At 36.5% G+C, this 72,089-nt stretch overlaps 6 protein-coding genes and 1 pseudogene across 7 annotated transcripts in view; 3 read left to right on the forward strand and 4 right to left on the reverse strand.

The window, feature by feature from the left end:
* Positions 1-1,858: 1,858 nt before the first annotated feature.
* LOC121246492 (uncharacterized acetyltransferase At3g50280-like) lies at positions 1,859-3,303 on the reverse strand. Its single transcript, XM_041144668.1, has one exon. The coding sequence runs from the start codon at positions 3,203-3,205 to the stop codon at positions 1,859-1,861; it is 1,347 nt and encodes a 448-aa protein (XP_041000602.1). The 5' UTR covers positions 3,206-3,303.
* Positions 3,304-9,316: 6,013 nt separating this feature from the next.
* Positions 9,317-11,127, reverse strand: LOC121245782 (F-box protein At5g67140-like). 2 transcript variants are annotated; one of them, XM_041143646.1, is made up of 6 exons: positions 10,937-11,127; positions 10,694-10,840; positions 10,368-10,503; positions 9,942-10,040; positions 9,551-9,723; positions 9,317-9,516 (listed from the first exon to the last, which is right to left on the reverse strand). In XM_041143646.1, exons 1-5 carry the CDS (start codon positions 11,026-11,028, stop codon positions 9,559-9,561), a joined length of 639 nt encoding a protein of 212 aa, XP_040999580.1. In that variant the 5' UTR covers positions 11,029-11,127; the 3' UTR covers positions 9,317-9,516; positions 9,551-9,558. The 2 variants fall into 2 exon arrangements, with proteins under 2 accessions (XP_040999580.1, XP_040999581.1); XM_041143647.1 differs by lacking the exon at positions 9,317-9,516 and having other exon boundaries at positions 9,614-9,751; positions 10,937-11,087.
* A 6,745-nt stretch (positions 11,128-17,872) lies between these two features.
* Positions 17,873-23,063, forward strand: LOC121246498 (E3 ubiquitin-protein ligase MBR2-like). The gene is made up of 8 exons (XM_041144673.1): positions 17,873-18,213; positions 18,288-19,042; positions 19,100-19,587; positions 21,570-21,620; positions 21,899-22,000; positions 22,194-22,337; positions 22,607-22,745; positions 22,871-23,063. Exons 1-8 carry the CDS (start codon positions 17,873-17,875, stop codon positions 22,936-22,938), a joined length of 2,088 nt encoding a protein of 695 aa, XP_041000607.1. The 3' UTR covers positions 22,939-23,063.
* Positions 23,064-25,186: 2,123 nt separating this feature from the next.
* LOC121246499 lies at positions 25,187-44,285 on the forward strand (annotated as a pseudogene).
* A 2,053-nt stretch (positions 44,286-46,338) lies between these two features.
* On the reverse strand, positions 46,339-47,694 carry LOC121247690 (mitogen-activated protein kinase kinase kinase 20-like). Its single transcript, XM_041146098.1, is given in 2 exon segments — positions 46,339-47,014; positions 47,017-47,694. Coding segments are annotated over 2 exon segments (1,167 nt in total). The 5' UTR covers positions 47,657-47,694; the 3' UTR covers positions 46,339-46,487.
* An 18,911-nt stretch (positions 47,695-66,605) lies between these two features.
* LOC121247514 (protein RALF-like 34) lies at positions 66,606-67,471 on the reverse strand. The gene is given in 2 exon segments (XM_041145854.1): positions 66,606-67,093; positions 67,096-67,471. Coding segments are annotated over 2 exon segments (405 nt in total). The 5' UTR covers positions 67,280-67,471; the 3' UTR covers positions 66,606-66,872.
* A 4,494-nt stretch (positions 67,472-71,965) lies between these two features.
* Positions 71,966-72,089, forward strand: part of LOC121247038 (transcription factor HEC2-like) — a 1,171-nt gene continuing 1,047 nt past the window's right edge. The window contains exon 1 of the mRNA XM_041145371.1: positions 71,966-72,089. This exon is cut by the window's right edge and continues 1,047 nt beyond it. The gene's annotated coding sequence lies outside the window, so the exon portion shown is untranslated.

Consider the following 72,089-nt stretch of genomic DNA (forward strand, 5'->3'; position numbering starts at 1 on the left):
AAGAGGGTCTTGGTATACGTGATTTGGGAGAATGAACAAAGCTCTTCTCATGAAATTTGCTTGGAAACTCTTATATGAGGATTCTCTATGGTCATAGTTCTTCAGAGGCAAATACCTTACACAGACTCACCGTTTTCTACTTTCATCTACTCGGCTAGCTTATGGTTTATGGAAAGGAATTCATCCATTAATATTGGAGGAGATCCGAGGCACAAGATGGTTGGTAAAGGAGGGTAAAGTCTCTTTTTGGTTTGAGAAATGGTCCCACATTGGTTCGATAGTAAATAAAGTTGACCATGTGATTCAACCAAATCTCCATCTAAATGAGGTGTGCTCAGCTGCTGGGTGGGATGTACAGAAACTTAGGAACTTGGTTGGAGAGAATTTATGTAATGAGATTCTGTCCACTCACTGCTGGCTAAGGGAAGGGAAAGATCAACCTATTTAGAATGCCTCTTAAGTCAGGAAAATTCACTACCAAAGCTGCCTGGTCTGTGATCTGAAAGCATCATGTCAAAGTGGACTGGGCTAAATGGATTTGGCACAAAGCCATCCCCATGAAAATTACTGAGGTCCCCGACATAAAAAGGAAAAAAAAAAAAAGGATCCAACTGCAATTGTTACTTCAGCCCTGTTATAGAAACAATGGATCATATTTTGTGCTACAGTGGATTTTCCTCTGTTGTGTGGCAGAAATTTGCTTCTTTGCTGGGATTCAAATTTGATAATATTCATGGTTGGAAATCAATGGTGGAGACTGGAGAAATGGTTTAATAAAGCCCATGATGTGTCTCAGTTAGGAGTTGTAGTGGGTATGCTACCATCTATCATAAGCTGGTGCCTATGGCTTATATATATATATATATATATATATATATATATATATATATATATTATGTATGTATATTATATTTCAAGATTATCTTTACAATGATTGGTAGGAGATGTTAAGTTCGAATGGGAGATAGGCTGGAGACTGTGGAGAGTGTGTGCTTCCGAATTGAAAGCTTACTTGTGGATCAAATGCTGAAGTTGTCCTCCTTCAAGAGAATAAGCAGTGCGGGATGCATACAATTTACAACAGTTAGGTATGAATCCTATTCCCATTAAACCACCTGTTGTTATGGTTTTACACTGGCTAAGGGGCTGTGTCAAATTAAATATCGATGGATCTAGCTTGGGCAATCCAGGTGCCTTGGTGGCTGGCTTTGCTAATTATCATGGTTTCGGTAGGAACATGATGGCTGAGGTAAGACTTATTGGATGGCAGTGTCTGGGATAAGTTGGAACTCAAAAATGGGGAAGTCGAAAATGAATCCAAAATAATGGCAGACTGGTGAAATGGATTTGGAGAAGTTCACTGGGAAGCGAGGGACGATTGAGAAAGGATTCTGCTACTACCAAGATACCTGGTCTCCTCTTTGCGTCATGTTTATAGAGAGGTTAACCAAGTGGCTGATTTGCTTGCAAAAAGGGGTGCCAAAGGTCCAATACTTTTGAGTTGTTACATTACCAAATCCAGGGAGTACAAAAAACCATACGGAAACCAAATCATTTACAACGTAACACTGGGAGTCCTATATAGTTTATCAGTACGTACACTGCCCCTTATTTCTTTTTCAAGCACATCAGCCACTCGGTTAACCTCTCTATAATTTATCAGTACGTACACTGCCCCTTATCAATTGAAGCTTTCCGGACACCACGCGGGAGGGGTTGCCGGATTTGCACAGATCGGATTTCTAACGGGAAAGAAAGGGTCGGAAAAGAAACACCAACGTGATAAATTAATTTTACAATTGAAAAAAAAAATACACAATAAAAACCCATATTAATTGATTGTTGTTTCTAGCTGAAGTTAATTAGATGTAACAACATCCATAAATTCTGAATCATTTCCCATAACCTCCAACGTCTCCGGCGAAAGGCAAGCTTCGATGTCAATGCCTCCTTCTTCCGCCGTAGGAAAAACTGTAACCTTCCCAGGAGTTCTGTTCGCAGCACCGCTTCGCACAGCCACCGGTCTTCCCCATCCGAAGTCATTACCATACACATCGAACCGTGGCGAGCTGCTCGTCGATAAAGCATTACCGGCCACGCTACCCGCTGTAAATAACCTAGGGCTTTCCACCCACGACTCCAAAAAGCTCCTAGCTTTTTCATCTGTGTGCAAAGCAACCATCTTGTTCATTTCCCAAGCTGCATGACCAAGTCCACCTTCAAGTAGATCACCTGCTTTGACGGTCACGGTCCCTCCATGCACTGCATTTCCGAAATAATTTTCAGGCAATGGTGGCTGCAATCTTGTTCTAGCTCCTATTAGCAAGTTGAAAGATACTTTTTGATTTGGGTCTAGGTTTTGGCTACGAATTACAGACCGCCAAAAATGAGTTAAGACTGCTTGTAGAGAGGATACCCGATTGGTCATGCCAATCTCAGCATTGGCCTTTGTTTTCAGTTCTGCAATCTTTTCTTTTGTGAAATGAAAAATTCTTTCTTTCGGCGATAACGGAGTGAAACTATCAGAGAGCTTTTGGGGAGGAATCCGGATTGGACAATCGGTACCATCAAGGAACCAACGTTTGAGAGCTGGAGTTTTGGATATTTGATTAAAACCCCTGGAGATTTCGGACCAAGAATTGAAGAAATGCCAAAAGGACATGCCGTCAGCAACCGCATGGTTAAGGGTGCAACCGATGAAGATGCCATCGACAAGCTCAGTGACTTGCACTCCGAGCAAGGGCTTAGAAGCGCCCTCACAGTTTAGCACTTCGTTGAGTGGGAAAAAGGAGTGGACAAGTCGATCGGGAACGTAGACAGGCTCGAGGATGTCGGCAATCGTAACAACATCATTGGCTGTGGCGTGTACAAACTGTGCTCCAGCGTTGTTGCAATCGATAAAATAGGAGGTGGTGTTGTCGTCGTTTTGGATGGAGACAAGGCGGCCGGCGAGGGGGTTGAAGAAGTCCAGCGTGCGGGAAAGGGAGGTTCTGAGGTGTTGGATTATTGAGCTTTCTGATGAGTACTCTCTGATCTCTTGTGTGGTTTTGGGTTTGTGGAAAAGGAGACCCTTCTGGATGGGTCCTAGTAGAAGGAGTTGGAGATCCCATGGAGTCAACTCAATTCTCTGATGATCATGAGTTGAGCACTCCTTGTGACTCGCCGCTTTGACTGAGCTCGTTGAGATGAGTTGAATGTCCGCCATGTCAGTTTCTCCACAACTGCTCGCTTTTCTCCGTGTGCCTGCGTATTTTGCCGAACTTCAATGGTTGGAATTAATTATTGCCTATATAAAGCAAAGGAAAAACGAAGATGTTATTCAGGTAAAAAGGTTCTTCATCCTGCATGCATTTATGCACACCTTTTCGATCAGTGTTTATCTCTAAAGCGTCTTTATCGGCCGGCGGATTAATAATTTAGGGTAGGTATGGACAATGACATGCAATGAAAATTGAATAAATCTGTTTGCAGTTCCGGACTGCGTGCGCACGCCTTACGTGTCTCTTCACTTAAATGAAAGAAAAACGAAGATGTTATTCAGGTAAAAAGGTTCTTCATCCTGCATGCATTTATGCACACCTTTTCGATCAGTGTTTATCTCTAAAGCGTCTTATCGGCCGGCGAATTAATAATTTAGGGTAGGTATGAACAATGACATGCAATGAAAATTGAATAAATCTGTTTGCAGTTCCGGACTGCGTGCGTACGCCTTACGTGTCTCTTCACTTAATGAAACGAAAGGTTCTTCGAAACGTTTCATTTAAGTGAAGAGAGCTGCTACCTCCTCTATCTCAAAAAATAATTATTCTTCTTTCATCCTTCTCCTCAGAACATGAGAGCTGCTACTCAGTTGCTGTTCCTCTCTCAAATCATACCCTCTATTGCCATTACTGTCGTCCCTTTCCTCAGACCGAGTATGTTGTCGCGAACATAATCCATCGAAGAGCACTGCTCACTGCAAACAGAATGCATCTAATCCACTGGAAAAGCCTCCTATAAGTCATAGGTCTCGTGTGACTTGAGTTGTAATTTTGCCAAAAACCTCAATTTTTTAAAACAACAATCCTCAGTTTCTTAGAGTTGCCATGTTTCAGGACAAAGGATTTGGCCAATTAACAAATATAAAAACCCAAAAGATGTTCATTCCTGGGTTATATTGTATGTGATAGACACAAATCCATTATAGGTAAATTCTCGTAATAAATGGTTTTGGTTCTGGAGTTTGGAATCTTGGATGTAAATGGCACTCAAAGTAAAAGCAAGAGCAACTCGAGCTCTCCATAAAATCAACAGCTTTCATGCCAAAGGGGCCAAAGATGGTTATCGGCAATTTGCTGCTTTCTGTCGATTGGACAGTTTGCTGCTTTCCGTCGTTGAGGCGGTCGTTGGCAGTGGAGTATGTGACTCCGTCGATGGTGGAGGAGGCATCGATGGTGGATGAGATTGGATCGGGAGTGGTCATCAATGGTGGATGAGATTGGGTCGGAGGCACGGCACAGAGGGAAAAAAATTTCCTTCAATTTTCAATTTCTTGGGTTTAGTTAGATTTGGAAACATGGCAAATTTAGTCAATTCAATGATAGAAATGGGGTAAGTTAGTCCATTCATACATTAGGACTACCAATGAGTCCTAAAAGAGGACTAGACGTAGCAGCCCTCATGCAAATTAGACAAATTAGACGTGAATTTTGAGAAATGATTGAAAAAAATTAAATAAGAATATTATAAAAATTAATTTTTTTTGAATTTTTTTTATTTTAAAATTTGAAAAAGTTGTGTTTTATTTGGAAATTTGTGAAAATTGTAATGATTAGATGAAAAAAATTAAAAATTAAAAATTAAAAATTAAAAAGTGTTTGTATTTAAATGATATTTGAGAAAAAAATTATGTAAAGTTTTGAAATGAGATTAGGAGTGATACCCGCATGGTGCAGGTGCGTGGTGCCACACACGCCCCGCACCATGCGGGGAAAGGGTTTTCAATTGCCCCTAGGTGGTGGGGTGGGGTCAAAAATCTCATCCGTCCCACCCTCCGCCCAGGCCAATACTTACCCATTATTCATCGAGTCTAAAAACCAAATTATAATATATTTTAAATTATAAATTAAAATTTATAAATATAAAAAGAATTTAAACTTATTAAAGTTATATTTTGGATTGTCTTAGTCTCCTAGACCAACCTTTATATAGAAGGTTGAGATAGGAGGTTAAGGCAATACAATAGTCATACTTAATTAATGAGAGATTTAATCAAATAACTTGAATACAACTTTAAGTTTTCAATAAATTGTATATATATATACATATACAAATATTTATTTATATAAATATTTAAAATGTATTTTTTTTATATCGTGGAGCGGGGCGGGGTGAGGCCTCACTAGAGTCAACCCACCCCTTGCATGCCCTCGTTGGGCATTCTCTCGCCCCGCTGTCGAGGGGTAGCTCGCTTGCCTATGGAAAGCGGGGTAGTGAAGTGTAGACCTCCACTACCCATTTCTAGATGAGATGAGATGAGATCATCTCATTTCCTAAAGAAGCTTTACTATGAGGTGGAGTTTTTATATTCTTAAAACCTAAGGTCAATTTATATATATTCTTGATGTGTGTGTCTATGTCTAAAACATCTTTTATTGGCTGTCGAAATAATAATTTACTGTCTGATGTCGAAATTTTATATTCCTAAAGCTTAAGGCAAATTTATGGGACTTTAGAGAGTAAATTATTAATTCAACGGCCGATAAAAGATGCTTTAGACATAGATACACAAATCGATTGAGCATATATATATATATAGATATAATAGAAAATTATATACATACAATATTTTTTATAATCATTTACAAAATTCTATTTTAAATGAGAGATATTTTTATAAAATAATTTAAAAAATAACATCATTTTATATAAATATCCTTAATTTAAAATATAACTATATAAAAAGTTGTAAAAAGAATAGTACGTGTATCATTATTGTAATATAATCTATTATTTACCCAACCTCCTTGAAACCATTAAGATCAAGTAATACAGTACAGTCCATTTATTTTTTCTTCGGTTAAGATGAGAATAGAGAAGAAGAGAGATTTTAAGAGTTACATCTTTTGTAGGCATATTTAATAAAAAAATTACATAAAGATCATTATAAAAATTAAATATTTTAATTTCATAATTATAAAAAAATTACTTGATTTGATGATTATGAAAATCAAACCACTTTTCAAGATAATATCAAATGAATTGCAACATAACCTGCAGGAGCGTCCATTTGAAGGTTGTGACTAGCACATGCATTTTTTAGACAAAGAAATTAACCTTGAATACAAATTAAGCGTCTGTATGAGATAAGTTATAATGAAAATTGATTACTTCAAATGCTAGACTAAAGTATTTAATAAGAAGTTAATTAGTAGTGTTTAAATCGCGATTCTGCATAATTTGGATAGTGAGGTATGTATTATTATTCGTAGAATATCTGAAAATATCTCACTATCTAATATTTTAAGAATATCTGATTCCTCCTTAAAATTCTTGTGCCAAGATAGAGTGAGAGGAAGGAGTTTTTACCGGCATTTACTGTTAAATAAATACTGTTGAGAACCCCCAAATGATTGAACTTTAACTTTGCTTTTTTGAGTTTTGTATCAACTCCAAAGACTTCGATGTGACATGGCATGGTCTCGACATCTACATATTCTAGTTGAAATCTTACGACTTTAATTATCAGGGACCTTTTATCCATGCGCTTGTTTTGATATATTATTGTATTTGTATATTATATGGAGCTGTCTGTAAAACACACTGATCTTATTGATGGGATTCTGCCGGCTGGAGCACCTTTGATTAGGATCATGCAAGAATGTTACTGTGCCTAATCCAAGCCCATCATCCAACACTGCAGAAAGCTTTACTGGATCTGTTCATGAGGTCTCAAGATCTGCTTCAACCGTCCAATTGCTGGATTCTTTGCTTGTTTTCTCGAGGAGAGGCTTATTAGTGTATTAGAACATATATTTTGTAGTCAAAACAGGCATACTGCTTCCCTGGCATATTTAGTCGAAGGTCAATAAATGCATGCTAGTGTTTCATAATTTGATTGTAAAGGAAGCGCTTTTCAGATTCTCGTATTCAGGACAAAACGTAAGAGGTAGGACAGAAAGCTGAAAAATACTGTACCGAGAAGTGAGTGGTTCGGGTTCGCAGTTTATCTCCAACTACACTAGTGTGGTGATACTAGCCATTTCATTACTGTCTTTTCTCGTTGCTGTCATGTGAAATTTCTATGTTTAATGCATAAGTGCTCATGATCCGCTGCACTTCCTAGTTAGTTTGCAAAAGGTTCTTCATATTTAACTGGCATTTATGTGAAGGAAAGTCCCCGGGTGATTTTTTCTTTTTTGAAGTTAGCCCTGGGTGATATTGATCATTCTAAAACAAATCAATTTCCATTTGAAAAGTTTTCATAATATTTAGTTGGTTATTAAGAAATTTATATAGAATTTTAGATGTGTTTAATAATTTTTTTAGTTATTAACGTTAAATGAACATTTAAAACATAATTGTTTGAACAATAACTTAATTAAAATATGATTATTAATTAACATATATATATATATATAATCAGTAGAAATACAAAATATGATAAAAACTAATAAAAAAATATTAAATTAATAATAAAATTTATTATTATATAGATATCAGTATATGAATAATTCAGTATGAGAATAGATTTTGAATTGAATAAGACGTTGTTATTGAGATTTGAGAGAATGGCACTTTTGATGATGGGTCAGGCCACGGCAATTATCTAATTGTTACTGCTGAATTTGCAAGTAATATACCTGAAAAAAGATATCTGCAATATTTCCTTTGCTTATTTTATTTAGCGGAAGTTTACATTTTGCATCTTCAAACTATCGCATCCTTTTTGTAATATGTACTCAAACTAACACTTTTGACACATTGCATATATCTTCAAACAATAATTTCTCGTCAAGTCTTTGACATGCCGCAATCTTTGACGGTAGATCGTACTCGAAGACTTTTCGATGAGATTGCGCTGGATGTTGAGATGAGTTGAGAGTTAATTTATAAATAATAATATTTTATAAGTCTTATTGTGATGAGTTTAATTTGTTAATATTGAAATATGGTTCACTTGAAATGTATGAAATAGATTAGAATGAGTTTAATTTTTTTAAAGTATATTAAAAAAATAATGAGTCTCATTAATAATTAGTTTGTAATAAGTTTAAATTAGTTAAACAAACACACATAAACAAGCGCTAGTGTTTCACTTTTTAAATTGAAATGTATGAAATAGATTAGAATGAGTTTAATTTTTTTAAAGTATATTAAAAAAATAATGAGTCTCATTAATAATTAATTTGTAATAAGTTTAAATTAGTTAAACAAACACACATAAACAAGCGCTAGTTTGGATACTGCATTGCGAAAAGATTAACATTTCGGGGTCAAAGTTTATTTTCATACCCATGTTTCCTTGTACGCTATTAACGATTTCTTTCTGTCTTTTATTTTTATTTTTTTCTTACCAGGTCTTAGGTCAGCACGTATTTGAAATAGGGTCTGGTATCGCTTGTGGAGAAATAATTCCATTATGTTACCCGACATCTTTATAATATTATTCTACATTTTCTCTTTTGCTTGTCCAACTTATTTTCTGTCGGGAAAATATGAATAATAAAATATATATATATATATATATATATATAAGTGTGCAAACACTTTATAAATTAGAGAATAAGTAAAATAACAGTGATAAATTGAACCCAATATTGAGATACGTTGTGATTGATGTTTTCCATAAAATAAATTACGTTGTCTCGAAATCTTAACATGTATTAGACTTCTTGACAGTCTATCCTTACGAAACAACGTCGGTTTCTGCTAATCTCATGTTCGGTGCACACAATAGAAGATACTCAAATCTGAAATAAAATAGCTAAAGCTCAAAAAAAAGAAGAGCAAAATGAAGGGAGAAGTGTTAATTTCTCTAATTTTTTAGACAATTTAGAGTGAGTAAATTTGTAGATGAATTTCTTTATTTATAGAGAATGAAATAGCACCTATGAAAAAGCAAAACTAAAATAAAATTTCAATTGTGGAAATAAAGAACTAATATAAAATAAAATGATACTTATGAAAAGTCACAATTAAAATGAAATATTACTTATGAGAAGTTACAACTTTTCAACTGTAGAGAATACATTAAAAATGTTTCGAACTCGTCAAAGTGCATAATCTCTTGTTTAGTGGCCAAGCAGTTAAGGCTCATATCCTCAAAAGATATGAATTGGTTCAAGTCGTTGTGGTACATTTTTATTTAAATCTTAACAACCGACTAAAACATTGAACAATAACAATTGTTCACATGATTTTAATCATTCTAAATTTAAAACCAACACATTCAAGTCCTTCTGCAATGATTTTACTGCATGAATATTTAGAGCACGTATCCATCACAAAAAGGGTAAAATATGCGAGACTGTCTTGGTAGAATAATGATATACAGATTAATGCCTTTAATTGAGTCCTCTACATTTTTATCCTAAGGGAGGGACTAATGGTTAGCAAACCAATGAAGCAGCCGACCGGAACCCCTGTTCCCCAAACATTGATAGATTCAAGTTTCCGACATTTACTTACAAGAAGAAGAAGCCCGCTTTCGGTTACGTGGCGGCAGCTCCACAGAACTACATTCTACAAAGGAACATGAGACATGCATGATCTGTAACATCTACTTATGCTTTAGATTATCGATAAATAATTCAAAGTAAAAAGAAAACGAAAGGTATATATGCAATGCGTGATGAATGTTGACAAGCAATATCTGGTTTGTGATTTGAATGAGAATGAAGCTTAATTAAGAGCAGTACTGAATAATCAAAACCCCTTTGTGGAATGATCAGAGAACTAACCTTTAAATGTGGACATCTTTCTGCAATTGCAAACAAAGAGACGTCTGTTATGAATGTGCCACCAATATTGAGGTGTTGCAAAGCATTGGTTTTGGATATCTGTCGGAAAAATTAAATTATGAGAAAGAGAAAAAATGCATCTGACTACTACAAATCTCTGTTTGGATTGAGAGATGAGATGGAATGAGATTATTTGAGAATAGTGGTGAGATTTGTGAGTTAAAATTTGTGAAATAGTAATGAGATGAGATGAAATCACTCTCAATCCAAACCGGCTACTCAACAAATCTCTGAAAGGATCAATTCTGGGATGATTTAGATAATGAAACAAACAAAGAAATTCGAATTTCAAAGCCACATTAAGATTAAGAAAAATTGTGGAACTACTGATCTATATAGCTCAATGCTAACACTATCGTCACATACCAATTGAAGGACACCTATGTCCGAGATCCCTGTCATACCCCATAAAGATAGGGATGTCAGGTTGCCGACACACTTCGCCAAAGATATTCTGTATAGTCCCTTGTCAGTTATTTGGCAACCCCAACGACTCCTTGAACTGGAAAACCACATAAGATAGATCAAATCGTTCCCCTTTCGATGCAGGTACATGACAATTCCGCTCAACTTATTGCAGAAACATATCAAAGATTTAGCCTTTAAGACGTAATAGCCATGCTTTAAATAACCGAAAAAAAGGGGGGAAAACTTGAATGTTATAAAGGGAATCCGAGAGATCGAGAGTGTACATGTCAAGGTCTTTGAGGCTGTAGGCATGGCGAACGAGGCGGGCGGTGGAGTCATCATCCATCTTCCACCCAGCAAAGCTCAGAGTCTCCCTCCGAGCCAGAGATTGCTTCACCCCACGCTTCCATTTCTTGCACACGCTGCTCGCCCTGAAACAAGAGAGATGTCAGTACATGATAAAAACGATGAGAAATTCAATTTCAGGGTAGAAGAGATATAACATATTTGCTGTAATAGCAACATACTGAGCCAAATCAGTGAAGGAATTGATAAAAACAAATATATAAGAAAGCAGGTCTATGGGTAGCCGATCAATCTCTCCCTCGTCTTCCATCATCCCCGCTCACACAGAGAGAGAGAGAGAGAGAGAGAGAGAAAGAGAGAGAGAGGTTTCACCTGGGATTTCTCTAGCTTATACGTGGTGACAAGATTCTATAGAAAAAAGCTTTCTTTACAAACACGAAAAATATGAAGGATGTGCTCATGTCGTCGACATCGACGCCATTACAAGAATCTACTGTGTCTGTTTGAAAACAAAAAATATACTGTTTGTCAGAGTCAACGTTGTCTTTTCTTTTATTTTTTATCAATTTGGAAAAATCACAGTAATAAAATTAAGTTTTTTAAAAGTTTTTTATTCTTTGTTTTTATATTTTTAATTGTTTTATCACTATGGCGGCGGCATTAGTACTACTTATTAGGAATTTTAAAAAATAGAAAAATATAGGGAATTTAAAATGAATGTTGAACTTAATTTGACACTATTTTAATTATAATATAAAAAAGAGGTTCGCCTCTTCTCACAGATGAATAAATAATGTCTTCATTTTTTATTTTTCCCAAGCAAATCAAAGCTGTATTTACAACAACCACAAGCAGCCATCAACTTGGACCCCAATACAATTAAACACATAATATCCTAATTTGGAACATTGAAATTATATTAATCTTAATTTCTTAGACTAACCTAATGTTATTAAAGCTGCCAACCCAAATAATTAGCCGGACTCTTAAATTTCTTGCTACCATAATAATTATAAATAAATAAATAAATAAAAATATTTGAATTTCAAAAATATATACATTAGCGCCCATTCGTTGGAGTATTATTAATTACTATATTTTTAATGTAAATTAGTGTTTCCAATTCAACGCTGAAACAGGTTAGAATGGAGTCTTAAAATTAATGAGTAAAGTGGACACTTAAATTGTTGCCAAAATGAATAATATAATGAGATAACTCAGTGCTATTTAAGGATTGATTTTATTAGCGTAGCAGCTTAATTGGGAATTTTTAAAAATTGGATATCAATACCAATCATTATGAGCTGCACTTGCTTGCTAAACATTAATCCCTTAGAACTGTATCTGCTCTAAATACTGGCGCCTCTTTTATATGGTATGTCTTTTTATTTTAATGGTATCTATTAATTCATGTTAATCTGGCTTTTTTTTTTTCCCACCATTAAAGCTAATTAAACGTAAATATTAACAGATTTTAGTTACTTAATAAAGAAATCAGCCTCAGAACCATAGATTTGAAGATGCATTTGTAACTAAATTTTTGTTGAACTTATTAATTATGGGTTTTCCTCAGATTTTGTAGTAGTTTTTATTTTACTTTTTTTTGTATGAGGGTTATAATGTTTTTTAACATCTTTCAATTGTGCTTTTGGGCTCATGAGTACTACTATTGAAAATAAATATGTTTACCAATTAATTGGTTAAAAAATGTTTCAAAAATTGGCACTAATTAGAAATGAGGTTAATAATATGAAATTAATCATGTGATTGATTTTGGGCAGTATTGTTTTTATATTTGATACTCCTTAAGATATTGGCCGGCTATTATATATTTGAGTTTTGTAGTAAGACTATTCATACAAGAAAAAAAAAAACAAATGGATCGTGTTTTACTAGAAGAAATATTGATTTACTAAGAGAATTATAACATTTAATATCATTCGTGTTGTATTAACGGGTGACGATTTGATGATATAAGCATGCATGAAACTACATAAATTCAACTTAATTGGATTGTAATCACATTATCTTTAAACTAATATAACGGTCAACGATATTAACAGAATGTGATTACTAATTTAAGATGTCGTTATAATGAATTGAACAACAGTCTATCATGATAACGGAATAACCATCAATTAAAATATCTATAACAGCCAATTAATTATTGGGATGCTTAGTTTATAATAATTCAAACGGTTGATATGATTAGAAACTTTTCTATACATTACATGATTATATAAAAAGTTATATGCTAATTGAGTATTAAAAGAAATGTTATTTTTTACTATTTTCAATTCAAATAAAATCTCAGTGTTTTGTTGAATTAAAACGTCATAATATTGAATATATTCATCAACTCACGAGGCAAAGCAAACGGGTATACATTTTTATTAATTTTTCAAATGGACAAAAAAAATAAGAGGGTAGTCGAGAGAAAAATAAACTAAAACAAGGTTAATTAAGCAGAATAATAATCGCATAAGCGTGTACAGCGTGCGGGAAGGTTTTCAGGCAAATGAAGTTTGAACCACACTCAGATAGGCATGCGGAGGGAGGGAAAGATATCTGGCAGGCGAGCCTACACAGGTTCTAGAAAAATAACGGCGCTGGAGGTCAAGTTCTTTCCATATATGATCTTGGAGAGAGAGAGAGAGAGAGAGGGTCATGCAAGGTGAAGTGACACGAGGCTCCCTGAATGAGGGTCTGGAATTGAATCTACTACGAATTGGTTTGCAGCCACCAAGGGCACCTTGCTACCAAATTTGTCTGCCCCTGAGTGAAATAATGATTCCAGTCTCTCCTTGCAGTTTCAGCATTTCTCCACTCATCATCCCCTATATATTTCCAACTCCTGTCACACTGCCTTCTCACCTTTTACTCAGCAAATTGCTTTCTTTGATCTCAGTTTGTTCTTACAGAGCAGAGAGAAGAGAGCAAGATAGTGTTCTTGTTGCAGCGTCAGCTACAATTCTTGTGTCCGCAATTCTCATTTGGGTATAAGCCTTTCCTATATAGTGTTTGATGGGTAGATGATATTTCGGTGCCCATGTCTATCTCATTTCTTTTTCTCATTTTGATCACTATTTGTGTTTTGATTAAATGGTTTGGAACTGTTTATTATGTTCAGTCAATCTATTCTCCAACTATTTCTTATGGTCTGTTTAAAGTCTATTGACACACAAACCTATAATTTGTCTGTACTTGTGTGCACATATATATATATATATATATTATATATGTATATATGTGGGGTTGAGTATGTGTACTTAGGATTTTTATTTATATATGTTGATTTTTGATGTAGCATGGTTCTTTGCAGATTCTTCTAATGCAAAAGGAGACTTTTTCTATAGTTCTTTTGATCATTATAGAAGCTTGAAAGTTTTGAAAAATTTCTTGAAAAACTTTCTTCATACACACATCAACAGATCTAGGTTCATGCATTTGGATAACTTTCTTGACAAGCATGCATCAATATTTGTGATCTAAATCTTTAAAACTAAATGATTTTTTTTTTTTTTCATTTTGATGTGGTATTGAGTTTGTGATTTTCTTTTATCAATTATTCACAATACCAATTATTCTCTTTTTGGAATTTAGGGTTTATTGTTGAAAACATTGATAGAGGGGTTCCCTTCTTCAATCTCCTCTGTTTGTGCGCGCGCGCGCGCATGTTTCTTTCTTCTAGCATTTTTTATTTCTTCTTAAAACAGTCTCATATAATATCAATTATCAAGCATGTGTCTTGTTGATATCTGCCCTGCATATGCCAGTGGTTTATAACTAGATCTGTGTATCCATTTGTATTCTACATGATTTATATTGCCTTCATGAACAAGATCCCAGTATCCATATTTTCATCTTTTTTTTATTGTTTTGGGTTAGGATTGAAACCAATACCTGGGATGTTGCTCCTTCCATTTGGTTTAAAGAACTTTCTTTGAAGATGTTTTATTTGCTATTAACTAATTTCATGAGTTTCCTTAAGTTTTGTATTAATGTTTGCTTATGCATGCATCTGTCTTTGATCAAGCATTTTTTTTCATCCTATCCACCATTTAGGATTGCATCCTTGAAATTGTCGTGTTGACCTTCATACCTTATCTTTTATTGTGAAGTTTCGTATTTATTGTCTCATGTATCTATGTCCAACATGTTTAAATGATTGCAAGAAAGCCTTTTGTTCTGTTTGTGATTCTTTTTATACAAATGACCTTTATTTGTTTCATCTAGATTGACTCTATGATTATTTGGTTCCATGAATGTCAATAACTGCACTTTTGTGCGTATGTGAATTATTTAGAATGCTTAATGTTTAGTTGACTGCCATTGTTTGATCTTTTTGAACTTTTTATCTGATCTCATCTGATAACAGTTAATTTTCCTTACGAAAAAAGATTACTGACACTAATTGGGGTGGATTGTTTTAACTAAATTCCTTTGAGTTCTTGACCATCTCTGTTTTTGTTATTTTTTTCCATCTTTTTCAATCATTATAAGAATGTGGGTGTGTGATCATGTTTCGACTGAGGACTATGAGTTCAAATTGATACTGCCCAAGTTGTCATAATCTTTTGAAGAAAACTTAAGTTGTTAGTACTTAACAACATCTTCTTGAGCCTGATGGTCATGACATTCTAGATATTTATTGTCTAAATTTATGTCTGTTTTTACCCTATTCAGAACTGACAAAAGCAATTGAGTTTATTTGTGGACTGAACCAGAAGACTGAGAGTATATACATTCTTGTGAATGGTTGAACTAAGTACATCAAGTTGTTGTTAGTGCACAAGCATGAGTCTGTATTTGTGATGACTTGGGAAATTTGTTAGAGATGTTTGTCTTGTGGAAGAGTGAGTTAGCACTGATAAATTAACTCTTTCAAAGTAATTAATATTATTGCTCAACAGATAAAAAAGAAAGAAAGTTATTTTATTGTTCTATGAGTAACCCAGTTATTATTTTATGTTTTGAATGCTTTGTCATTTATACTTATTTTCAAGTTCTGTGTACTTGGGCAATGCCTATTTCATTCGTATTAATAACGTTATTTTTACTCATAAAAAAATAATACTTATTCAAGTAATTAGGACAAACTACTTTAGCTTTTTATTTGAGATCCTTTTGCTTTCTGCTTCTAGAATTCTTTAGTCTATTCAGTCATCTTCATCCAGTTGCACCTGATTATATATTTGCTATTCATTCATTTCTGGTCACAAAAAATAACTAATAAAACAAGTTGACCTGACTACTGCTACTGCGGTTTTGGGGTTAGCAGATTTTTGTAGGGACATGGCATATTGCATGAAAATAATTATTACACTTAAGTTACAATTGTCGTGGCTAGTGTGCCAAGTTTTACTGTTATCAATTACCCTTGTGTTTGCTTTGAATTTATAAAACCTCTTTCGAGATTTTTCTTTATAAATCATTTCTGAAAGTTTAAAGCACTTTCATTGATTCTTCAGATCTTACTGACTCGTTTTTTCCATTTATCTAGCAATGAAATAATTCCAGTGTCTTTCCTTATTAATTTAATTCAATGAGTTAGGACTGACACAGCTGAAGTTTGGAAGAAATTGTAGGTCAAATGGCATATTATGGTTGTTATTGATGGAACTGAATAAAATCAGTTCAAAGTACTTTAGTCACCAAATAGCATGCCACCTTTCTTCAACTCATCGTTCCTTTCATTTTATATTATACTTTTACTTGAAGTCTAAGGTCCTAGACTTTACTTGGCACATTTAGGTAATATAGTCTTTAGCACTGGATGGAGAGTACTTAATTTTTTCCCCTTGTTTCCAATTTTGGTGAAATGGCAGCGGGAGTATAGCCAGTGGGGGCACCTGACAGTTCAACACATTTTGGTAAAATTTAAGTTATGAACAGAGCACTGAAGTTAGTGACTATTAATAGTTCCAATTTTTATAGGGTGAATATCTGCAAGAAACATTTTTTTTTTTGGTTGATTGAGAAAATTATTTGAAATTTTGTTATTTTTTAAAAATAAGATTCTAACAAAATTATTTCATTTTAAAATAAAAACAGAGCTACATGCTTATAAGGGTAACAAATGGTGTGTTATACCCCGGCATGATTAGGATATTCTTAATATTTCCTTTCTTTTTCTGAACCATCATTTTCTTGTTTCAAACTCATGATATTCTTATTATTTCCGTAAAATTTCATATTCATGTTGTACTTTCCATTCCCAAAACTCTCTTTTAATGTTATAGATGTATGCCACATAAGTTTTGCTATTCTATATTTACCTTGTTAATTCAATTGGACACTTTGATATATCTTCTTTTTTACTAGTAGCTGATGGTTTTTATTATTTTTTCTTTATTGGTAACTATGACTTTTATGCACTGAAGGAGCATTGAGTACATTTAGCATATATATATATATATATATTTTTTTTTTTCTGTGAGTACATTTAGCTAAATTTGTTTGATTGTTCCTTGTCTTTCCTTCTTGTATACCTGAACTCAACATTAACAAGATATTTTTATATGTGCTTTGAGCTATAAAATCACTGTTGGACATGCATAGTAGCACACAAAATATGTTTTTGCATGAGAACTTAAAGATTGAGTTGTAAATTGATTGTTTAAAAAAATGTTTGTCAGATCACTGTTACAGATAAAGAATGAGGGGAAGGGTAGGGCAAGCAGAGATGCACTTTGAAGGTTTCCTTAACTGTTGCATATTTCTTAGAGGAAGGATGTGTATTATTGTCAGCAATTCCTGCTATGATTCGAGAGTAAATTGCAGGAAAGGTTGAAATTGAGAAATGATGTGCATCTAAAATTAGTTCAGCTATGGATTACAGAACATTTTCTCAAATGACAAAAGATGAAATAAGATATCATTTAAATAAATGAATATGGAAATACTCAAAAGTGTTGTGGTAAGCAGTAGAAATTCGATTAAACTGGATAGATGTCACTTTCTGAGTGTTCTCTTCAACTTTTTTTGTTTCATACCAAGTCCAATGCAAAAACTTCTGCTGCTCACATTTTACATTGTAATCTTTTCATTTGTAGATAGCTTGGCAGACATGAAATTGTTGAGTCAAATTATTCCAGATCTTATTTTATAACAAGTGATGTGATTTCAGGTCTGCGAAGACAACCTTCTTGGCCAAAATGAACAGTCAAGGCAGCTCCTCCAACTCATTTCCTGAGATCTTTATGGCTGACCATGGGAACCACGGGATCCATGGGAATGATGTCAACAATCTTGGGTTTGTTCAGAGTAATGTTAATCCAATGGAGTCTGCTGTTCGTGATAGCCCTACAGTTATAAACTGGATGGGCCCATATAGTTCCAGCATGATTAACCATAACCAAGTTAATCCTCAGGAGTTATTTGGTGGGCACAGATGGCTTTCTTCCATTGGTGCTGCTGGTGGAAGTGGTCAAGGATTTCAAGTGAGCCGTTCTGGGACAAATGTTGCTACTTTTGAGGAGGGTAGCACATCCTTCTTGCAAGGTACCAGTTCTCATGCTCACCATCAGAACATAGACCTCAATTCATTGCTTGAGAACAGTGATGGTGAAGCCAATCAGGATATGGGGCAGGTTTAAGCTTGTCTCTATTTAATCCTGATGGACTAGAAGCTCATCAAAATCAACAGTCCGGCACTTCTTCTGTACCAGTCGTGATATCTTCTGGAGTTGCAGGATATGTGCTGGAGGAAAACAACAGCAGGGAGGATCTTTCATCGGATGGTAGGCGGGTATCCTGCAAAAGAAGAGCACCTGAAGATGTTCCTGGGCTACTGTATTTGGGTGAAAGCTCAAGATATGCTCAGGAATCTGGAAATCTTGAATGGCGTGCTCTTTCTGCTCAGGAAAATGCCAATGCCAACTTGAACCTATCAAGTCCTTCAAGTATTCCTCCAAATGCTGGTCATCCTGAACGGTTGGAGGATGGAATTGGCATTTCTATGACGGGAGCACTTTCTGGCATGCTCCAAACTTCAAGTGGGGCAGGACAAGAAGAAGGATCCCAGAGGAATATTCGGGTAAGGAGATCTGCAGATCCACAAGATTTTGTACCACCTAGTATATGCTCGAGTGGGACCAGCAGAGATTCTTATCCACAGCCAGACAGTCTACCAGCCGTGTTTTCTCCATTTGATAGCTTTCCAAACCCAAGCTCAGCAGCACCATTACCAGTTGATGGAACTAATCCGGTGCATTCTTTTGCACATGTTCCCAACTCTTTGCAAAATCTTCAGTCTTCACCCTGGTATGATTTGACTATTCCACCTGTGTATGCTGTCAATGGTGGCAGCACTTTTCAGCAACAAGGTAATTCAATGAGCATACCAAGGAACACCCTGCTGGCTCCTGAAACTGAACCCCAAGGTAATTCAATGAGCATACCAAGGAACACCCTGCTGGCTCCTGAAACTGAAAGGGGTTATGTGGCAGAGTATCCAACAGCCTATCACCTGTTCAATGGGCATTCCAACTCTCCAGGAAACATTGCTTCTAGCTCACAAAATGGCACTCTTTCAGGTGTTCATTTCCCATATGCTCGTACTCGAGTTCCTGAACACAACATGACTGAACAGTACAGGCAGAGGTTTTCAGATAGTGTCAACCGTTTTATGGTTGAATCTACTGGTTTTGAGTGTAGAGAGCTGGGTATTTACTGCCCACTACATTCAAGGACTTCTGCAGCAGCTCGAGAAATGGATCTTTCAGTTAGAAGTGATGTAATACCTGTTCAGATCCATCAGGCATATGGATGGACGACAGGAACTGAGAGACAAGCTGGTGGTTATTCTGAAAACCCCTTTGCATTAGAGTTCGTTGGTGCTGCTCAAAGGACAAGGAGATTGGTATCTGAGGTATGCCCAAAATATTTTATCTTTTGGCCCACATTTTTTTCAACACTTTCTGCCCACTTGTGTGCATGAATTTATCAGTTTAGGCAATGTGTTCAAATTATGATTCAGTGAGCACAACCCAATCATAATTTCTTTCTCGTGTTTGATTGTTTGGGAAGCACAAACTTTGCCACAATGAGTAATTTTTAAAAAATTTTTAAGGAACTGAAAATGTAATGCAAATGGGAAAAGGGGGAAGAAGCTTTTGCACCCCTATAGGATAAAGAAACCCACTAAGTTCACCAGCCACCACCATTGTTGAACCCACTGCCTCTTAATCTGAAGGGAGGAGGGGGGGGGGGGGGGGGGGGGGGGGGGGGGGGGGGGGGAATACTATTTTGCTTTATAGGCCATTGAGAAGGATCTCCAATATGGTTTATTGGAGGATCCCAAAGTTATAAATTTATAGGCCATCGAGAAGGATCTCCAATATGGTTTATTGGAGGATCCGAAATTGATAAATTATAAAGTACTAGGAAGTCAAATCAAGGGAAAGAAAAATGGAAAACTGATCATAACAAGGGTGGAGTCCTACCACAATCTTCTCAAGTTTAGAAAAGAATCACTCCATCTGATTCTGAAGCCAAAGGCTCTGTGGATGCCTGCTGCCAAAGGAGAAGAGGCTCACTTCTGTAAGAGTCTACAGAAAGAACTTTAACGAAAACTTCACATTCCACCACAACTTCAAGGCAATAGGGAGAGTGGCCTTTTATAGGAGGCAGGAAAACCTAGCTTGCCAACCAACATTCCTTACATACTAGGGAATATTCTGAGCATCTATGGAGAAGATTTTCTTCGTTGGGGCATCCTTTTAGGGGGAAAGCTTTAAATGAATTTTCTTTTTGAAAAAAGGCCTTATTTGGTATAATTATAAATCTCACACAGAAGGTAAAGCCATTGTCCAAGCAATGGGATAGCTTGTGTTACATTCTACTTCATAGTGACTGTATCAAGAATTTTCAGCCTTTAATGGCTGTCTAAGACATATTTGCTTCTGTTTTCAGTATGTGCTGGTTATATGTTGTCTCTGACTTAGCTAAGAAATAGGGTACTTGCTACGGTGTTGGTAAAAGCATGCTTAAGTGCAAAGTGCCAAGGCTGAAGCATTTCAGACACCAAATGCGAAGCGCATTTACAAAACCGCACTTTTTTGTGTTTATGTGGTCACTTAAAGCGCAGAAAAGCATACTTTTTTACTTTTTAAAGAAAAAATTATAAAAATCAACTCAAGACCTGAAAATTGATGTAATCAAATATTCTCATAAGTGATGTACATGCTTTGAACATGATTTAATTGTCCAAGTTGGCCCCCAGATGAATTGATATTTGATTGCTTATATTAGCATAGAAGTCAATAGCTACAACTCTCGAACATTTTTGGCATAATTGATTGAGTCGTCTGCTTAAATTTTGATTATGGCTATCAAAATAGATGTGTATATTTAGTAAGGCACAAGCTAATTATATGAAACTTACGTTTAAGTTTTATATAATTAGTTTATTGCTTTATTTTTTTATTGCATAGTACTCTAATAAATTGATTTAATAGGCTAAATACATTACCATTTTCTCTTTTTAAACTCTACTAATTATAAAAAGTTACCATCTCTGCAGAATTTTGTGCAGGAAAGACTGTCTTTGCAGTTTATTTTCATATCAAATTGATATTTTAATTCAGGATTGGGTAGCTAGTTTTATCTTCTTTTCGATCGTTAAAGAAATTTCATCTGACAAATACCATACTTTCCACCAGCATTTTTCTTGCTGTTTTGATAATCTAATTTGTGCTTACTCTTACATGTGACTTTGGAAATATCTTTTAAGTATCTGGTCAGTAATAAGATAAAATATATGCTTGTGAATAGATCATGTACTGTGCAATCACATTTTTGCGTACTATCACTTAATCAGATGTTTTAAGTCCCTTATCTTTTACATAATAGGTCCGAAATGTCATGGCACTTCTCCGTATGGGTGGTAGCTTATGGTTTGAGGTACGTTTTAGCTTGATCTTTGCATGTTGCTTTGGATTTCCATCTCTGCTGTTATAGGCTAAACATCTTTGTATATTTCATTTTAGTAATCCTGAAATCGTTAGCAGTCGTAAAATATAGCAGAACTTGATGGGAAAGTTGTCATACCTGTACATGTCCTTTAATAATTATTAGCTTAAGGTATTGCAAAAAGGGGTTCAACTGTACAAAATGATCCCCATTTTGCTTCAAATCCCATCAAAATCTTATAGATGATTTGCACTGATTTGGTGTTCCAGGATGTTATGGTTATTGATCAGTCAATTTTGTATGGTGTACCTGAGGAGGAGGATGACATGAATGAAGACATGCGCCTTGATGTCGATAACATGTCTTATGAGGTAACACTACAAAAAACATCAGGATGTTGCATGCTTAACATATTTTTAAGTGCTTTCTTTCACGTTCTTTACAAGAATAGTACTTCCTACTTACTAGCCTAAATGTATGTTAATGTAAAGTATTTTGCCCACCATTTAATTCTGGTCATTCATTTTGAAAAAACTGTTTGAGAATTACAATATTGTGCTCTAGGAATTACTTGATCTGGAAGAGCACATTGGGAGTGTGTCCACTGGATTGAGTGAAGAAGCTATTGTGGCAAATTTGAGGCGGCAGACATATGACTCACTCACGTTAGGATCTCCAGCGGTGAATGAATCATGCTGCATTTGTCAGGTAAAAGCCATCCTATTTCTCTTCCTTCCAAGGTCTGCTACAATGTAGAAAACCATTTGACAGTGCTGTCCATGAAGTAGATATCAAAACTTGATTTGTAAATTTAAATATCAGAGTTTTCCTCGTCTGTTATTAAAGTAGCCTGACTGTGGCTTTGTTAGATTTTAGTGAACCAAGATTCTTCCATGCAGCTGTTCACTCTACCTTAGTTATAGTTTGTTTGTTTGAGCTGTTCTTTGCATCCATCCACTTTTGGAAACATTGTGCAGGAGGAATATGTTAATGGAGATGACCTCGGGAATCTGGATTGTGGGCATGGCTTTCACTTCGACTGTATAAAACAGTGGCTAGTGCAGAAGAACTCCTGTCCCATTTGCAAGATGAGGGCCCTGGCTGTTAGGGACGGAGGTAATTAGTTTCAGGGCTCCTTTGCCAGACTTTCGATGAAGCAATAAAAGTGCTTTCCTGCCCTTGGGATCACATTCTTGAGTATCTCCATAGAAATGATCCTTTTCTGTCGTTTTACTTGACAGTTTTTTGCAGTTTCTCAATAAGCAGCTTCATGGATGAACCTCCGCCATGGAAAATTAGGAAATTTTGACTTTAGAAAATGGAAACATTTAATGTTAAGGATGCTTTGTTGGTTATTATGTTATCTCTGCTGGAATGAAAGCCAGTTTTAAAGTTTTGATCTTGCTAAGCTTGCTTTTTGGCAAAATTATTTACTTTTGCTGTTTTAATGTTGTGATGAGGTTAATTAATATTTATTGGGTTGGTATATTGAATGTTATTAATGCTGGTGTCACTATTGACATAATTGACCATTTGCCTTGGTTGATTACTGTTTCTGGTATTCTCCTTACACATTAATATTAACAATGCTCTCCTGTATTCGAAACCGAGCCAGACCAGAACTGGACTTCCTCGTTCAGTTCTATGTCTCATGGCCATGACAGAATCCCATGGGAGAAAGAACATCATCAAGTGAGATTAGAACTCACAACCTCGTCCTTCCGACGTTCTACTCTCGTGCACGTTTACTTCATTCCATAAGTATAGCCACATTTACTTGTCTCATACCTACCTTCCTTTCTCGAATCCCACCCTGCACAAAACTAGGAAAGTTCGAACATCTCGGACGGTTTGCAACTTCTATACGTCACCTTAAGTTTGTGTTCCTTTCCTCTTTGTTAAGGCATGGCTTATTTTTAATGGAAAATGCTAAATCTACTAAAAAAAAAAAAACTTACAAAAAATTTATTTCTCCACATGTCAGTTATTGATATGTTGAAAATTATTAAATTTGAAATTCAAAAGAAAACTAACAAAGTGAGTCTTGTAATGACTGTAAGTACATTGTAGCATTACTCGTTAATAACTGCCAACAAATTTGTTGTGGCACAATGATATAAAATATTAAAAGACATGTTACCAATTTTAGAGGCCTAAGGAGATTATCAATTAATTGACCCTTACTAACATTCTCATAAAAATGTTATTCATTATCCTTTCACTATCCCTTGACATGAAAACTTGATTACTAAAAGAATCATTTTTCTTAAAAAAATAATAATAATAAACGTGCTTGGTTAATAGAAGTTTTGCCATGTGTTTTCTATTGGGTTTTATGAAATTATACTGGAAATTTTGAATAAAGAACCATAATGATTCTTAGTTATGGGTCCTTAGGTATTTGGTTTGACAAATAGTTACAAAGACCATATCTCCTCTTAATAGACATTTTATAAGTTGAAATCCCATAATTGGCCACATAAATTTAAATATGTTGTTGCTTATGTCCCTATCAAATATATCTTACTAGCTATTACGTTAAAACATCATGTGTAAATGACGTATGATGATGTTGACATGGATCCTAAGGTGGTCTCTTTCAAAGGTTAGACCAATGAGTTAGACTGTTAGGGACACGTACTCATACTGTGGGGAGAAAAGGCATACGTGCTTTTTTCCCATAAAGAAATACAATCACTACAACAACTCCGACCCTCTGACAAACCAAATATATGAAGACACGAAGAACACTAATGGCAATAATATAAGGCCAGAATTACTTACCAGAAATGAAAAAAACAAACCTAGAATACGATACGACACATGACTAATAAATAAAGAAAAATGAATTTAATATGCGCATTAAATTACTTTTACCATTGAAACTCTTTCTAACTAAGAACAATGCGATGTCATTTGTGATTCTCTGTCATGAGAGACGTTTGAAATTAAATATATATATATATATATATATTTTTTTTTTGTTAAATAATTGTATTTGAAATAGTGTAATTGTATTTGAAAAATTACCAGCCTATTCCAACTATTATTTGTATTTAAACGATCGTCATAAAAACAAAAATTAATAAAATGAACGAGTCATATTATACAAAAATCTTATATTCTATACATCATTTAAAATATATGATTTTATTTTTTTATTCTCATATTTTATATTTTATATTTTATAAAATATGAAGATAAAAAGATAAAATTATATATTTTTAAATATATTTATAAAATTTTTCTAAAATAACACAAAAAGGGGAAGAAATATAAAATAGACTGTATGGAGTGCTAGAAGCGGCCACTTGCATGATACAAAAAGGAAAGAAAGACCTCATCGGAGTAGCTCGGAAATTCTTAGGATTCTCGTCCCTCGGTGCGAAGAAAACACGTTACTGTTGAACGGTCTCCACACTCTCCAGTCTCTCTGTTTCCTCTCCCTGTTTGTCTCTTCGTCGACTCCAACACACAATATCCTCCCCCCCCCCTCCCTCTCTCTCTCTCCCCTGTGGCTCTTCTCTTCGTGTCGATTACGTTCGCATTCACAAAGCATGGAGGCGGAAAACGGTTCGAATGTGGAACACTCGGGTCGGGTCCCGCTACTGGATGTGCCCACCAACCCCATGGTTACGCCTCTCCTCACGGACCTCTACCAGTTCACCATGGCTTAATCTTACTGGAAAGCTGGCAAACACCACGAACGAGCAGTGTGAGTTTCACGTTTTACCTTATCTTCGTTAGTTTATTTCTCTTCGTCCTTTTTTTTTCCAAACTTTTCTCTGTTTGGTTCCCATGAAAATTGGAAAGTAACACATTTCATTATCTTGAAGTGAAATTCGTTGGTTCTCAGAGCGTCGTTAGTTTGTTTATTTGAGCTATGCTAATTGCAGACAATGATGAACAATTTCTTGACCTCTGTTCCATTAATACCAAACCCATTATTTTTCAATTACGCGTTAATGAAGCTTGTATTGATTGGCTGATATGCGCATAATCCAAGTTTATTTCGCATTAATGAGCGGGGAATTGATCATTATGAACCTGCAATAAAGAATTTCGCGTTTCCTACTAATAACGTGATTTGTCTTAGTCTAATATCATGCTCAAAAGTGAACCATGGTGTTTGATCGGTAATTGTCAGTGTCAAAGGCCGCAAACTCTGTTGCTTCCTTCTGGTGTAGCTATATTTTAAGAGGTTAAACATGTTGTCTATTTGTTTAAGAAGTTCCGTTTGTCTAATTCCTATATATTTTTTTAGGTTTGATTTATATTTTCGAAAGAACCCGTTTGGTGGTGAATATACAATCTTTGCTGGTTTAGAAGAATGCATAAGGTTCATTGCTACTTTCAAGCTTGCAGAGGAGGAGATCTCTTTTGTCCGTAAATCCTTACCTTCTTCATGTGAGGTAAATCAAATAATTGAATTCACTGTTTGTAGTGAAATTCTTAGTCTTGTTCAAGAGTGGTTCCCATATGGCTCTCTCAAAATTCAGAACGACTGTTATTATTGACACATAATATTAACCGTCATAATACATATAAGTCAGCTTTGCCAATCTTATATCTTGTACATTTTATTAATATGTAATGAGCAGTGTGCTGAAAGTTGTTTTGCCTTTTTCTTTTTCAAAAAAGAAAAGAAAGAAAAATACAACAGGCGGGTGGAGATGAGGTGTAAACTTGGACCTCATGGTTTTGATTCAACTCTATGAGTTCCCTTGGATTACCTGATACACAGTTCTGTTGAGTGGGGCCGTGTATCCGGTGTCTTCTCCCCAAGGGTGGTGGGTTTGGAGGGCCTTGTCTTGATGAGGTTCCACATCACCCAAAAATCGAAGGAGAAAGAAGAACATTGTGCTCGTAATTCTTAAAGTTTCCAGGGCTGGTTGTGATGTTAATTGCACAAGACCTAAATAGGTGCTGCTATTTGAGGATGCAATGCTTTGACAGTGTTTTGAAGTTGACTAGTTGGTTGAGGGAAAGTAAATGATGACTAGGATAAGATTTACCATGCTGTATTTTACTTCATTTTATTACTTTTTTTCCTCGGGAATAATGAAATCAGATGAACTGATAGTGTGATTAGAAAAGTACTCAAAATATTCATTCGGGCAGCAGTTTCAATGTGCACTTTTGAGACTGGTGCGTGCTGTTCATTTAATCTGCGAACCCTACCTGCAAAATGTGGTTGACTGATCCATTTTTATTGATCAACCATAGGATGCATTCTACAACTATTTTAGAGGAATCAACTGTTCTGATGTTGAAGTGTATTCTGTTTCAGAGGGATCAGTTGTTTTCCCAAAGGTGCCATTGCTAAGAGTTGAAGGGCCCATTGTTGTGAGTACCATCAAACTGGTTTTACTCCATGTTTTTTATTTCTTCATAAAATAAATGTAATGTTTCAGTGGTTGATTGTTCTCAAGACTAACTATCAATTATCTTGCAAATATTTCTGTTTCAGGTGGTTCAATTGCTGGAAACTGCAATTGTGAATCTTGTTAATTTTCCAACATTAGTTGCTACCAATGCTGCAGGGCATCGATTTGTGGTTGGAAAATCTAAAATGCTTCTTGACTTTGGGCTTCGCCGAGCTCAGGTTGCTGATTGTTTTTCTATATTTTGAAGATTTCATCCATGTTTATCTTCATCATAAAGATATCTTTTATTTATATGTAGGGACCTGATGGCGGAATAGGGGCATCAAAGTACTATTACATTGGGGCTTTGATGGAACAAGGTAGTATTAGTTGGAAGCATCACTTGATACTTTTCAACTACAATGTTTTGCATCAATAAGTGTGTTAAGAATGTGTTTCGCACTTCTGCCGATGGGCTCAATCAACCCGCACTGAAAGAAGCGTAGGGTCTCAGTGGGTCAGGGACACCTTCGATGTCTAAGTCAATGTTTATAGTGATGGAGTATGAAATCAATGGAGTCATCAAGAACTCAAATCACCAATTGGTCTTAGTTATATAGATGCTTACTCGATCGATAACAATCGTATAACTGCATGATACGCTTCGATGATCTCGGATATGATGAGTATCGGACTTTGGATAGGCGATAACCAAAGAAGGAAACATTGTTATGGGTGAGAATCTCAGATAACTATCCTTATTAGGAAGGCCTGAGATTTCCTCGATGGCTATATCATTAATAGGGCTTGAATATACTGGCGATATTCTCTCGGGGCTACATTTTGCGGCCTGCCTTACTTCCCGTTTGCTGGGCTTATAGTGTTGGGTCATAGGCCCTTTAGAGGTGGATTGGACCCAATCTGATTGGGGAAATATTTGTACATCCAGTTACCCCGCAAATTCTACTCGGTGAGAATTTTTTTTTTTACCCTGCAACGCTTTAGTGACCCGTACTCGTTGTCTGCGGCGGTATCCATTCCCAATTCCCATGCCTAGGGTAACATGTGATGGCTTGGCTCTCACGTCTATTTGTGTAGCAAGGATCATGGGATTTGCTCCCGACGTTTCCTTTATGGTGACACTTGTCACTTTCCTACTAGGAGTTGTCCAATTGACACTGTCCTCCTATTTAAACCCCAAGTCCTAACTTTTATCAATTCTTTCCTTTTGCTTTCTACATGCCTTTGTTTTCTCTTCAAAAAACCCTAACTTTTATTTCTCCGATTTTTCCCTCTGTTGCTAGTGGCACCCAAGAACACCTCCCATTTTTCGTCTCTAGGTTCGCGTTCGTCACGTCCCAAGGGATCTCCCAGAAACCCGGGGGCTTCTAGCTAGGACAACCCTCAGTATTTCAAGGGGTACTATTGGTCTACGGCCACCACCTCGTCGGACTTGGACGTGGTGAGGAGTTCCTATAGAGTGCTTGAATCCGTCATCTTGGAAGTGCCGGGAGCTCGCCGTGGTGCCGTCAACTTGGAGGGATATGTAGAGAAGGTCACATTGTATCCTTCTATGTTATCTCGTGTTGGCCCATTGTAGCTCCATCCTAATGCCTGGAGGATTGTCCTGATGTGCGGTGTCATATGGCGCTGGTCCTGGGAACCGAGGATGAGGAGTACCTCAACCTGACTGCCAGGGTATTTTTTTATACCCAAGGGATACGGTTCCATGACATCATCTTGTGTAGTTTTCAATCCCGTACCAAATACTGGGTAGCTCGCCTGGAACCCCGATTCTCCCATGTTAAAAGTTTTAATTTTTTTTTTTTTTTGTAAGGGGTCGTGCTGGGAATTCCCGGCCGGCGAGACCGCCTGTGAAGAATTTCCCATTCGAGTCATGTGAGGGTCGTTTCGGACGACAAAGAGTTTTTTGTGAATCTGTTCAACCAGGAGTAGGCTCACTTAAAGAAGGTCTACTCCTAGGTTGAGGGCTTTAGGAAGAGGTTTGGATTGATGCCTGACCGGTCGCGCATTAGCGGCCACCACTTCCTGAGAGAGCCGTTCGCTTTTCGTGGCTAAAAGAGGCATTCTAGTGCTCTATCGGAGGGGAAGGGCAAGAAACCTAGCACAAAAGACGAGGTGGTTTACGGATCGCTGGGAGTTCGCGACTGCCCGGAGCCCGAGCGGGAGGCAACTCTTATGCTGGGCGGTTCTAGTCACTCCCTGTATGCTTAGTCATCATCGAGGGCCAGTGGATCGCCCCGGGCTCCTTCTCCCCCTCTTTCCTACCAGCCTGGGTAGCTAGGAAGCTTGAGGCCAACCTCTCTAGGAGGAAGACGTGGCTTTTTGGGATTGCCCGGCCCTTCGGATCCCGTCCTTTTTGGCGTTAATAATGCCAAGGTTGAGTTTGTTTGAGACACAGCTGACAAGCTCGCTCGCCTTCGGTTTATTTTCTTTATCATCCTTCCATTAACCGACTTGTGTTGGTATGTTAGGGAGTTGACTCATTGGCCGCTTGGATTGTCGATGGGAGGCCTGAGCTAGAAGAATAGGTCTGCGCGCTGCGGTCTTTTGTGGTACAAGCCCACTGAGAGGTCATCAAGGTGCGAGTTGAGAGGAATGAGGCAGATGCTGCATTTGCTCACATGGATGCCTACTCCTGTTCATTAGAGAGGAGTGTTTATGCTCTTTGTGAAGATATGACCTACCTTTGAAGTGACTTGGCGAAAGCGAAGGAGGAAATAACTCGTTGCTACCTCGAGGCCAAGCTGCTGGAGGAGGAAAGAGACTAGCCAGGACCGATTGACCCCCTAGAGGTGGAGTTACAGGAGAACAGGGAGTAGTGCTGCTAGTATGCAGCTACAACGGACCAAGCAGAGGGATCTTGTCGGGACCTATGCATGGACCTCAACCGTCTTCAAGGCAAAATGGAGAGTTTCAAGCCTCGACATGAGGTTGCTCAGAGGGGGTTGAAGAGGATGGAGGACAAGTACATCAAGCTTAACGACTCCCTATTACGTACTAGGAGGAAAGTCTCTTCTCGAGACCAGTAGACTACGACTTTGGAGTCCAAGTTGGCTTCTACTCAATGTTTTGAATACCGTACCGGATGCCGTACCGGTCAAGGCACTGGAATGAAATATTTCGGTACCGTTACCGTTTCGGGATAACGTTTCGGGATAGTCGATATATGAATAAATTATATATATAAAAATTATATTCCAAAATAATAGTCTATATATAAATAAATTATATATAAATACATATATATATAAATTATAAATATTCTAGTTTGAATTGAGGGTTAAAAAATAAGTTTGTAGTTTGAAAAAACGAAAAAAAAAAAAAACACAGGCCGAAATGTCGGCCGGTACAGGTCGAAATTGAGGTCGGTACGACCGGTATTTTGGCCGGTACGGAACTGGTATAGTACCTGTACCGGCCGGACGGCCGAAACGAAAAATTTCGGCCGGTATCGGCCGGTACGATACGAAATTTAAAACATTGCTTCTACTAGGGAAGAACAGGTTTCCCAGGATTTGTAGATAGCTGCTTTGGAACCAGAGTTGGCTTTTTCCAAAGAAGACCTGGTCCGACTTTCTCCTCAACTATCGATGGCCAATGTGGTTCCCAAAAGGGCTTGGGGCTATGGGTATAAGCATTGGAGAGGTTGAGGGACCATTTGATGGAGAACACTCAGACCGACTTGAATACCCTTGCCTAGATGACCCTCAAGCCCGACCGCTAGTCCCTTCAATTTCTCGATTCTCTGGGCAGGGATATGATGCTCGATGCCTTTCCCCCTCTGGCCCTGAATCCTTGATTTGTGTTTTTCCTTCGTAGTTGTATTGAAAATAACTTTTATAGTTGATCTTGAGCAATGGATGTGACTTTCTCACTTTATTACTTTTTTGATTTCCTGTGTGTGCCCCTTGTTTTGTTTTTTTTTCTTTTACTCAGGTTTTGTTGAGTTTGAGTACCCTGTATGGGTTTAGGCCTTCAAGATCCCGCCCTGATGAGTCTCGCCCTTCCATTGACGAGCAAGTTGTCTACGTAGATACTAGTGCTCCTCTTCAATTGTCGAGGAAGCCTTTGGGCTCATCCGCTTGTTGGATTACTCGATAAAGTTGTCCTGGCCTCCTTGTTGACTATTTGATTCAGCGAAGAAGGGGGCACCTTGGGAAGCACTCTTTCTTCTGGCCACAGTGGGGGTTCAACGATGCTCGACTTTGAAGGCGTATGCTTAGGAGGGTTGTTTGCTTTCAGGACCGCCATGTGAGTGTAGGGCCACTTGTCTTTGAGGGCTAGGTGGGGAGATGGGTTTGACTGCACTAAGTGACGAGTAGGGAAACGCTTAAGGAAGCGGTTTCCTCCTTTGGTCGACGTGCAAGCATGGAGCTCAACTATGAGAGCTAGGCAGGAGATGGGCTCGACCGTGTTAGATGGTGAGGAGGGAAATGCTTAAGGAAGCTGTTTCCTCTTTTGGTCATTGGATGAGTGCGAAGCTCGACTTTGAGAGCTCGGAGGAGATGGGCTTGACTGCGTTAAATGGCGAGGAGGGAAACGCTTAAGGAAGTTGTTTCCTCTTTTGGTCACTGTGTGAGCACAGTGCTCGGCTTCAAGAGCTAGGCGGAAGATGGGCTCGACCGCTCCTAGAGGGTGAGGAGGGAAACGCTTAAGGAAGCTAATCCTCCTTTGGTCGCCGTGCGAGCGTAGAGCTTGACTTTGAGAGCTAGGCAGGAGATGGGCTCTATTACACTAAAGGGTGAGGAGGGAATGCTTAAGGAAGTTGTTTCCTCCTTTGGTTGGCGTGCGAGCGCGGAGCTTGGCTTTGAGATCTAGGCGGTGTCAATGATGGCGACTGCTAAGCAATGTCCCTACACCTATTATCATCAATGAAAATATACCTGAGTAAATCTGCTATGATCATCAATGAAAGTCACATAATATTTAAATTTTTTATGTGAACTAATTGGGGAAGGTCCCCAAACATCACTATGGATAAGATCAAAACAGTGAGAAGCCTGACTAGCATGTAAAGGAAAGTGAGAGTTTTGCTTTTACCAAGCTTGCAAGAAGCACACTCAAGAGAGAAAGAACAATGTTCTTTATTACCAAATAAACCAGAGTTCAATACATGAGATAAGATTTGAGTATTTGGATGGCCTCAACGACAATGTCACACCATACTAAGATCTGGAACATTATTAAAAGCAAATGACAAATTAGGAGAACCTCAAGAAAATTTTGGAACAAGCAATAATAGTGGAAACAAGCATCCCACTTTAGGTCCCTTTGCGATGGCTTCTCCATTACTTGGTCCTGCACAACACAATCATAACCAGAAAAATTAACAACACAATTGTTATCAACTAATTGACCAACATAAATAAGATTCGTGGAAAGCTGAGGAGCAAGAAACACATTAGTAAACTTAGAAGAGACATCTCCGACAGCAGCGATCGGCAAGGAATTGCAATTGGCAGTTTGAATAGCAAGTTTTCCAACATAGAGCCAAACATGACACAGAACTGTGGGATTATTTGTCATGTGATTAGAAGCCCCTGAGTCCACATACTAGAGTTTAGTAGAATTGTTACCTTAGAACCCCATTGCTGATAATGCCAAAATTAGCATATGTTGCACCATTTTGGGTGTGCAGTAATTTGCTGCAGAAGGTGCAGGAACATAGGAATCACTTGGAGAAGAGTTATTTGTTGTTGAAGTCATTGTTGGAGGTACAATAACATAAGTTTGAAATGTTTAGGCCTAACAATTCTGGGGGCGGATACGACATTCTTTGATAATGTGACCCTTCTTCTTGCAATAAGAGCAGTATTTTTTGGGACAATTGGCAACGATATGCCCATATTCCTTGTAACAAAAACACTACAAATTTTTAGAATGCATAGACGGTCTTTGTCCTTGGGCAGCATAAGCCACAGTTCCTGAACTGCCATGAGATTGGTCCAGAGTAGCTTGAGTAGTAAAACGTTTTTCTTCACAAAGTAACTCATCAAAACAAACATCAAGAGAAGGAATTGGAGATCTGTTTAGCAGAGAGGAGCGAACAGATTCATTTTTCGGATGTAGTTTTATAAGAAACTGATTACGCTGACTAGTCTTGTGAAGATTAAGAATGGTCGAAAGAGCGGCAAGAGGAACATCCACTGTAACCAGATCAGTATATTCATTCCAAAGAGTCAGAAATGCCGAGTAATAGTCTTGGACAAGATGGAAAGACTGCCATGTTGAAAAATGGCAATCACATGCTCTAACTGAAAGCGACGAGCATCATTATATTGATGATAAACCTTTTTCAAGTAATTCCACATGGATTGAGTGGAGCGATGAGGGTGCAAGCTGGTGACAATATGTGGCTCCATCGAACCAAGAAGCCAAGACATGATTCGAGCATCAAGCACAACCCATGAAGGACAAGACCTGAAATCCTTGGATTTGTCAGTGTTGGATGTTTGTGCGACATCCGTGCCATCAATATGACCCCAAAGGTCTATTCCCTTGAGGAAAAGTTCAAACTGAAATGCCCAGGTAGAGTAATTTTTGCCCGAAACTTGACACAGATAGGTGCGGAGTCCATTGCAAATAACACTGTTCAGCAAAGAAGCCGAGAGCCACAAAGAGCCAAAAAATTGCCAAAAACACCCAAACCAAGCCGAAATTCCACCAGATGGTTGCTGCAACAGCAAAACACCTAGACCAAGTCAAAATTCCTACCGGATGGTTGCTGCACATCAAAGACACCCAGACAAAAAAAAAACAGACGTGCCGAAAGGCTGAGAAGGTGCTGAAAAATGAGAATTGTCACGTCGGGTTCACCAAGAACAACATAGACCTCACCGAAAAAACAAGAGACACCTCTGAAACCGAGGAGAAAAAAAAAATTTGAAGGAAACAAAGAACTTAGCAGGTGATGGTTGTGGTATTAGAGTAGCTTGCAAGAAGCTTCACAAGACTAGTCGGCGTGATCAGTTTCTTATGAAACTACGCCCGGAATATGAATCTGTTCGCTCCTCTCTACTGAACAGATCTCCTATTCCTTCTCTTGATGTTTGTTTTGGTGAGTTATTTCGCGAAGAACAACGTTTTAGTACTCAAGCTACTTTGGCTAATCTCATGGCAGTTCAAGAACTGTGGCTTATGTTGCCCAAGGACTAGGACCACCTATGCATTCTAAAAACTTGTAGTGTTTTTGCTACAAGGAATATGGGCATATCACTGCCAATTGCCCCAAGAAATATTGCTCTTATTGCAAGAAGGGTCACATTATCAAAGAATGTCGTATCTGCCCACAGAATCGTCGGGCTCAAGCATTTCAGACTTCTGTTATTGTACCTCCAGCAGCGACTTCTGCGGCAAATGGCTCTTCTCCAGGTGATTCCTATGTTCTTGCACCTCCTGCAGCGAATTACCGCATACCCGAAATGGTGCAACAGATGCTAATTTCAGCATTATCAGCAATGAGGTTCTAAGGTAACAATTCTACTAAACTCTGGTATGTGGACTCGGGGGCCTCTAATCATATGACAAATAATCCCACAACTCTGTGTCATGTTTTCGGCCCTACGCTAGAAAATCTGCTATTCAAACTGCCAATGGCAGTTCCTTACCGATCCCTGTTGTCGGAGATGTCTCTTCTAAGTTCACTGATGTGTTTCTTGTTCCTCAACTTTCCACAAATCTTATTTCTGTTAGTAAGTTAGTTGATAAAAATTGTGCTGTTAATTTTTCTAGTGATGGTTGTGTTGTGCAAGACTATGTAACGGGGAAGCCGATCGCGAAGGGACCTAAAGTGGGGCGCTTGTTTCCACTATTTTTACTTGTTACAACATTTTCTTCAGTTTCTCCTAGTTTGTCATTTGCTTGTAATAATGTTCCAGATTTTAGTATGGTGTGGCATTGTCGTTTAGGCCATTCCAATACTCAGATCTTATTTCATGTATTGAACTCTGGTTTACTTGGTAATAAAGAACGTTGTTCTTCCTCTCTTGAGTGTGCTTCTTGCAAGCTTGGTAAAAGCAAAGCTCTCCCCTTTCCTTTGCATGCTAGTCGAGCTTCTCACTGTTTTGATCTTATCCATAGTGATGTTTGGGGACTTTCCCCGATTAGTTCACATGAAAAATTTAAATATTATATGACTTTCATTGATGATCATAGCAGATTTACTTTGGTATATTTTCTTCACTCTAAATCTGAGGTTTTTTGTACTTTCACTTTGTTTTTAGCGCATGTTGAAAATCAATTTTCTGCTTCTATCAAAACATTATGCACAGATTCCGGTGGTGAATATTTGTCTCCTGAGTTTTAGGACTTCTTGGCTTCTAAAGGTATTATTCATCACCGTTCATGTTCATCTGCTCCACAACAAAATGGAGTAACTGAATGCAAAAATAACCATCTTTTGGATGTGGTATGTACTCTCTTGTTAGAATCCTCTGTTCCATCCATGTTCTGAGTTGAGGCTATGAAAACTGCTACTCACTTGATTAATCGTTTACCTTCCTGAATCCTACACATGGAGTCTCCCTATTTTCGTTTGTTTGCTAAGCAACCTAGTTACGATAATCTCCGTACCTTTGGTTGTGTATGCTTTGTTCATTTATCTCCTCATGAGCGACATAAATTATCTGCTCAAGCTATTCGACGTGCCTTCTTGGGATATAATGTGTGTCAAAAGGGCTTTGTTTGCTATGATCCTACGTTACATCATACACATATTTCTCGGAATGTTATTTTCTTTGAAGGGGTTCCTGGGCGAGATGCTGCTCACGAGTGCTACTAGGGTAATCTTCTCATATTGGTTGTCTTTGGTCATATGCTCCTTGTTGAACTGGGAAAGGTAAGCCTTCGGGCTCTCGTCCTCCCGTTGTTTGACAGTGAGGAGGTAGGAGGCCGGTTGCCTTCTTCTCCTATTGGCCATGAATTTTGTCAAGAATTGCTTGACCAGTTCCTCGAAACTATCAATGGTACCTGGTTGTAGGGCTCTGAACCATCCCCTGGCGAGCCCCTTAATTTTCAAGGAGAAAGCTTGACAAGCAATCTCTCCAGGAAAGCCTTGGAGCATCATGTGAGCCTTAAAAATTTCTAGATGCTCAACCGGGTTCTTAGAGCCGTCATATATCTCCATTTGTGGGTCTTTGAATTGAGGTGGGAACGGTGTGCCTTCACCTCAGCACTGTAAGGGAGATTTGTGCTGTTGAGCAACTGGTCGACTGAGGATGATGCTCCTATCTTCCTGGCCATTTCCTTGTAGTTATCCATGAGGTTGCACAACTTGTTGTGCGTCCTCTTCTTTTCCTTCGGCAGCCACCCCGCCAGCACGTTGTGACTCTGCTTCAGTTTGATTGTTTTGGTTTGGTCTTGCATCTTCCCCAGATCCAGAGTTCCTTCGCCTTAGGATTTTGTTTTCTTGCTAGAGATTCTCCATCTCCAACACCTTCTTCATCCGCTCCTCCATCTATGCAAATCTCCCCTCCATGTTCGTCGAGGTAGCTTGTTGATCGCGGGTCGCTTGAGAACATGTTGTAGTAGGCATATGAAAAGCACGCTGAGGTTACCGACTAGATCCCACAGATGGCGCCAACTGTTAAGAACATTTTTTTGCACCTCTGCCAACGGGCTCAATCAACCTGCATTGAAGGAAGCATAAGGTCTCGGTGGGTCAGGGACACCTCCAATGCCTAATTAAGTGTTTATAGTGATGGAGTATGAAATCAATGGAGTCATCAAGAGTTACCTCAAATCACTAATTGGTCTCAGTTATATAGATGCTCACTCGACTGATAAGGATTGTATAATTGCATGATACGCTCCGATGATCTCGGATATGATGAACATCAGACTTTGGGTAGGCGATAACCAAAGAAGGAAACATTGTTATGGGCAAGAATCTTGGACACCTATCCTTATTAGGAAGGCTCGAGATTTCCTTGATGGCTATATCATTAACAGGGCTCAAATATACTGGCGATATTCTCTTGGGGCTACATGTTGGGGCCTCCCTTACTTCCCGTTCGTTGGGTTTACAGTGTTTGGTTCGTGGGCCCTTGCAAGGTAGACCGGGCCCAATCTGATTGGGGAAATATTTGTCCCTCCAACATGTTTCCTGTAGCTTAAATTTAGCAGCATTCTGCTCTTTTTAAATACCTTCTAAAGTATCTGTTGATGGTAAGCTTATGTCTCATTGCTTGTCTATATTAAGTTTCCTTTGACATAGCGTTTCCCCATGCCAAATCCAGTCTAAAATCTTGGAAAATAGTTTTGATTATTAATGTATGTCTCAAGCATCATACTTTCAGAGTTTATCCCAGCATAGAGTTTGCATTTTCCTTGATGTTTATGGTTTGACATGGCTTCTCTCTGTTACCATGTTGTGTTGACAGCAATATTGCAGCTGGGAGGTTATTTGGAATACCGCTTCATGGAACGCATTCCCATTCCTTCATTAGCTCATTTAAGGTTTGTGTTTCTTGTAGGGGATTTCATTTCATCTTTGTATGGCATTTGCAAAGAGCAAATTTACTGCACATGAAGTCGATTATAAAATGTTTATGCTCTGTGAATTACGTCTGCTTTGCTCTTGACTATCTCTTACTTTGTGCACGAAGCGATTCTTTATCTGATTTATTCAGTGATTTGGCAGAGCCCTGATGAGATCATAGATAAATCACTTCAAAGCAGTGACGGCTCTAGTGTCTGTGAGGATTTTGTTAGTCTAGTTCAGACATGGTTAAGAAAAATTCAGGTATTGTTTTCAAGCCTTTTTCTGGTTTATTATTGGGTTTTGGAATGTGTTCATGTGCTCTTCATGTATTTTACAAGAGAACTAAGTTAAATAATACCATTCTGAACCACCACCTAAGCTATCACTTGTAAGTACATTAAATTTAAGCATATTCATTTACTTCTTAATATGTACCAGACTGGGTCAAATAGGATTCAGAGGCAGTATATGGACCAGTTGAAGATGGAGATGAACATTGTTTTTAGAGATAATCTTTAAACCGGTCCGTCTGTCCTCTACTAAAAAACAGCTCACCAATAAGTGAGAGCCACGTAGGCGGTCCATTGGAACACCAATGTGACTGCGTTGTAGGAGATAGCCTTGCAGCCCCTTCTAGTTTGCGTCACAGACCCTCATCTGAGTCATCTTCTTCCTTCACAAACCCCCCATCTTTGTGAGCCAACGAATGGAGGCATCCGCACCCCATCTTTGTGAGCCATGAGCTCATTACCCATAGAAAACTCATCCAATTTTCGGTCTTCAGTCCTAGGGCCAAACCTGTCTCTTCTAGACCCTGAATCACGAGTCTTGATGAATAATGGTACCCATTCTTACGTCTGGCAGCACGATCACAGGCCTTATTGTATTCCACACCGCAAGAATCATTCCTGTAATAGTCATACTCTCTTTCGAAGGGCTTCTAAGTCCGTTCTACTGTAAACATTGAATTGCCCTGCGCCATGTGATTCACAACCACAACTCTTCTCAATCAAAAATAAAACTCAAAAATACAAGAAATACAAACCCTGAACTGTTGGCGCCGACAGCTTCAGAATCGCGTTTTTGTGGTGTGGGGGGATATGTATAATCGGAGATGGTGGCTGACGGAACTGGGTGACGGATCTGAAATTTGTGAGGGGTGTTCGATTAGGTTGAGTTTCTGAAGAAGAGATCTACTTCGCAGGGGGGCATTTGACTGTGATGATCCTCATGTGAATTGTGTGGAATCGCTGACGTGGTGGATTATTATTGGAGGCTGGTAATCCCTTGGGAACAGCCGGTCCGGTGCAAAGCCTTTTTGTTGTTTTTAACATGAGGTGGTGAGAAAACACTGGTGAGATATGATTGAATAGTGTGCATGTGACCCTTGATAGAGTTGTGTGGCAAAAATTGGATATATGAAACCATACCCAACAATGAGTTGTAATGTAACGTTTTATTTTGGATTATAATTTTTTTCTAAAAAATTCTGTCTCTTGTCAGTAAAATATATGTTTCTTGAGATGTATAGGTTTAAATGCATGTATTTGGGTTTTTTGCCTTGGAGTTAATAAACATCATGATAATACTAACATCCATGCATTCTTTGCAGTGGTCAAATTCATTACGTGGCGTTTTTAGTGAGACCAATCAAAGTGAGCTAGCAGCGTTCACGTCATATGCCTTGGCATTCCCTAATAACTTTTTAGCTCTTGTGGACACATATGATGTAAGTGAAAATTTTGCAAATTACCTGAGAATGTTTAAATAATGAGACCTACTTATCTTTCTTTGTTTATTAACCAGTGTTGGTTTCTATATCATCAAGACCTAGTTTGTTTCCTCATCATGTTTAAGGATTTGCTTTTAAAAGTTTATGTGCTGTAGATGATACTCAATCTACAAACTATAACCTCTATCTCTCTCTCTCTCTCTCTCTCTCTCTCATCTCATTATACTTTTGCTGGATTGAATTTGGGTCCTCAAGCTGGTCAGTTTCTGTTCCAAGATTTGGACTATGCATTTGGTTTTTAAAAGAGAAGAAAAAGCCATCTCTAAAACTTGGTAATTAATTAACGTGTTTGTGTTTCGTATCTAGCTAGGTTGGCTTTTGAAGGTGATCTTGAAATGATTCTGTCCTACACAGTCCGATGACTGTGATGTGGGAAAGCTTAATGCTTGACCAAGTCATGCATCCACGACCATTTTATCATTTATATTTAGGTTTCTTTCTGGTTTTGAACGTTTTCCCTTGCAGAAAACATAATAAATCCTAGCATTGAACTTCTGAATGTCACAATGGTGTCGACGCGAGTGCTATGTTCATGAAGTTCATGTTTGTACCTTTCCTTCTGGATGAATATTGGTGTGTCCTATACTTTATATCGGTATATCCTATATTTTCTTTCTCTTCTTTCTCTTTTTCCTATGTCAAGAGAATGTAACCATATTACAATTCTCACTCTTTTATAGTCATACTTAATTTTGGTATATATACATAATTGTTGGATAGCATGTTATTGACATTCATTGTACAGGTCATCAGGAGTGGCATCCCAAACTTTTGTGCAGTTGCTTTATCACTTTTTGATTTGGGGTACTTCTGAAAGGTTTTTGATTTACTTATGTGCGCAAGATCTTCAAGACTTGTTCTTCCATCATTTGATCCATGCATATAGGACAATATTTATATCTCAAGTGCTGAGTTTAGAAGATGTGATGCACAGGTACAAAGAAGTAGGGATTAGGTTGGATTTTGGTGACCTAGCATATTTGTCTTGTGGGGCCCGGAAGGTTTTTTTTGGCTATTGAGAATGAGTTTGAAGTGCCAGGCTTTGGAAAGATGAGTATCACAGCTAGCAATGACCTCAATGAGGAAACTTTAGATGCTTTAAACAAGCAGGTAATGATTCCAAACCAAATTTACTGTAAATTATATTGGTAGTTGTCTCAATTCTATGTAGATGCAATTAAAACCTTAAGATATTTTGTCTAAGCTAAGTATTCAACAAATAATTTGCTTCAAATGGGATGACCATATGATAATATTACTGGTACTAAGCAACAGAAACCTCTTTTGACGGATGTTCACATTGCAGTTATTTCATTCAGCTGGCACGCTTCCTGTGGTGATCTCATTTTAATGTAGTTGTACATTGCCCTGGTTTTCAGGGATGCTCTCATTTTCCCATTATCTCGTTTTAGTGAACTATTATGGTTTCAATCTCCTATAAAACCAAGACTCTAGTTACCCAGCAAATTTGTCTTTTCTAGACATTTCAAAACGTCTATATGAATTTCGTCTAAGCAGTTAGTGACCTGGTAGTTGTTGTGAAAAACACCACACCTACACACAACAAAAACGAGACATACAGTGAAATAAATGCGAAAACACAGGAATCAAGCGCTCGAGCCCACACACACGACACATAATTAACGTGGTTCTACAACGTGCTTACGTCCACAGAGCTGTAGGGGATTTTATTCTATAGGAGATTACATTATTCAGTGAGTTACAAGAGCTTTCCTCTAATCACCTAATCTCAACTCTCCCTCTCTAGGGCTTTTTCTCTCTCAAGAGTGCTCTACACCATTTGCCTCTCACTGTTCTCTCAATATGATACATTTCTGAACAAAACACTACATATATATAGATAACGGCCTTGGAAACCCTAATTTGACAAAATAGGGTTCTTCGCTCGAGCGGGTGTCGAGGGTGGCCCGAGCGAACAGGCAATCTAACATTGGCTCGAGCAGACTGTCGAGCGAGCCTCAAGCGAATTTTCTGTCCAAGTTTTGCTTGAGCCAACTATTGAGCACGCCTCGAGCGAACTCACTACTTGAGCTTTGCAACCAGTGAGTTCGCTCGAGCGCCATGTCAAGTGACAGTTGAGCAAACAGTCTGTCTACACCTTTTCCAGCGCACAAAACCAATCAGGCTCCATCACACAACAGTAATCCCACATACGACATATACATTCTTGACTAGTCGTGACTTGCTCAAGTTAATGTCACATACTGAAAATAGGATGTTGTAACATTTTTTTCTCAAATCTCTCTCTTGGGATAGTTTCTCCCACTAATGTTTCATCTATCTACATCTGATTTACATTTTCTTTCTCATAAAGGTGATATGATAAAGAAATTTCATGACACTTAACAAAAAATAAATTATGATATGATACAGAGTTTTAAGTTTTATCAAATTTCTAATTAAATTTGCTTGACCCGTGCAGGGTCATGAGGTTGATGCATTCGGAATTGGAACCAATCTGTTTACGAGCTATGCTCAAGCTGCTTTAGGTTGTGTTTTCAAGCTCGTTGAGATACATAATCAGCCACGCATCAAACTTTCTGAAGATGTTTCAAAGGTTTGATCATGCTGTCTAGAAATCTCAAGATTTCATTTTATTTTCTTCAGCTGACATTTTTCATTTATTTTTAGGTCTCTATTCCATGTAAAAAGCAGTGCTACAGGTTGTATGGGAAAGAAGATTATCCTCTAGTAGACATAATGACGGGAAAATGAACTGCCGCCAAAGGTATCTTGTCAATTTGGTAAATAGAAGTTTTCTTTCTCATCAACATATGTATATTTATGTATGTTTGTATGTATGTCCTATCAGGATTCATATGATCTAAAATTAGGATTACACAACCTATCAAAAAAAAAAAAAAAAAAAATTAGGATTACACAAGCAGACAATATTTTCTTATCACCTTGTGGATTTTGGCTTGCGCTTAATGCATAGGAGTAGGAGAATGGGGTACAAGAAGAAGAGGGCATCTTTTTCATCTTTCTCTTCACTATGATTTTTTTATATGGTGTGAAAAATAAACTGAAAGATCTAAACCACATCTAGTTTAGTTGTTCTGAAGGCACCTGATTCTATATTTTATCTTTTTACCGCATAAGGCTGCATTTTCCTTTATGAATCCTTTACATATAGATGCATCATTCTTTACGTCATTTTTGTCTTTTTTTTTTTAATTTATTTTTTAGTTCTAATTAGAATTTCTAGTATTCTACAATATTCTCTAATTCCATACAAGTTGGAAAATATATAGGGGAACCAAAGACAAGAAAAGTCTCAACCAGCAAGCTCTTCTTCAGATGTATGTAGTAGATTGTGAGTTCCATTTTCCCTCAAAACATGACTGGTAGTGTCTCCTAAGTACTTGGGCGAGGGAAAATCGTGATAGAACTGCAAAGGAAGTCGTTCAGGAGATCTACATGTATCCTGGATAACCAAAACAAATGGGCTGCCAAATTAAGGATCTGGTATATCAGGGGACAGGTAATGACCATGTTCTGTGGCTGCGCTATCTTCAAACTGGGATTGAAGGACATAGAGTTCCTCTGATTTTTCCCTTTTGGAATTGGCCAGTCAAAGCAAAATTTAATCCCGAGGACTCTGGTGTCATGATTAACACCTTTAGTTTTAGACAGCCAGTCCAATCTTGGATGGAAGAGGATTGCGGTAGGATTTAATGCCCACTGTAAAGTCATATTTGATGATGAATCATTTTAGTTGACCTTATATAGAAGCTACATGTAGCCATTTCCATGTAATATGGATTAAGGCTTATTTGAGTGTCCAGTAAGATGGTCAGATTCTCCAAGCCATTGATTATTCTACATACTATTTGTAACTTCTTTTTTTCCCTACAAATGTATCCATTAATTGCTTTCCCTTTTGATTTTATAGTTCACTCACTCTATATTGAATTGTGTAAGCAGACAGGTTTCTTGTTTTGTCTACTTTTAATACGCAGGTAGGAGAAAGAATCATATGTTGTCACCCTTTCAAAGAATCTAAGAGAGCATATGTGGTGCCACAGCGTGTTGATGTGCTTCTAAAATGTTACTGGCCTGGAAGCTTAGGTGCATGCTTGGGAATAGTTTTTGAGCACTTATCCTTTTCTCAATTTTTTTTTTACCCATAATCTCTTGTGCGTGTGCGTGTGCGTGTGCGTGTGCTTGTGCGTGTGCTTGTGCACGTCTATCTATTGTACAATTTTCTATTTTTATCGGGGACACTGTTAATGCACTTTCCATCCGGCTAAAAACTATGTTTGTCACTTTATTTTTGAAATCTCTGAAACCTTACTGAGAGTAAAGTTTGTGGTCACGGCATTGTTTCTGGAGGACAAGGACTGGGTGGTCAGCATTATCAGCTACCAGCTACCTCAACCTTAGATGCAGCTTGTGACTGATTATTCAGTTTGCTTAGCGCGTGAACAATGTCTAACCTCAAGTTTTATTTCTTGCAGATAAACCTAGAGAAGATTTACGACCACTGAAGAAAATCAGGGAACTATGGATCAAACAACTTGAGCAAATGTGTCCCGACCACATGAGGAGATTGAACCCGACACCATACAAGGTACTATATATATATGTGCATATATATTTATATTCAATTATTGAAATTATAATTGCTTCCATGAGAAATGACTGCAACTTCAACATTATAAATGGTAAGCAGGTGAGTGTAAGTGCAAAATTGTACGACTTAATTCATTTTCTATGGCTCAAAGAGGCACCTGTTGGGGAGTTGCAGTAAAGATGATACGATGGATTGCATGAAGCAGGTTAGAATTGCAGTAAGGATGGTAAGATGGATTAATTATTCCAATAACGTTTGCATTAAAAAAAATTATTCCAATAAAGTGGCAGAAGCTTCAAATAGACAGCACATATTCATGTTTAAATCACATGTTCATTGGATTGAGGAACAGCGATCTGTTCTTTTGTTACTTAATATAAAATTTGTTTGCTTGTTCATACCTGCCTCTTCCAACATGCGGCCAAATCTACCATTGGCTGAATCTTGGCCAACTCTTTTTCAAGCGTTAATCTATTGCTAGCCTCCATCTGCAACGCCAAGGAGCAACAGAAGCTTGAAACAAGCACACATTTTCAGCAAATATTCCAGGACAACTTTGTATTTAAGCCCAGAACATGGATTCCCACGCTGTGTAAAGTTAGGCAAGAATATATACAGACCGAACACTGATACAGTAACAAGATGCTGCAGTTAACGTGAATACCTGCAGTTGTGAACGGTCTGTTACCCTATCACTACTCTCGTGACCATAATTGTTTAACAATCTGATTAGGAATATGTAAACCTGATGTGACAAAAGTACTAATCAATGTCAAACATTTCCTTTTCCAACCCATCTTTTCTTTTCGGCTCATCAGGATGTCTAGAACGCTGAGCAATCTCTGTTGAACCATCCGAACTAGTTTCCTGTCCATAAAAGCGGAAAAAGGACGTAAAGAGGCAAATTGATTAAAAAAAAAAACATGCCATCTAAAATGCAAGAGCACCATCTTATTGAGTGACATTATGTATGTTAAATGATTTGTTTTTCTTCATTTCATAATTGGGTTTTATATGCTCCTATTGTATTACTTCTAGCAGCTTTTTCTCACATGGGTCTAAAAAAATCATTTTCGTTTTCTTTACCCGAATCTGCTTTAGATGTTTCGGTTCACCGAATTGTGCCTCGTTTCTACTTTCTGAAACTTTACTCCAATGATTTGGTATAACTTGTAAGACAAACTTGATCCTACTCAACAAAATACCAAATGGGAGGCTCAACTCAATGCCTCAATGGTAATCCTAATCACCATAATAAAGTATAGAATCCTCAGGTATTTGGTCACTTGCGTTGTCAGAACCCAAGTAAAATATTCTGGGAATAATTTAATTCACCTGCGTTTACACTTTATACAAGAATAACACAAGTTAAAAGCTAAGGTCTGCTCTGCTCTGCTCTACTCCCCTTGGAATAAAACAACCACTCCCCTGCTACACACTGCTCGGAGAAGAAGGAAGGGATTGAGGAGAGGGGGGGGGGGGGGGGGGGGGGGTTAGGTGGTTAGATTTATTTATATATATATATATATATTAGAAAAGGGAGAATGTTAAACCGATTTACTTATATAAGACTATTATTTGCTTGGATAAAAAAAATGTAAAGGTATGCCAAAGTCAGAAAAGTTAAAGGATCCAAAACAACTTGTTAAGACTGCAAAATTGATCTTTCACTCCAAACCGCAGGAATTAAACGAAGGCGGCACCGAAACACAAGACTTCTCTCAAAGAAAATATCTGACTCCAACATGGTGGGTGGAGGATAATCTACCCAAAACGACCAAAACCTCAAACCCAAATTGCATATACGTACATACATACATACATACATATATATATTTGCACATATTATATATATATATATATATATATATATATATTTGCACATATTTGAAGACAGTGAATTGCTTTGATTTGCTACCTTATTTAAAGCCAAACTATATCACAAAGGATATTAAATCTTCCAAAGAAGAATATTCCCAAAATAACATCAATTTCATCTACCAATTGCACCCACAAATTACTTGGTGTTTTAGGAAGCGTAATGTCTTTTGCCAAACATTCAAAGAACCACTTGAGCCATCACTTGCCCATCTTTACTAATCCCAATATATTTCTCTTTATAACCAACAAATAAAAATTAATCACAAATGTTTTCAAAATTTGAGCTCTATTTTGATGAATACTTTGTTGAATAATGCTAATATGTCAACTTATTTTATCTTTTTATTTTGACCGTTTATATATTTAATTTTTTTTATTTACTAATAAAAAAATGATTATTAGAATATTAATATTTTTTTATTTTTTAAAAATATTTAAAAATAAAAAAAAAAATGAGAAAACATGATCACGGCCACTGCTGGACGGCAGCATCACTTATAATTTGATTGCTATATACACTCGGCAATCTGAGTAACCAATCAGAATCATTCAATCAAGTCAAGTCAGACTGTTCAAATGGATTCTCTCTCTGTTCAAAGTATTTACAATAAAAAATATCAGCATCTAATCAGAACCGTCAGATGTGATGAAAAACTTGCCCAAAATTGACTTCCCACACCTCCATCCCTCTACTCTGCTCAAAATTGTCCACTTCCGGTCACCTCACCGTCAACCAACTCTTCGAGCAATTCCAATTGGGTAACTCATCAGCCGCCAGCTGCCGGAGCCGATCCATCGGAGAACAAAAACGCGACAAAGCCAACGAACCGACCCCTGAATTCATCACCTCCCACTCAAACACTTTACCAGAATTCGGTGACGACTCCGGCGAGACCACAACCGAAGACTGCACCGACACCCATTCTGGAAAATCGAAAGGACTTCTGGGTGACGAAGACGTCTTCGATTCATCTCTGTCCTCCAATGGAATAGCGTCATGATCGTTATTATCATCAGCAGCAACGAAGGGATGGTCCAGGAGCATCTCAGCCGTCCATCGCTTTCTCGGATCTTTAAAGAAACACTTCCCGAGAAAATCTCTCCCCTCGAAAGACAATTCCTTCGGGACTTGCGGCACTTCCTCACCAACCCCAATTCGAATCAGAAGCTTGCAGATATTGTACTCGGCCCCACAATTCCACGCCGGCTTCCCAGTGAGCATCTCCACCACCGCGCACCCAAGAGCCAAATATCCGCAGGCGATTCGTACTCACTGTCGTTAACTGATTCCGGCGACATGTAAAGGGGAGTTCCTCTGAACTCGGCTCTGTTTCCTTCTCCACTCTGTTCTTGCTCTGCTTTTTTTGCCAGTCCAAAGTCCGCGATTTTGATGGCTCCATTGCCGAACACAAGGATATTCTGAAGCTTTATGTCGCAGTGAACGAATCCTTTCGCGTGAACATCACGAAGCCCTTTGAGTACCGACTTCACGTATCGCCTAACATCGGACTCGGGTAACGAGCCGCCGCGGTTCTGGAGCTGGTCGGCCAAACTACCATGAGATGCGTACTCCAAGAACAGGTTGTACAACTCCTCGCCGTTCTCGACGCTTTGATCATCTCCAAGACACCGAATTACTTGGGGGCAAGTGGATAGCTGATCGAGCACTTGTTTCTCGTTCTTCAGCGACACAGAGCGGGAAGATTCGGAAGATTTCACGACCATTAACGGAGAAGCATGAGCGGAACCGTTTCTGGGTATGGCTAAATTCACGGTTGCAAAGCTTCCATGACCCACTGGTTCACCCCGAACCCACTCCATGGACGGCGCTCTCAAAGCGATTTCTTGGTGTGGTTTTCTTTGTGAGGAAGGAAGAAACATGAACATGCAAGTCACCAACAGAACTCTGCTCCAACTTGGACTACAAGCAAGTTTCTTGCATATATACATGGGAATAAGAATTTTATTTTTTAATTTTTTTAAAAAATATATACAATCAAAGGGGTACGAAAATATAATATTAATATTAAAGCACATAAATATAATAGAAGCACGTGATAGGCGAGCAAGATATTCTTGGCTCCACGCGGACGGAATAGTTTCTAAACGTGGTTGATAATTACGGTAGGGAAAGATCCTTTGGAGATATCTTTTCTTTACTCAAACTTGCGCGGTCTTGTATGGTATGCGGTCTTGTACCACAGAGGGACTTCAACTACTGCATATCTCACTATTTGATACTATTTGATTGAGTAACGTTACATATAATTTTAGGTAGGTATAACAATATAGGATACGATTTGTTAATTTATTTGATTGAGTAACGTTACATATAATTTTAGGTAAGTATAACAATATATGATACGATTTGTTAATTTAACACGATCACGGTACTAAATTAACAATTTTGAGTTTAATGTTAATGGGCTACTTAATACGAAATAAACTTATTTTAACCCGTATAGAATTTATTAATTGTTTTTATTGTTGAGATTGTAATTTTATACCTATGCTCGTATTTGTTATTGTATGGCTTGTAATGTTGATTTTATTATATGTTAAAATTTGAAAAATATTGACATATATTTTTTAAAATATTGTAGTTATTAATAAATATAAATTTTAACTTTTATGTGAAATTATATTAATCAGGTCAAATGAATTATGTGTTTTAGTTTAGCCCATTTATATGAAACAAACGGGTTTAAATGATTCATGTCATGTTAATATGTTTCTAATTAATTATTAAAAATGTTAAAACGAGTGATACGACACGACCCGTTAAGTAAATGAATTGGATTAGGATTTGGAAGTTTGACACGTTTAGCTTAACGAGTTGTGTTTGGATTGACTAATATAATCGAATGTTCATAACTTGATACGACACGATCACAACCGAAAACACAATTTTCCACCCCTAGTTTTAGGGTGTGTACTACGCATTTTTTTTTTTTTAATGAGGTCCATCATTAGCAAACTGATTTTTTTATGTGGATCATAAATTTACCTATATTTTTCAAAGGAATTGTGATGGACTTGCATATCTTAAAATTATAAATATTATTGCTTAATCTAGTTTGTTTTTGTTGACACGAGACTCAATCGGTTGGTGATATGAATCATCAGGTCGATTATGTTTTCTTATACTCAATAAGTAGATCTAACTAAATTGTCACGAGCATGAACTAGACTCGAGCAATTTTGATCACAAGTTATTTACCTCCACTAATGTTATCAAATCAATGTATTAATATTAATGAATATAAGTAGTATTATACATATTGGCCCTCTAATAATTTAATAAATTATTTTAATAGCCGTCACGGTGATCAGAAGATCCTATCCATCGTATGAAAGTGGAACCAAAAACAACTAATAATAGTCTTAACCACGTGAAACTCGTTAGTCTAAATCATTTAATAAAATAACTAATAGCTTGAGAAATCAGAAGAAAGAAATATAAAGTAATTAATAGTGATCACTATTGACGGTTCAGCTGATTGCACGTGCGGGCTCATTTAAGTGGCAACACACGAGAATTTCTTACAATTTTATGTCTCAAGTGCCTTTTATAATTTGAAAAAAAAAACTAATTAATGTAGATTTTATATATAAAAATTACACCAAGCACCAATACTTTGTATAATGAAAAATTGTACTCATCATTCCTACACTATATACCTGCTTTTATTTTTTATTTTTTAATTTTTTTTCTTAACAAGTATGTGGTGTAAGGATGATGAACATAATAACTTAATTAGTTTAGTATAAATAAATAAAAAATTAAAACAAAGATAGTATGCAGTGTAGATAGTTAGATGGCAAATTAGCTCTTATTATATAATATTGCTCCAATTATGACGCAAGTTACCATGATGAATTTAATCAAATAAGGAGATTAATGCCGAATGGTTAATTATAATAAGAAAGGTCAATCGACCCACGAGGTTGGTATATATATATATGGCAAAAAGAAGGTAGCTATAGGCCTTGCAAAGCGTGTCAATATATAGGTATATACAAACAAATTAAAGAAAAATGTCACTTTGCCTACTTAACTTGCCTCTCATTTTGACACCTTATATATTTTATTTTTTATTTTTAAAGTTTGTTTCTTTACTTAATAATTAAGGAAGTGATTATTAGTATATTGATATTTTTTTACATTTTTTTTAAAATGTTTTAAAATGATAAAAAAATATTAATAAATAATTTTAAAAAAATAAATGGTGATTTTGGCCTAGTGGTAAGTTACAGCGGGCTACTCTAAGCGGCAGAGTGGCACCACTCTAAATTAAATTACTCTTGAAGAGGATAAAATATCCAAGCCTAGCCCACCAGGCCACCACTAAGAGATAAGAGGAAAAGTAGAAATGTAAAGGAGAAGAGTATGTCAGGAGGCAATGGGGGCAGTGTTAGGAGAAAGTAGGAAATGAAGAGGTGGTCAGAAGTGCAAAGTGGACTTCCTCACCACTACCAAGGCGCATGCGAGATAGATTTCTCTTCCCCAAACTCTCGTGGACATAGACATTATGCTAAATCACGTAAATCTCTATGTCTCAATCTCTTACTTTTCTTACATTTGTTTTCTATACACCTCTATAGATGTACGCATCGACATCATACGTCAACACCAGACCCTTACGGGGGGTACCAGACCACACCGATCGAGGTCCGAATCGTCATAGCGGGTCAGAAATTACTTTTTCTCCTATTCCGACCTGTTGTACGATTTTTTACGCATCAATAGCCCCCCACTCCACTCTTTCACACTCTTTGCCAAAATAAGGTACGTAAAGGGGGCCTGGCCTAGTCTTGTTTGTTGCTTGAAGAAATAGAAACGATATTGTTATTAATTCCTCTATATTCTAATTAACTGGATCCACAAGAAGCTAGCTGGCGATATTATTGATTTCGATCTCATGTTACTATATTTTATAGGGGACCTGCTAATTAACTAACGAATACGTACGACTAGGATCAGTACGTACTACATAACTTTGCTTTCTGCGTGGGTCAAAGATCGATCTTCGAATTAAGGCGTACATATATACGTGTATCATATGTGTAGAATATTGGCATTGACCAACTATTTTGATTTCAAAACCTAATTAATCCCTGATGGGGTTTATCTATATTATATATAATTAATGTGCACGATCGAGTAGATCATTATTTATGTGTACGTATATATAAATAAATGAAAATAAAACAGTGTACACCCACACATTAAGCCTGGCTAAACTAGCTTGTTGCGGTTGGCATGGGTGGCGATCGATCACTGTTCTCGATCTACAAGCTGATAGAGTGATAGATCAGCGCGCAGTACCAGAAACTTTGGACCCAACTCGATCGCTTTCAACCTAAAATGCATGTTTATCATTTATTCTTAACAAAATGGATGTGTTGTAAATTAACCAAATCCAAATCCATATTTTAAAAGGAATTAGAATTCATATTATAACTGGAGTACTCTCTTTAATTGAATTATAATTAGAAAGTGGCTGAATATCTATCTTCCAAACAATATATATATATATATATATGTATATATATAAGATGATCTCATTTACTACCTTCATATGTACTATAAGTTGAGTACTACTAGTTGTCTATATAAATTTATTTCGATTATAAAACTATTTAAAATATATCACATCATCAGTACGTATGATAAAATTGAACATAAAAGATCGCATTATAAGTACTCATCATGAAATATTATGGTTGCAATTTATACATTATATTATAATGTTCATACCATCACGTCCCTCTCAGTCATGTGAGCAACTAGGTCATCATGTTCGATCGGCGCCTTTAAATAAGATACATTAATCTACACGAAATTTGAAAAAAAATATATATATATTTTTATTGGTTTGGGAAAAGAAGAAGAAGAGATATATCTAATTTTAATTTAAACAGTTACTTCATATATATACGTACGCACACTGGAAAATGAAAACCCATGCAGTACCCCGGATTTCCCAATCTGTGAGCTGCTGCTAGCTAGCTAGCTAGCTGGTCACACAATATCATCAGCAAGCTGCCAGTGTGAAGAAGCATAGATATGTCAATGCAGCAGTACTCTACACACGATGAACATAACTTAATTAGATGAGTAAAGTAGGGGACTGCATCGAGTTCACGTTATTGGTCTGCAAACACTAGATAACCACATGTGACCACGTTCTTCATAGATAATCATGCAGAATATCATGTCTGTTTGCATGCACCTTGTTTTCGGCCTCGGGACCCAACTTCTGATCTCATGTGTTTGCTTCCTACATTAAGCCACAGAGTTCATAAAATCAGAATTAATATATATGTATATCTATATATAGCAGCCGTTTTTAGTTAAAAGGTTCAAGCACCAAAGCCCGCCCACCTCACGTGCTCAACTATATATCTTGCTGCTTATTTTTAGCTGAAAGGCAGCCCACTTGTACCTCATGACAGTCTGCAATTTAGCATCACTTAAGATGGAGACAAGGGTGCCGGCCAATCTTTACTAGTCATGTGTTATTTTCAAGCATATATACGTTAAACATTAAAACATGGGACAAAGCTTACGTAAAATCATGTGATGGGATATCTTACTTTTGCTCATCATTTCTCAAGCATTTCTTTGCATGGAAGTTTAGGGGAAAAGTCAATATTATTGGGTGCAAGTCGCTGGGTAAGGCATCCCATTGATCAGTACTCTGAATGTGCCTCGAATTTGCCGCTTCAAATAATTTTCTGGGGTGGTCTTTCTCTTGACAATCAAGTAGCACTACTAGAATGCTTTGGCAATGGCAATCAAGCTGTAAATAAAAGATCTAATTGATGTTTAAGCAATGCCGGCGCCCTCATGTGGTGCATGCATGCTTTAACTCCACAGCATGTGAAAGTTCACTTTATGACATTTACATGAGTTCGACACATACAGCTCCTTAATTTGCCTCCATCCAAATAAAAGACAAAGTAATTGGAAAAAACGTGATTTGCTCAATGATCATTCATCAGAAGAAAAAAGGATGCATGTATATAATGCTTTGAGTAGGTTCTTTAATTTACGTCTCCGTCGTATTATTTAATTATGATATTATTAATAATACCCTGCCCCGTTATTTTATGTGTTCATGCACGGTAAATTTATTAAATTAATTCAGAATTAATTGGAAATTAGATATGACTAATTAAAGATCGTGTAGAGTAATGCTACAGCTTTTCTCGAAATCCGAACTCATTATATATATGTTTTTCATTATTTACATAGGACACTAACTTCACTTAATGAGAAGTGTTAGGCTCTTTTTGGATACAGAAATAGTTTTATTTCATTTTATTATTATAATTTTTTTTAAAATTTTTCACACAAAATATAATAAACAATTCAACTTTTTCAAATTTTAAAACAACAATAATATTAAAAAATAATATTCTAACAATATTTTATTCAACTTTCAACTTTTATCTAAAACCATATCATCTCATCTCACTATTTAAACGGGACCTTAATTACAATTACAAAAAGACTTTACAAAAGTAAACTCACAACTTGAAATAATTTTAGATGATATATTAGATCTACTTTATAAGAGAATTAGTAACTTTACATTAATCTAATGTATCACGTCAAATTATATCAATTTGTGAATTTACTGTTATAAGATCTCACAAAGCATTTTTCTAACCTAGTTTGTTAGTGTTTAATCACAACTAGTGGTAATCGTGTTTAGACATAAAAGCAAGCACTACAACAAATTTGACTTTTAGGAATGAAATTATTTAGGGACGAACAAAATTTCAATCTTAAAAGTAATTTTTTGAGACGAAATTTAAATTTCGTCCCAAAAAATTGATGACTTTACAAATATCCGTTCAAATAGGATCTTTTGTGACGAATTAGATTGTCTCAAAAAGTTTTGTCTGTTTGAACAGAAAAAAGTCTATTCAAACAAACAAATCTTGGTGGGAAAGTAATTTATTTTGCCGGAGAAAGTTTAAAACCGTTCGAATGTAAATTTTGTTGTTCGAACGGAAAATATTTTAGTGGCAAAATTTGGCGAGAAGGTTTTTAGACCGTTTGAATGGAACATATTTAGTTCGAACATATTCAAACACCACATTTATAGATTTGAACATATAATATTAATATCGGTACATAACTCAAAATATAAAAAATATATATCATATATACGAATTAATAAATTAATTTTATGTAATTAATTTAAAAACATTTTAATGATTTCTTTTATGTTAAATAAGATTTTTAGTTAAATAAATATTATCAGTCATACACCATATAATATAAATCAATAATTAATCCAGAAAAGACAAAAAAAAATTAATTTATAACTAAAGTAAATTATCAAAACACCATATATAATGTCCATAGCTATAACAAAAAATATATAAATAAAAAATAGAAACTACTGTGACGCGAGGTCTCTGCACACATCCTCGAGTACTGAGCATGACCTGAGTTGCATTACTAGCATGAATCTCTGTACTTAACTCAGAGATGCTAGCAGTAATCTCTGTACGCAACTCAGACATGATAGTATGCACTGCATCGATCACCGCTGATGTGTGTATGTCAATCTCAGCACACAATATGTCGGCCATCTCCTCGCGAGTAGATATGCGTGATGTCTCAGCCTGTGTAGATGTCTCACCAACCGATACTCCAAGATCTCCCAGCTGTGCATTTCTCTGAATATCAAACCAGTCAGGAACAGGTCCAGGGAAATGAAGTCTCGAGTGTCCTGTGCTCCGTGACAGGGTGGTGCTGTTGATCGATCCCATCTGCTCCCGTGCACGCTCGACAACATCTGACATGACCCCGAAATGTAGCAAAAATCGAATGATTAAGAACCTGAATGACAGTATATCTGTCATAATGTACCGAACCTCTGATCGGATCCTCTTAAATATATACCACACAAGGTCGATTGGAATGCCACGAACGACCCGTATCATAAACTTCACTTGATCCATGCCAACCTCAATCTTTTGCTGTCGAGGGTTAATATTATTGACGATTATCAGATTCATGATCTTGAAGAAAGAAGATAAATCTGTCTACCTAATGCTCTTTGTCACATTGTACACTGGAGCATCTGGACCAACAATCAGGTCTCTGACCTCATGATCAGCGAGTGTATTGACCTCATATGTGTAAACTGGTCCCTCGTTCTGAGCGGTCTCTACATCATCTGAACGATCAGACTCTCTAGGCAGCAAGTTCGGATAGGCATCGACTAGTCTAGGAATACTGAGATATGCAACGAGTCAGATGAATTAATTGATAGAACAATTTAATAAAACGATGAAAATAAATTAATAAGCTAATATAAAATAATTGGTTCGAACATAATCTGCAATGGTCGAATAGACTTTATAACATTCAAAAGGACAAAAATTTGGTCGAACGAAAAACATCTTGTTTGAATCAAACCATTCAAACGTCACAAAAGTGGTCGATCGGATAGGTTAAACCAGTTCGAACGCGTTCGAATGAAAAACATATCGAGCTCGCCCATGGCTGAGTCAACTCAGCGGCTACGAAAACACTTAAAAATATATCGATTCGGTGGGTTTCTTTGACAAAATACATACTACTCTTCATTTCGAAATATCCTATGGTGGATTTGTAGTGTTCTACGGTGCCATTAATGAAAAATATATTTTTTCTAGAGAAAACCAATAAAATGATAAAACTTTAAAAATAAACGGTAAAATAATTTATAAAGAACATACATTTACTTTGGGTGGAAGAGTGTTTGAGGTGGTGATTACGGCGGCAGACGTCGGTAATTGATGGTCGTTCAAACGTTTTCTCTTGTTTTCAAACAGTTGGGGATGGCGGCGTTGAAATACCTTCGTCCATGATAACTTAAATGTGCATAATCGTTCGAACGCTATATTTAACCATTAGAACGGTTTTAAGATACTGTTCGAATGGTAGTATTTACTGATCAAATGATATTTGTTTCAAATTTAGTAAAAATGTATATTATAGTATATTATAATTAGTATATGTTTTAAATGAAATTTATAATACTATAATTTAGTATAATATATATACTATTATAGCAGATTATATATACTGTAATATATATAATATTATTATAGTATATTATACATATATATACTATGATAATATAATACTTTAAATGAAAACATAATAATATATATATTTTATTATAGTATAATAGTAATATATTATAATACTTTAGTATCAAAGTATTATATATGATAATATATATATATATATGATAGTATATATTACTAATATATATGATCTTACATTTTCCTTTATACTTTAGTATGGTATAACATTGTTGATACTTTATAGTATATTATTATTTAATATGTATAATGATGAAAATAAATATATTTAAACATTAAGGTGATACGTTCAAATTGTATCCATAAACCGTTCGAAAGTTATATTTGCATTTGAACCTATGAAAAAACCATTCGAACGGTTTATTACAGTGATGGGAAAATATTCTGCCAATTAATGACTCGTGGATTACAGTTCGAATGTACTTTAACCTTTCAAACGGTTTGTTGCAGTGGTGAAAAAATATCTCGTCAATTAATGACTCATGAATTACCATTCGAATGTATTTATCACTGTTTGAACTGTTTATTGCAGTAGTAGAAAAATATCCCGTCAATTAATAATTCGTGGATTACCGTTTGAATATATTTTTCACCGTTTGAATATGATTTTGCAAGGATGGTTAAAATAAACTTAATATTTAATATACTAAGGATACCTAAAATTTAATATACTAAAGATACTTAAAATACACTTAATATTTAAGATATTAAGGATACTTAAAAAATACTTAATATTTAGAATACTTAAAATACATAAGAATTAAAATACATAATTAAGATTTGAGGATTCTCGTATCTTCTATTCTCTTATCATCTTGTTTTTTCATATCTTGTATTGTTGTTGTGCTTTAATATCATATCTTGTACGTTGCATTGAAATAAACTTTAGACTCGTTCAAGAGTTATCAATCATGTTAAATGGGTGATTGATAACTCTTGAATTATTTAGAGTGAACAGTTTGAGATTATAAGATCATTCTCGCAAACTATTTAACTATATCTGTTGCATCTGACATTATGATTTTGGTAGAGTCATCCCTTATTATTCTCTGAATATGTAGTTTCGGTTATGATGCATTGATGTATTACTTGTCGGTTCGTACGACCAAACGAGCAAATTTGAAGAACTATGAGGAGATGCTGCCGAAATTTTGTTGAACGTGATAAATAATAGTTGGTAGGTTGACGATTATGATCTTACAATCCTGAATGAGATAGGTCCAACTATTTGGTGAAAGGAAGAAATTGCACAATATGTTAGATAATTGATTGTTTATTGATGCACGTGACTGTTTGCAATAAGATATTAGACATAGATAATAGTTGGATACAAGTTAGAGATTAGTTGGGTAAGGATTATAATGTATATGCTGAAAGTGTTAAGAAATTTTTGGAGTTCGCATCCTGTACAATTGGCAGTGACAGTCGTATTAGATGTCCATACCAACTTTGCAAGAATTTGTGTTCTACAAGATAGAATTGGTAAGAGAGTATCTGTTTGTCAAAGGTATTGACCAAGGTTATACCGATTGGGTCTTACATGGAGAACCGTATCCAACGTCATTCGAACTTTGAGATGAAGAAGAAAACATCGATAAAGATATATATCTTGAGGTTGTTGGTGACGATCCCGAAGAGGATATGGAGCAAATGTTGGGCGACATTGGTGCGAGAATATTTATGGTACGAATCCATCAAATTCAAATGAGCCATAACACTTTTACCCGCTTGTAAAATGATTAACAGTGTGAGTTATATCCAGGGTGTAGAAGGCACAATAAGTTGTCATTTACAGTTAGACTATTTAATATAAAATTCATGTGCCGAATATCTACTAAAGCTGTCAATATGTTGTTCGAGCTGTTTAAAGAGCACTTCCATCAAACAATATTTTACTCCACAAATTCTACGAAGCAAAACAGTTGAAAAAAGGACTCGGGAGAATGATCAGTTGAACGAGTGTCCCATTTTCCATGAATCAAGATGGAAAACTGAGAAGCAGAATATGTTGCGGAAGGTCGTATGTTACTTTCCATTTATACCTAGATTGCAACAGTTATTTATGTCACATTCAACGGCTGTGGACATGACATGACACTCATCATCTAGAGTAAAAAATGATCATTTTTGTCACATTCTGCAGACTCTCAAGTTTGGAAGGAATTTGACTTGGAACACCCATGGTTTACTGAATAATCTCATAATGTTCGACTTGGGTTAATAACAAATGGATTTAATCCGTTTGGGAAAATGAGTACTAGTCATAATACTTGGCCAGTTGTACTTATGCTGTACAATCTACCACCGTGGAAGTGTATGAAAGATCTATATTTCATGATGAGTTTGCTCATTCTAGGTCTGAGATACCGAGAAATAATATAGACATATACTTACAGTTACTGATAACCGAATTGAAATATTTGTGGGAGAATAGGGTCTTAACATTTGATTCATCAACAGAAAAGTTGTTCAAGATGTATGTTGCGGTGTTATGGACAATAAATGAATTTTTTGTTTATAGAAATTTGTCAAGTTGGAGCACTAAGGGGAAATTGGCATGTCCAACTTGTAACAAACTACCCAATCTGAATGGCTTACGTATAGGAGCAAACTATGATTCATGGGTCATCGTTGATTTTTAGCTGGTGACCATAGGTGGCATGGAAATTGTAGAATGTTTGATGGCACTGTTGAATGGTGGCACCCTTCACCATTTTTGTCTGGCAAAAATGTTATTGCACAGTTTGTGAATGCCAGAAGTAATGATTTTGATAAAAAATAACATAAGAGAAAACGAAGAGCGAATGAGTTGAATTGGATAAATAAGAGTATATTTTTTTGAACTCCCCTACTGGTTGACATTAAAATTGCGGCATAATCTTGATCTTATGCATATTGAAAAAAATATATGCAAGTCTATGTTAGGAACATTGATGTCAATTGAAGGTAAAACGAAGAATAATATAAACTCACGGAAAGCTCTAAAGCGGTTTGGAATCAGACCTGAAATGCACTTGCAACAAAGCGGTTCAACTGCCTACATGCTAATTGGGTGGTATACATTGTCAAAGAACGAAAGAGTAACATTTTGTGAGTGGCTGCAAAAAATTAAATTACTGGATAGGTATGTCTCAAATCTAACAAGGTGTGTGTGAACAAATGACTGAAAAATTATTGGACTAAAAAATCATGATTGTCATGTATTTTTATAACGTTTCTTGTTTGTTGGTATCCGTGGGTTCTTGACGAGAGATATACGGGTTGCGTTAATTGAGTTGGGTGCATTTTTTAAATATTTATGTATTAGAACGTTGAATGTAAAAGTTTTGGATTGTATGGAATGAGAAATTGCTATAATATTGTGTAAGTTGAAAAATATTTACCCACCATCATTTTTCGACATCATGGTTCACTTAGCCGTTGATTTGCCACGTGAGGTTTGACTTGCACAACTAGTTCAATATAGATGGATGTATCCTATTTATCTGTTTCTTAGAAAGTTGAAATGCACAGTAGGTAATAAGGTCTGCCTAAAATGATCAATTGCAAAAATATATATTGATGATGAGTGTCATACATTTTGTTTCAAATACTTCCACGATGTTGACACAAGGTTTGATCGGCCAAAAATAAACTTTGATGTTGACCAAGCAAGACAACAGAATGAGTTTTCTATATTTTCCCAACAAGTACATCTACTTGGTGCTCAGTGTAGTTATGATTTGTATAGAAGAGAGTTTGAGAAAGCTCAATGGTACATGCTAATCAATTGTCTTGAGATAGAGAGCCACTTGAAATAAGTTCAAATTAATTGTTAATTAATCGTTGGATTTACTTATTAAATAATTATACGAATATACTTATTGTTGGTAATTTTTAATTTCAATGATCATATTAACGTACTCAAAAAACTGAGAGTAAATGATATAGATCAGAGATATGAACATGAGTTCCCAAAATGGTTCGAACAATAGGTAATGACATTAATACAAATGCGATTTTGCACTAACTTAAAAAATAGGTTGGTTTATTAGCGGTTGAATGTTTATACTTTATTTAATATGTAAGTTGTATAAATGCATGCGAGTAATCCGAACGATATATTAGACAAATAATATGCATTGGCACGTGGCCCTTTGAGATGCGCTGCTCGATATTCTGCATGTATTTCTCGAGCAAGTAGGTATCACACAATTGATCGAGAACTTTATAGAAAAACACAAAATAGTGGTGTCCTTGTTGAAATGAGTCATGATGGAGACAACGTTAATTTCTATGGAGTTATTGTAAATGTAATTGGAATGAGATATGTTGGAGAGCTTGTGGTTTATATATATAAGTGTGATTGGTAGGATTTAAGCAATCATCGAAGGGGAAAATGCCACGATGAATATTTTCTGAGTATTAATACATAAAAAAAAATGGTATGAAGATGAATTGTTTATTTTAGCTTCCCAAGCATCTCAAGTATTCTATTTAGATGATCCTCAATTAGAAAATTAATGGTAAGTAGTACAAAAGTTTTCTCCTAGAAATATTTATGACGTTACCCCTGAGGCAGATGAATAAGATGAAGAAGAAGATTATCCCTCTATTCAATAAGCATACTAAGAGAGTCAACCTACCTTTAACTTATTTGTGGATTTGAGCCAATATGAGATGATCCCATTACATAGGGAAGATATTGAGGTTGAAATAGTTGAGGCGACAGTTGACCAAAGTGTTGAGTCATCTAAAGTATATGCAGATGATGAGAGTAAATCTATAGATGAAACTGATACAGATGATTGACCAGTCTTGTGTTCATATTATTCAATATCTCGCAATTATGCCACTAAAGATGAATGAGGTTCGCATCCCATGTCCACCTGTTCCTATCTCTCCATTTGACTTTTCATTAGATATTGACTTTACGGAACAAGGTAAATAGCTAATACTCATTTTTTCAATTAAGATAATTGATAATTGGTACGAGATAAATAATTAAATATTATTTTATAGAGATAACAATACAATCTCGTCACAGACGAGACACTACTAGAAGTGTGACGTTGAAGAAATATCGTAAAATGGGTAAGATTAAGGTTAACATTCCTGATGAACATACTGGAGGCGGGGGGATAACACGCAGCTTTGCTTGCATTGCATGTGGGTGCTCTTACACAGACTTATACGCCTTTGGCTAAGAGTTCATAACATAAAAACTCCGCAAAATGTGAAAAAGCTTATAAAGAAGAATTGTTTGGTAAGTAATATTTAAATAATAAATTTATATTGATATTATTTAATATTCTAAATGATAATATCTTTGTGTATATATTTTTTCAATGATGACTTCAAACTAAATTTTGGTCAGAGAGAGGAGTGTAAGATTGTCGAAGAGCTGATGTGTAATGCATTCTGCAAGTATAAGGTGATGTGTCACGAGTATTACAAGAAGTACGAGAACAAGAAATATGTACGCCAGAATCATTTTCAAGATGTCTGACCTGAAGATTGAGAAAAACTTTGCGATATGTTTGATGATCCATCATATAAGATAAATTAAATGAATTTTTTATGTGTTCTATTTGTAATTTTGACTTACTAATTTTTATAACTTCTATACAGGAGCAAAGTTCTATAAATAAAACAAATAGATCGAAGTTGAAGATTTATCATCATGCAGGCTCAAGATCTTTCTATCTTCTCTCTCTGAAATTGGTAATGTACTCTTTTTTTATTTTATATAGTTTGTTTTTAATATTGAATTTATATCTTAACAATGTCTTTTGTAGAAAGAGTCGGACACCAATTATGATTTGATACAATTATATGCTACATCGCATACTAATAGTAATGGAGAATGGACTCATTCCGATGCTCATGAGAAATATATAATTATTATAATTAGTTTTAATTAAACATATTTAAATTATTGTGTCAATATTAATTTTATATGTTGTGTGTAAGATAAAATAGTTGCCCTCCATATTGAAGCTGCATCATATCAGAATTCATCAACACTGGATGTTGAAATTTTTACACAAGTTCTGGGTCAACGTTCAAGATATTTGAGGGGTTTGGGTTGCTGTGTAAAGCCTTCAAACTCTTTACCAACATCAAGTACTACTGTCATTGTGTTAGATAATGCAAATTCTAAGATTGAAGAATTGATTACAAAACAGCTTGAGTTAGAGGGTCAATTGATAAAACAAGTAGACATGAAAATGCGCATAAAAAAAAAGATCGACAAAGAGAGATGCAACTCCAAATGCAGACACTTATGCAACAATTCAGGCCTCCAAGCAATTGATTTTCGTGTTTTGCATATTGAACAATTATGTACTGATAACATTATTAGTATTAGTATTATTTTATTTATTTAGTTCTGATTTATTAGATTAGTTTTTTTTATATTGAACAATTTGTAATGTATTTTTGAAATATAAATATCTATTTGGTTTTAAATTAGTATTCTTCATGAAAATACTAACCGTTCGAACTATCATCAAACGTTCGAATATATATATATCGGACACATCCGTTCGAACTTCACAAGTTAGAGTTTGAATGGTAAAAAAATGTTGCACGCCGTTCGAACATGCAATTAACTCTTTCCGTCCCAAACACGTTCGAGCAACTTAATTTACGTTCAATTATCAATTTGTTTGTTTGAACGTTTCTTCATGTGCATTTAGTCAAACAGACTGGTATCGATCAACCAGCTATGAAGTATCTGTTCGAACAGACATATTGTTCGAATGACTTCCTAAGACGAATTCCAATTGTCCCAAAAAAAGATTCCATTCGGCCATGATCGAACGGTCCAACCTAAATTTCATCTCAGAAGATATTTTTTTGGACGAATTTGTAATTTTCATTCCAAAATACCTTTTGGGACAATTTTATTGGAACGACCTTGAGACGCTTTTTTTCGTCCCAAAATATAATCCAATCTTTTGGAACGAAACTTTTCATCTCAAAAGACTTTATTTGCTATCGTGAAGATAGCATCACATGATCATGTCATCTTTACGGTGCATGTCTTTTAGGAAAATGCTATATGTATACCATCCTCATATATATTCTTATCCATCAATTTTTGAACTTATTATTAAAAAAAAAGATAAAATCATTTAATTTTTAATATATATAATATGAGTAATAGTAGCACATCCTAAACAGCTTTGTATAATAGAAACCGTAATAACTAATGTTGACAGGGAAAAAAAAATAAAAATTGTTCACAGGAAAAAATACCCTATTTCAACGTCAAGAAAGTAGATTTGCACCATGCATATATCTATCCTTGTCGACCTACTTTTCACAAATGCTGTCTGCAACAACATCACGCCTCAGTACCATAACGAACCTATATATATATATATATATATATACGGAGATATATAATTAATGCTATAAATTATTAGCGTCCATAAGATGATATTTATACAAGTTGAATTACTTGAAGCCCAAAAAATCAGGCTATCGCCGTCAAGTTAATGTCCATACACGAGAAAAAATAGTACCCATGGGATTTGTCGGTTCACGTCGAAGCCGACGTGAGCGAGCGACAGATGATGCATGCCACCAAAGCGATTGCATGAACCTACGGTTTACAAATAAAGAAGACGAGCCCCACACCAAACTGCATGTTGTTCTTACCGGTGGTGGGTGCAACAAGAGTTGTTCACCGCTCGTCTCAGGGTCCATCTCCTCTGTAACTTTGCGTGCGCGGGTCCCATTCAAATTGCTCAGCAGCTCTATTCTAATTTCTACTGGTGTTTTGCTTGGGTCGACGTCGTGGCCCACTGCATGGCCAACCGTGTTTGATTTGACCCCCTCCTACTATTACAGACGCTACATCAAGTAATCCATTTAAACGATATAACTTGGAAGGTAAAATAGCTTTTTCCTTTTCACTTTGCATGTCTGTGTTCCACTTTCAGGTACAGTTCTGATCATCAGCAAAATGTTAAAATGGGTCTCAGCTTAATGATTTAATATTTCACCTGAACCCCACACTAAAAGTAGATTTCCTTCATCGATCCTTGATGCAATCATGCAGGGTTCCTTCCCTTTCGGATTTTTTATGCTTGATGGATCTTGTGAGAAATGATATTTACAGGGTCAAGAGTAAATATTGTATATATATATTTTAAAATAAATAAATAAATAAATAAAAGATTTATATGAAAAAAATTAATTTTTAATAATAAATTTTATTATTTTTTAAAATAATTATACAGTACTTACTTATTACATAACTGTATATAACATTTCTGATTACTCGTATCGAATATATAGAAGCTGAAAAACCGGTAATCGTGTGATGATGATATTGTTGCGCGCAGCCGTAAGTCTGTTGGTTTTTTAGGCACGGGTCCAAATTCAGAGTATCCATATCTAGGGGAGAGAGATCAGAGAGCGTTCAAATTACTAGTCCGAGTAATTCATTGCTCAAATTAAGCATGCATGTATGTACGTACATACTTTCCGGGAAGCTGATCTCAAGGTGCCTAATATTTGATGAATATTTAGGTCGTAGAAAGTTGGCAGATTTAGTCAAAGACCATTATGAAATTATAGAGTTAGAACCGCCAAATTCCAATAATGTAATGATCCATTAATCAATTACTACCAAATTGGAGTTTTGTAATGCTAGCTAGGGTACGTGAGCTCTTATACCAAGTTTTCTGTCCCGATTCATCTCACAAAGCTCAACTGGCTATTCATTTTTTTTTTTTTTTTTTTTGTTTAATTTCTTAGCCCCCACCATGAGCAAAAAAATATCCTAAAAATAAAAAAGAGTCGGTCGCTTTTATCAGATAATTCATGAAGACGGTTGATTTTCTAATCTAAGTACCCCACGAACTTTTGGGGGATATTATTGGTGGAGCGTATCTTGCAAAATAATAGAGATCATGTTAATCTCGGGGAGATTTTGGAGGTGTCCGACGACGATCAAATAATTTGTATATTCCTTATTCCTTTGCTCTTTCTCAGAAACGCAAGTCTGTCACTGGTTTGCAACAGCAGGGAGTCACCCAGAAATCTGAGTATAGGTGGTCACGTCCACCAGAAAATTGGTTTAAGTTAAACATCGATGGGGCATTGTTCTTTGATTATAACAAGACAGGTGTTGGTGCAATCCTAAGGAATTCATTGCGTGATGTAGTTATGGCCCTCAGCAGAGTTGAAAATGAGTTTCTTGAACCAGAAAATGTTGAGGCAATGGCTTTTTTGAGAGGTCTCCAGTTTAGCATGAACATTGGCATCCAGAACATTATTATTGAAAGTGATTGTCTTTTGTTGGTGGAGGAGGAGGTTAACAAGGGTGATGAGTCATTTACTTCTATAAGAACTGTTGTCTCTGAAACTTGAAGATTGATGCAAAGCTTCCCTCAATGCAGATTATAGCATGGAAATCGGTTATCAAATGTAGCTGCACATCGACTTGCAAGACATGCATGATCGATATCGATTCAAGATATGCAATTTTGGTGGCATAGTCTCCTGTTTTCATTGAGAATGTTGTTTATGTTGACAAACAATCTTGTAAACAGACGGAGATATTTACGAGTCCAAACTAAAAGCCCAGCCCAGCCCAGCCCAGCCTATGTAAGAAGCTAAAACAAACTAGGGGTGAGATCTGACTGAGACCCAGTACTCCATTTTCCAGAGTTTTCGTAGGCATGAATTACCTCCTACAAGCTATCAAAGATTCAAAATGGCAACCAAATGGAGACTGTAGTAATGACTTTGTAACTACGACTAAATAAACATTTACACAAAAACAATGAATCAGGATACTCTGAACTTCTTTGGATAATTTACCTCCTACATTTGTCTTCATCAAAATTGCTTAAGACATGAGCGGTGATTATACTGTTCATGTGACCCTTTCCTTATCTCCCTACTAGAACTCATCTAATGATTAGTTCATAAATAAAGTTATATCGGTAAACTATAATAAGAGTGAGAAGAGAATGTAGCATATAATATGCCCGTTGAATTTGGATTTGAAATTCAAATCAATCATGATTTCAATCCAAGATTTTGAAAAATTTAAAAGCTTGTTTGGTTTTAGTGCAAATCCAAATCCAAATTTTGATACACGATCCAGACAAGAACTTTGAATTTTGAAGTCCAAAATCCAAATCCTATTCTCAAATCTATCCATCCGAACCAACCATTACAAGAAATAGTTCACAGTTCCAAAATTCCACTCCAGCAAGATGTAGATATTTGAAACACCTCATAAACATCAAAAGCATCAATTTTTTTTTTGTTTTTTATTGTCAATTATCAAATTGGGTTTCTCCTGTTTCAAAGATCTGATGCTAACAAGATTGGTATAAGAACAGTTGCGGGACCAAAAACTAAAGAGCACAGAACATGTAATCCTAAAGGCAGGAATCAAAGTAGAAAGCATGGACCGGGAAAGCCTCATCAAGGCCCCCTGCTTGGCTTGTGCGCGGATTTAACAAGGATTGCGATATCTGACAATGCCCACCCTAATATCAAGTTATCAACTACAGAACAAGAATAGAGAAAATTCAAACACAACCCAAAACAAAAACTGTGGAATTCCCATGTAATCTTCTTTTTCTAAAGTTCATGGACAATACTTTCCATCAAATCAACCTATATAAAAGCCCGTCATGGCACTCGCATTCTTCAAGCCTCTGTACAGATTCAGTACTCAACGCTTCAACCTTTATAAAAATGGTGATTAGAGCAACAAAATGAGGCTATTTCTTAACATTCAATCATGAGCAAAGCAATTCTCTACACACGCGGAGAACAATACCAATACATACATGCAGCATCAAACCAATGCCCATCACCAAATTTCTCGCCTAATTAAATTTAAATACCCAAAAAGTCACACTGCCAATATGGGTAACAACACGTTATCACCCTAGCGGTTCTCACACATACCCATTAACACAAATCAAACAAATAAACACTCGGAAAATAGACAAATATACTTGCTTTCTCATCTCCTACAGCGAGTGATACTCGAGCAGCCTCTGGTATAAGGGTGGACCGGGCCTCTTGCCTTGAAGCAGTTGTGGGTGTAGTAGGACCGTCCTGAGCGAGGTGGGCACGGGATTCTGTCGGCAGTGAGCGCACCGTACGAGATGTAGTACCTCATTACTCTCCGCCAGAACAGAGACCTACGCCTCCCGAGCGACCCACCGTCTATATCCACCTCTCCCCCTCCTCGCCCAAGTTGTCAAACTCGTCGTACGGTGATGACATTGTTGTCTGCCATTCAAACGCCTCCGACATCAGCTTCAGGCTCGTCTCCTCAAGCTGAGCCCGAGCACACGGACCCACACTCATGACTACAGCAAAGAGCAGGCAAAGGAGGAGAAGCTTGGGAAAAGCCGGGTACGCCATGGATAGCCAGAGGGATGGGGAGAGATAAAAAGAGAGAAGTACTAGGGGTTTAAGATGCAGTGAGCTGTGTGTGGAGGAGAGGAGACACAGGGTCAGTCGCAATGTCACATGCAGCAGTGAGGGCGAGAGAGACAGAGAGAGAAAAGTAGGAGGAAACTGATTAGGTTACATACAGCTGTTGCCTCATCAATGGCTTTAAAGACATGTCGCGTTTCCTCGTTCGTCGTGAAGAAACCTCTCAAATTTACCCGATGCGAAATGGGCCCGGGCTGTTTAAACAAGTAGGTGTTTGACAGCCCAAAAGAGATATTAGCCATTACTTCCTCTTTGAGATCTTATTATGTAGACCACAGAGGGCCCACACTTAGTGGATTTTAGCCGATCTCTTTTTTGTAGCATTGAATTTGCTTTCTCAATGCTTGGGTTAAGGATCTGAGCCCAAATGGAAATGAAATTGGGCCGACATCAGCTTGACTCTCTGTACGCCCCCATTCGTTCATACCACTTTCGGGTGTGATTGTAATCAAAATTATTCCATGCATACGAGTAATATTTCCCTGTCCACTACTTCTATGAATGGCTGGACCAGTATTTTCGTAAGCTGTATATGAGATTGTCGCACGTGTCATTTTCTTCCAAACTCAACTGTGTTCTCGGCAGAAAGTCGAGAGGCAAACCGAGGAAGAGGACATGGTCATCGGCCTCTAGTTTCGACCTATCTCCTTACTCACGCAAACACCTTCTGCTCGGGTTTTCTAGGATCAAAGGCTGGTCAATGAGCAGCATCTCTATCTGAACAAGTAGAGAGGCGTGTGAGAAAAGGCCAAAAATCAAACAAAGGTTCGAAGAAGGAAAGCGCATAAGAGTTTTACAAATTTATGTATCAAGAGTTTAAAATTTAAAGAAAAATGTCAAACCAATATATATACTAAACAAGAATCTTTAATCTTTTATACTCACAAATTAGCGTAGAGAACGCATGCATTTTCTACGTACCTCGTTAACGTAACAGTATTTGATTTGCAAGAAAAGTATATGAAGAAATCAAATTTCTCTTGTTTAAAGATTCTTGCATGTTTTAACATTGTAGTGAGAACAACTCCCAGCTTTCCCTGATCTCTTTATAGACTTATAGTTTCCTTCTTGTATGGCCATTTCCAATCTATTCAAAGGAAATGTAGAAAGTGTTTTGGTCGGATTTGAACGGAAGTTCTACGGCATGGTTTGGTAGATGAGATGATATCCCATTTAATGATTATAATTTTTTTAAATCATATAAAATATAATAAACGATTGAATTTTTTTAAATTTTAAAATAAAAATAAAATTAAAAAAATTATATTCTATTAATATTTTATTTAAATTTTATTTCATTCCATCTCATAATATACTAATCCTAATAAAAATGGATAATGCTAATTTGAGCTAGAAGAAGGTTTTGGAGATCTTGGAATGTTGATCATAAGGCTGCCTGAGGCATTCAAGGCCCTAGCTAGTAGCTAGATCAACCTGGCCCCCGAATAATTAAATTGGGCCTCGGATTCTCTAACGAAACTGCATGGGACAAGGTCAATGTCAAATAGTAGTAGTATTAAAGATGGATGATGACAACTAGATAGTCTCACAGAGGCCGCGATAGACGACGACTCAATCATGGCTCCAGATCGATTGGCGAATTAAAACTTCATACTGTTGTGGTCCCGTCTTTAATTTGGTTGTTCTTATTCATGTCATAGATTCCTCCCATAGCTATTTAGTTGGCCGACTGGCCACAACATCAAAGTTTTAGCTCTGCCTTTATCATTACTACAAATCTCGAAAACAAAACGCCAACTGACCTTATCTCAATTAACTTTGTCCAGTCCCTTAGTCGACATGACAATTAGATGCATCGAGAATTGCGAATATGGACCATGCTAATATCTATACCTCGATCGACATGTATTCACTACAGTGACTTATATGAACCTAGACGAGAACAACGCGCGTTTCTGTATAAATGCTTGCTTTCTCTTCTCCTGACGATTAAAAAATGAAGATGCAGGAGGCATGGACGTGTAAAACTTTAAATATCTAATATCCCGCGTTGCTGCCAGAATTAATTTGATCTGGAGCTTTGGTTTTGGTGAAAGCCCGTCCACGTCCAACCCTTACAACTTGCAGAGTTAAATTTAATGAGCACCAGCTGCTATATATGTTAGTGTTCCGGCCTAGAGTAAAATTTTTTAGATTCCGCGTGAGTACCATCAATCTTCTCTCTTTTTTGCATGCATTGCGTAAAGGTCCTTTGGCTGATCTGATGATACATGCATCATGCAAACCAAAGCGAGTTTTACGATATAGATAGGGAATTGATGGCAAAATGAAAACCAAAAGCCAGACAATCCAAAAGGGTTGGATTTCTGATGTCGCTGCTGGTTTCTGCAATTTAGGTAAAAATTAGAAAAACTCACCATTGGAGTAGTGAAGATCATTGATGAATGTCATGATGTATATAAAGTATGAGAGAGTCATATATATATATATATATATATATATATATATATATATAATATAAAAGAACTGATCATGGGACCAGTACTCTCTGATCAGCTTTGCAATTATCTCAACCATATCTAGCTCTGACCTGTGCTCCTTGGTTTATTATACATATGATTCTATACATTAAGTAATATTATTAATTTTCTTTCATTTTCATATGGGGTCACTGAGCAGAGGGTAAAATTATTAATTATGTTCATGTTCAGAAGATAGATATATATATATATATATATATATTATTTTATTAAAATACTGGCAAGTTTTTGAAACTTATATGTTTAGTCCATCTATGTGGACTTCAAAATGTACCTGTCGCAGTTGGCTGTGCTACAATAACCTAGCAATATAGTATTTATTTTTTGAAAAAAAAAAACTTAGCAGCTATCTGTTACAGCAGAGCGTGAGTTGCAGTAAGCTTAAGTTCAGGGAAAACTGATATTATATTGTGAAAGTATTGGCTACTATATATGCATGAGTTCGGAGTACTGCAATTGGAAGAATACCTCGAGTACGTACTTATATGTTCATGTCATAAGGGGCAATAGCATCTCCATGCAGCTGATCATATGAAAGGTTAATTTCTTTAAAATTCAACTATTAATTAAGCCTCAAAAACATTTTTTTTTTTTTTGGGGTATTTGAGCTATATATCCCCTCATGTGAATTCAAATATTCTCTCTACGTTTGACTTGAAATGGACAAAAGACTCTAAAGAGACACTTATCCGTTCACGTGATTAGCCTTAATTACTTCAAAGTGATAGCACTGATACGCTTTCACGAAGACTCAAAAGCTGGTTCACAAATATTGCACACTTTGTTTACCCTTAGTATGCAAGAAATCTTTGCAGTGCAAAATGAGTATAAGGCTGAAGTCAACAGTACTTTTATACTTGGAGAGGCGTCGGCAATCGGCATCACCGCCAGCTCTTCTTGATCCACCTCGAGAAGCGTGCCAATGGAGCAGTACTGTGATCGAACAGTCTTGCATCATCATCGTCAGGACGTAACCAAATGCTGGAATAATATTTGCTGTATAGTACGTACGTCCCCGGACAACCCACTTCTTTTTATTTTGAGCAACGCTACCAATATACAGTCGTGTGAAGTAATCCTTTTGAAAGGTAAAAAAAAAAAAAAAGAATTTAATATTAAAAAATTAATTTTTTATCACGTAAATATCGTATTTAGTAACATTTTTTAAAAGAATTATACGATACTTATTTATTCTACGATTATAAATATTATTTTTCTTTATTTTTGACATAGACATGTCTAATTTATTATAACTAAAAGATTATTCACAATTAATTTTAATTATAAATAGTCATTTTATTGAAATTAACTGATCATAAATAAACAATTCTCTTATTGTGAGAGTAAAAAAATAAAATCCCTTCTAATTTCGAGATCAGTATGATCTCAATAAATGAATGCAAAGTCTTGAATCAGAGGTACGTCTTGTTTATATTACTCGCTTTAAGACCATAATTATTCATCTCTTGAGATTATTTAACAACTCATTTGATTATTCACACACACATCTATATATATATATATATATATATATATACATATTGCCATACACTGACACACCAGAATATCTCACCGGCCGGCAGGATCACCGGTTTCCTCAGATTTGCGCTAGTAGCTAACGTCGGCGGTGGGTCTGACAAATGTCATGTGACTGTGGGGTTGCAGGGTCGATCTTTTTATCAGAAAGAAAAATTTTTAAGGCAAAAGCTAGCGAATATGAATTAACTTTCAGTCAAAAGATATAATCGCTTTGAAGGGAAGTGGTGCATGCATCTTTATTCAATCAATCCTTCGATCTGAAACTCCAATATATATAAATATATATATATATATATATATATATTTATATATATATATATTTGTGGGCCCAATTCAAAATCGATCGGCCGTTGATATCCTATCCAATGCATGCAGCTTTGACCTTTGGATTAGATGGTTGAGACAACACTAAGAGGTAGCCCCACAATGATGGGCGGTCCTTATCAGAGATCATAAATTCATTCATCGATGAGTTCTAGATTTTTCCAAATGTTTCCAAAGATATAATGTTGATATTTGATCACAACTTGCTATATAAAGCCCTTCCACGTACAGGGGAGCCTGCAAATTGGTGGTCGGTTCCAGAGATAATCTTACACTACTTTCTATCACTATTTTAAATATTCTTTCCCTGCAGCTCCTGTATATAACTGATAAAACCCTAAGTCTCCTGCACTAGCTCTATCTCTCTCTTC

The sequence above is a fragment of the Juglans microcarpa x Juglans regia genome, chromosome 1S (assembly GCF_004785595.1).
Source record: "Juglans microcarpa x Juglans regia isolate MS1-56 chromosome 1S, Jm3101_v1.0, whole genome shotgun sequence".
NCBI classification, from domain to species: Eukaryota; Viridiplantae; Streptophyta; class Magnoliopsida; order Fagales; family Juglandaceae; genus Juglans; species Juglans microcarpa x Juglans regia.

Bases quoted from the DNA above. Each gene is read 5' to 3' on its own strand.
- LOC121246492 (XM_041144668.1), bottom strand. From the start codon at position 3,205: ATGGCGGACATTCAACTCATCTCAACGAGCTCAGTCAAAGCGGCGAGT.
- LOC121245782 (XM_041143646.1), bottom strand. From the start codon at position 11,028: ATGATGGAAGACGAGGGAGAGATTGATCGGCTACCCATAGACCTGCTT. The intron at 10,841-10,936 runs GTATGTTGCTAT...CTCTTGTTTCAG, and splicing joins TCCTTCACTGATTTGGCTCA to GGCGAGCAGCGTGTGCAAGA. The intron at 9,724-9,941 runs GTTAGTTCTCTG...GTTCCTTTGTAG, and splicing joins AAAGATGTCCACATTTAAAG to AATGTAGTTCTGTGGAGCTG.
- LOC121246498 (XM_041144673.1), top strand. From the start codon at position 17,873: ATGAACAGTCAAGGCAGCTCCTCCAACTCATTTCCTGAGATCTTTATG. The intron at 19,043-19,099 runs GTAATTCAATGA...CTGAACCCCAAG, and splicing joins CAGCACTTTTCAGCAACAAG to GTAATTCAATGAGCATACCA. The intron at 22,746-22,870 runs GTAATTAGTTTC...TTTACTTGACAG, and splicing joins CCTGGCTGTTAGGGACGGAG to TTTTTTGCAGTTTCTCAATA.